The following is a 72089-nucleotide window of genomic DNA, read 5'->3' as shown; positions in this document are numbered from 1 at the left end:
TCCCTCTGGAAGTATGGACCAAAATTCTTTATGGGGTGTAGATGGTGGAAGGTCTGGCTTCTATAATTGCTTTTCTGCTGGACATGGGGATTGGCAGGTGAATCCATATCCCCAGCCTGTTTCTGCCTTTCCCTAATAGGGCAGGGCTCTGGAGGTGGGGTTCCAGGACACATTGTCAAGGTCACCTGCCCAGAGAAGTCAGGATGGTGTCATGGTAGCATCTGCACCTTGGTGGCTGAAAGGCGATACGATATTAAGCAGAAGAAATTGTTTAATAAACAGGAACCCAAAGGTGAGAATAGAGCAGATGAAGCTAAGGGTCTTTGTGTGGGAAGAAGCTAGGAAGTCCATTTTAGGTATATTCCAAGGGGCCCATGACTTGAGTAACTTTTGCCTGAGCCTGATAGCTAACATGCAGGTGGACTAAAAGTATCGTCTGGGAAGGTGGTGCCAGAGTAGAGACTAGGACTAGAAAGCTGGTTTAGGGCAGAGAGTAGCTTCCCCTTTTAGAGTTCTTGACTTTGCCACAGCAGACTCCACATAACTGGTCTAAGTTTCACCCATCTTTCCCCCTTCTTTCTTTGGAAAAGCCACTTTTTAAGGTGAAAAATGACAAGACTGAGTCCTTTTGCCATAGAAGAAAGTTCAGTATGGCCTTTTTAGAGGAATGGGTTCTTTTTCTTTTCTTCTTCTTTTTAAATTTTTTTTTTTTTACTCATTCAACAACCAGTTCTAATAAGGAATTTTCCATATTTTTATCTTTATGATAATTTCAGAAACAGTAGTGCATTTATTCCTAATAATGTTACTGAAAAATACCAGTAATTATATAATGATCGCAGAAATCACATTTTTAAGTCAATGAAGAGAAAAATGATTTTTTCTTATTATATGCCCTCAATTTATAGGTAATTACCAGCTATAAAAGGACCTTCCTGGTATGCCTAATAACTACCTTTTGTCCTTGCATGAAAAGTCGAGGGTTTTTTTTTTTTTTTTTTTTAATTCAAGGTTTTGTTCTGCTCAGCTTATTTCTGGCTGGTTGAGGGAGACAAATCTCATGGCCGTCTTCTGAACAGGAAGTGTACTGCTCTGGAGACCAGCTGGCCATGTTCTTTACCTGTCAGACTCACTGCAAGTGAACAGAATTTGGGTAAAGCAGAGGAAATGTGTCAGTACTGGGAGGAGTGGCTTTTGATGGAAATACATGATTTCTTTAACAAGTAGCAGTTATCTGCCCCTCTTCTGATTGGCGGAGAGTTAACAGTATATAAACAAAACTCAGACAGGGCTAGATAGCATAGTGGTTACGCAAAGAGACCTTCATGCCTAAGGCTCCGGGAGTCCCACGTTCAATCCCCCAGCACCACCAAAAGCCAGAGTGTCACGCCCAGATTTCAGATGTCATTCCCGCAGAGTGGAGGCCAGAATCCCACATAAAAGCAGAGAGCCTTTATTGAAGCCAGCTGAAGCCCGGGCTCCGTGCATTTCTCAGTAGTGGCGTGTGAGCCCCGAGAGACGGAGACCGTAGATTCTTTTTCTCCACAGCAGGAGGAGGTCACTTAAAGTTCAGACCTGTTTGTCAGGGAATTTTTGACCACAGTCCCTGGCAGTTTTTGTCAGTTAAGCAAATTTTGGGTTTGGGGGCTATGATGAGCTCTGTTTACAGAACTACTGCTGGTAGGTAGAAACGTTGAGACTGCTTTTTCCAGGGTAAAGTGCAGCTGCACTGCAGCAGCTGGATGATGAAGCTTTTCTTGGCTGCCTTAGACAATATGGAGTCACAGTGGCCCTCACACAGAGGTCTTATTAAAAAGCTCAAAAGATGGGGGCCGGGGAGTCGGGCTGTAGTGCAGTGGGTTAAGCGCAGGTGGCGCAAAGCACAAGGACCTGCATAAGGATCCCGGTTCGAACCCCGGCTCCCCACCTGCAGGGGAGTCGCTTCACAGGCGGTGAAGCAGGTCTGCAGGTGTCTGTCTTTCTCTCCTCCTCTCTGTCTTCCCCTCCCTCTCTCCATTTCTCTCTGTCCTATCCAACAATGACAACAACAACAATAACAACAACAATAAAACAACAAGGGCAACAAAAGGGAATAAATAAATAAAATAAATATAAAAAAATAAAAAAAAAGATGGGGGCCGGGCGGTAGCGCAGCGGGCTAAGCGCAGGTGGCGCAGAGCGCAAGGACTGGCCTAAGGATCCCGGTTCGAGCCCCCTGGCTCCCCTCCTGCAGGGGAGTCCCTTCATGGGTGGTGAAGTAGGTCTGCAGGTGTCTGTCTTTCTTTCCCTTGAAGGAAAGGCAGGAAATGGAAAAGAACCAAACAAAGCTGAGTTTCCTCCCCGTTTTCTGTATTTCCTGATGGCATCAGATACTCAGTCATGCAGTTATGTTTATGTCATATGAACAATAAGAGTTAGAATATTAAATTAAATCTATTCATTTTTAATGAGAGCACTGCTCAGTTCTGGTACTGGGGACTGAACTTGAGAGCTCAGAACCTCAGGCTTAAAAATCATTTGCATAGTCATTAGACTGTCTCACCAGCCCAACAATCTTCCTTCTAGTTAAAAACAAAAGAAGAGGGAGCTGGGTGGTGGCGCACCTGGTTGAACACCCATGTTACAATGCGCAAGGACCCAGGTTCGAGCCCCTGATTCCCACCTGCAGGGGGAGAGCTTCACAAGTGGTGAAGCAGGGCTGCAGGTGTCTCTCTGTCTCTCTCCCTCTCTGTCTCCCCTTCCCTCTCAATTTCTGGCTGTCTCTATCCAATAAACAAATAAAAACAACAAAAAAAATTAGAAAAAAAAACAAAAGAAGAAATTAAAAGTGAAATGTACATTTTTCTCTTTTCATGAATTTATTATCTATCTAGCTTGTATTTTATTTTTGTATTAAATATGTTCAGATAACACATAACACAGTATCTTTATTTTTTTATTGTCTTTATTCACTTGTTGGATAGAGACAGCCAGAAATCAAGAGAGAAGGGGGGCATAGGAAGGGAGACAGAGAGACCCCTGCAGCCCTGCTTCACCATTTGCAAAGCTTCCCCCCTGCAGGTGGGAACCGGAGGCTCGAACCTGGGTCCTTGTGCACTGTAACATGTGCACTCAACCAGGTGCGCCACCAGTATCTTTATTAACTTACTTGTAATATTTTTAATTTTTCACATAAAGAATATTAACATGTAAGATAATATATTTGCTTGTGTCTGTACAATATCACAAATGTCACAGTCTTACATATTATTCTTTTGTAAATTTTCTCCATGAAAAATCATCCATGAAACCTGTTGAGTGCCTCACTGACTCCCGGCACGGAGCATTCACAGGAGCTGCAAGGACACGGCTGGGCAGATGTTCACACTGCCTCCTGAGTAGAGAAGGCGCCATGGATGGAGGTGAGGACGGGTGCAGAAGGACTGTGCGGAAGCCATTAAAGAGCACAGAGCTTGGGAGAGGGTCCAGGCAAGTAAACAAAGATTTCAAAAATATAAAGTCCCATGCAGGTAGAGAAGAAGGCAGTGATAATGTGAATTTATTATCAGAGTAAGGTGAGGGAGGCTTTTCACTGTTTCTGCTGGGTCAGATGCAGGACAGATGGTTTCCGGAGCTTGTGTAGATGGCGCTAGGAAGCTGGTGCAGGTACACAGGCACCGGACTCAGTGGCAGGAATAGAGGAGCCAGGGAGGGGCAGAGAGGAGGGACACCTGCAGCATCATGAAACGCCCCCCTTGCTGGTGGCGACGAGGGGTTTGAACCCAGGTCCTTAAGCACTGGAATGTGTGTGCTCTACTGAGTGCACCACCCCTTGGCTCAAAAGAGAATTTCTTTAGATGAATCTTTTTTATTCTTCTTTCCCAAACGTGAGGCAGGAATCCATCGATTCCGTGGTGGGATTACAGCTGCAGAACACGTTGTTCCGCCTCCTAACCTCCCTCCAGCCTTGCAAAGCACCCATCTCCTGCCCCACTGTGTGAGGACATAGAAGGTGCTGTCTCAGACACACAGACAGACGCAATCCGTGGGTGCCATGATTCTGTATTTTCTGTCTTCTCTGCTATCTGAATCTAAATCAAATACTTTTTTTTATATAAATAAATGAAAAATTGGAGCTTTTAAAAATATATATCAATTTAGGTTAAGTGTGCAATCTTTAAAGGAAATTAAGAAAATAATTCCATTTACAACACCGTAGGTGGAATATAAACAAGAAAAGGAAGGGGAAGAATAAGGTAAAAATTGGACTGGGTGGGGTCAGACAGTGGTGTGTATCTGGCAGAACTAAGGTTTAAAGAATTTGAGTTCAATTTTATAAAGTGGAAAAATCTTGAAAAAACCCTACTGCATAACAAAATATATTGAATACTTCAACAAAAACTGATCATGTAGCAATTTTTTCTCTAATAAAAACAAAAAATTGTAAACAGGCATAACCCCTCTCCCTTTGTTTGGGTTATATGTTCTTGATACTGGTCCCACCTTGTGCTAAGAATACCACCTTGGATATAACTTTATCCAACATCTGGCTTCATTTCTTTGTTCTTTTAAATGAGAAAAGGAGACTAGTTTTTATCCAGAAAAATTAAAATGTTAAAACATACAAAAGGAAGATAATTAAAAAAATAACTGCAGTATTGCCTGTCTGGTAATAAGCAATGTTACTATCTTGATCTGTTATACCCTAGGCTCTCTTGTCATATACAAAGATGTGACTTTTACATAGCTAAAATCACCTTATAGAACTTCATAATCTACATTGAAGAATTTTACTTATTTATTTATTGGACACAGAGAGAGAAATCCAGAGGGGAGGAGGAGACTGAGAGGGAGAGAGACAGAGAGACACCTGCAGCCCTGCTTCACCACTTGGGCTGCTTTCTCCCTGCAGGTGGGGACTGGGGACTTGAACCTGGGCTCTTGCATTTGCTAACATGTATGCTCAGTCAGGTGTATCATCACCCAACCCCTAATAATCTATGTTTTAAAAGCCTAGCCATTTATCATTCATAATTTTAAGACTAGCACTTTGTTTAGTGCAAGGGAAGAGTTGACGGGCACTATGATGGGAATAGTCAGACACCTTAACACGACTTGTAATGCAGATTGATTCACATAAGACATCTTTGGTGGCACTTAATTGTTGTTTTCGACGGGTTATGTTGTTTTCGCCGGGCTGGCTTCACGGGCAGGTAACAGACGACCAGGGACTCATGGTTGAGCTGTAGGCAGTATCTCTTTATTCATGCAGAACACAGCACAATCTAAGACGAGCTAAGCTAAACTCAAGTTACTGTAAAACTCACCATGCTGTCTTTATATATACTTGCCAAGTAGGGTGGAAACAGGATGTGACATAGAGAGGGTGGAGAGAAAAGTGACTGGTGAAAATCAGAGTGTGACAAGGAGAGGATCAGGGTGTGACAAGGAGGGGTGGAGCAGGCGAGAATCCTATCACTGAACCACCAATGCCCTGGAGGGAGGGTGGTGCTTGTTAACAGTGGTTATGTAAATAGAATGCAGTGGTTATGTAAATAGAATAGTGTTAAGCAGGGGGGATTTAAACCAAATGAAACAGAAGGGGTCTCATGCATACCAACACTTAATCTCACTTATTTCAAATGCTTTGGCAAAGATGAATATGCTCTTAGTGGTACTATAGGATACTATGTGTCTTACTTCTTTTCTTTTTTTTTTTTTCTGTTAGACATTATATTTATTTTACTTTAGAGGGAAAGAGAGAGAGAGGGAGAGAGAAAGACAGAGAGAGAGACAGAGAGAGACAGAGGGAGAGAGAGAGAGAGAGAGAGAGAGAGAGAGAGAGACTGACCAGAGTACTACTCAGCTTTCCAGCTCTGGCCTATGGTGGGGCTGGGGATTGACCTGGGACCTCAGAGCCTCGGGCAGGAGAGTCCTGCAGAATCCATCTGCTGTGCCTCCAGTCGCCTCTCCTTTCTTTTCTAAAGTAGTTTGCTAATTTAGATTCTGCTCTTCAAAATTCTGAGAAGTTGGGGAAAATTTTATGGCTTCACTTACTCCCCGCATCTCATCAGATCACAGTACACGAGCTTGTTGGGAGAAAGGATGATGGGGAAAGACCCAAAAGGCCAGGCTGAAAGGTAAAACCACCAAATAACTTTCCAGAGATGTCAGCCAAGCAAACACAGGAGCAGCAGCATGCGAAGTCACATTCCAAATAGACGCCTTTTTCCTCCACCACACACTGAATACACTTGTATTAATTGACTGCAGATAAAAGGTAACAGGATACAATGCACAGGAACGCATGTCAAAGCTTGCAGGTAAAAGATGGAATTCTTCTGTGAAATAAATGACTTTCCACTTAATAAACTGGAGTTGTTCCAAGGACATCCATTCACTGATGGAGCAGGTGCAGATGAAGTTTTGAGAAACTTGTGCAGATTAAAAAAAAAATGAAGCATTTAATTAACAAGCTTGAAAACAGTGGAGCACTTGAAGTGGAAATAAAACAATTGTTTTATATCAAGCAGTGAACATCCAATTTGTGAATACAACTGCATTGAAAAGCTTTAAAATATTAATAAATTGCTATGGGTTTAAAAAAGAAGTTTTAATTTTCTTTCAAGGTTCTCTCTTGAGACAAGTTCTAAACCAGAAAGGATGTTCATATGAATGCAAAAAAGTAGATTCTCTTCGAAGGTCCCAATGCTTATTTAAAAAGAAACAAGATGAAAAGAAGTTAGAATACTTATAAGCACTGAAAAAAATAAATTCAATGCAAACATCTTTATATGTGGATTTTTTTTTTTTGTTTTTGTTAAGTGTGTTTGGAATTGCAGTTGCTATCACTAGTCTTTGATAATTTGTTTTTAGAATTTCAACACAACAGGTAAAAAAATGTATTATTAAAGATACATATTATTTCCCAAGGGGCTAAATTGTAAAGTATGTGAATGTTATGTAACAAAACAGTTAGAAAACATTATTTCAAGGTAAGAAAACTTCTGTTTAAGACTTTGCAAGCCACTACATTAAATATCCATAGAATAAGCTGTTCTGACTCCAGTCTTTCTCTACCCCAGGCTCTGGTAATAGCATGTGCTGTTGGTTTTATCAGAGCTTGCTTCATGCTACAATATATACTGAGCTCTCAGGTACTGAGTTCTTACTCCTCCCTCCCTCCCTCCCTCCCTCCCTCCCTTCCTTCCTTCCTTCCTTCCTTCTGTCACCAAGGTTATTACTGGAGCTCTGTATCTACATGACTGTACGCTCCCAGTGTTTTCTGTTAGTTTATTTTCAGATAGAGGGAGAGAGAGGGAGATAGAGAACACTGATAGGAAGACTGAGAAAGGAGAGCCCTGCAGCACTCCTCTGCCCCCGTGTGGCTTCCCACTGGCCCGCTCCTACTGGGGACTGGGGGTGAGGACCCAGGTCCCCTCACACAGCAGTGTGTACTCTACTGGGGGGCTCTCCCGTCCCGGGGAATTGGTTCTCTAGTGACTCAGGTCAGGTGGCCAGTGATGATAGCATCTTGGCGACGTATCCTGAATCCACAGGTTTCCAGCACTCATTCACTTTACATCTTCTGTTAGGAAAACAAGTGCAGCAAATAAAAAATCATTAAAGATCACTTCAGAGGGGCTGTCAAGTTGCCTGCTTTTTCTTGCTGAAGACCCAGGTTTAAGTCCCCACTATACCACACGGAAGAATGTTGCACAGGGTTTGTGTGGTGCTGTGGTCTCTCTCTCTCTACTTTTCTCTGTTTGTCTGTCTCTGTCTCTCTCTGAAAATTTGGCCTGGAGCTGTGAGGTTGACAGGAAGAAATAACAGGGGTGAGAGGAGTAGGCCTGGTGGAGTGCCTGTGCAGCTATGTACAAGGATGTGGGGTCCGAGCCCCAGTTCCAACCTGGAGGGAATGGGGCCGGGTGGTGGCGCACTTGGTTGAGAGCACATGTTACAATGCACAAGTACCCAGGTTCAAGCCCCTGGTCCCCATCTGCAGGGGGAAAGCTTTGCAAGTGGTGAAGCAGGGCTGCAGGTGTCTCTCTGTCTCTCTCTCTCTGTGTCTCTCCCTCCCCCCTCAATTTCTGGCAGTCTCTATCTGATAAATAAAATAAAGAAAATAAAATTTAAAAAAGCCAACCTGCAGGGAAGAAGCTTCATGAGTAAAGAAGCAGCACTGCTCTCTCTCTCTCCCTCTCCCACTCCTCTCCTCCCCTCTCAATTTCTCTCTGCCTCTGTCAAAAGATAAAAAGGAAAGAGAAAAAAGGTTCCCAAGAATGGTGGCTTCACGGAGTAGGCACCTAGTCCCAGTGATAACCCTGGTAATTAAAAGCAAAGCAAAGCAAAACAAAACAAACCATCATCAACACCAACCAACCAACCAACCAACCAAGCAAACAAAGAAACAAAAAGAATTTCTAGGTTCATTGACCTGCACTGTGCACTGTGGGGGCCATAATGAGATTAGGTAAAAATCAAATTTCTGGGGAGTTGGGCTGTAGTGCAGCGGGTTAAGCGCAGGTGGCGCAAAGCACAAGGACTGGCATAAGGATCCCGGTTCGAACCCCAGCTCCCCACCTGCAGGGGAGTCACTTCACAGGCGGTGAAGCAGGTCTGCAGGTGTCTGTCTTTCTCTCCTCCTCTCTGTCTTGCCCTCCTCTCTCCATTTCTCTCTGTCCTACCCAACAACGACAACAACAATAATAACTACAACAATAAAAAAACAACAAAGGCAACAAAAGGGAATAAATAAATAAAAATAAATAAAAAAAATCAAATTTCTGGGAGCGGGTGGTCATGCGCCTGGTAGAGAGCTCATGTTACAATGTGCAAGGAACCAGGTTCAAGCCCCCAGTCCCCACCTGTTGGAGGGAAGTGTTACAAGCTATGAAGCAGGGCTGCAGGTCTCTCTCTCTCTCTCTCTCTCTCTCTCTCTCCCTTTTTATCTCCCCTCTTATACCTCAATTTCTCTCTGTCCTTATCCAAAATAAATAAATAAAATTTGCTAAACATCAGATTTCTTTCTCTTTCCTAACAAGAGAGAAGTGATCCTGAAGCTGCCAGAAGGAAATTAAAGGTACGTAGAGTAATGTTGCCCAAAGCATCAGAAAAAGGCAGCATAGTGGTTACCCCTCACAGAAAGAAGCCTGAGTATTCTGTGCCCCACCGATGGGGTTGAGAGCTAGTCTCACTCTTCATACTACCAACTAGCTAAAGGCAGAAAGTGGTGATGTTCTGATTTCCCCCTTATGAAAATCAAGGGTCTTGACTATGAATGCTGAATTTTCCAGACCTTGAAACTTAAATAGCTGGACTTGGAATATACTAGTATGTTTTTATTCAGAACAGAAAAAAAAAAAGGGAAAAGGAAAACAAAAGATAATGCATGGAAAATAGAGAAATCAAGCAGCTCAACACAGCACATTAAGCATTCTGTGCTGTTAAATTCTGCTATTTAGGGAGTCGGGTGGTAGCGCAGCGGGTTAAGTGCACATGGCACAAAGCGCAAGGGCCGGTGTAAGGATCCCGGTTTAAGGCCCCGGCTCCCCACCTGCAGGAGGTCGTTTTGCAAATGGTGAAGCAGGTCTGCAGGTGTCTATCTTCTCCTCTCTGTCTTCCCCTCCTCTCTCCATTTCTGTTGGTCCTATCCAACAACAGCTATGACAACAATAACAACTACAACAAGGGCAACAAAATGGGAAAAATAGCCTCCAGGAGCAGTGGCTTCCGTAGTGCGCTGAGCCCCAGCAATAACCCTGGAGGCAAAAAAAAATTCTATTTAATGCTCACAGCTGACATGTATTTCCCAAAAGCATGCTGTCAAACAGCTCTGGATGAATTCCTTATTAAGCTGCTGACTTCACTTCTCTTGTGCTTCATTTGGGCTCCAAATCTTTTGATCTTTCTATAGCCTTTAGCTTCTAACCCTTTGATACCCCCCCTCAACCTGACAGCTTAATTATTTAACCTTCTTAACCCTCACCCTCAACTTGTAGTATCCATCAACCTTTCATCTTCTTAGCTGTCCTCACATATCAAACCTTTCATTGCATGAAATCTGGAGTATAGTGAATGAAGCCATAGAAATTATGGATAATTTTTATTACCTAAACAAAAAAAATCATCATATTTATTTTGCCCTTTTTAGCATATCATGCTGAATAATACAAGTCTTTTCTTCTTTTTAATACCATTATTATTATTTAAAATTAAAAAAATATTTATTTTCCCTTTTGTTGCCTTTCTTATTGTTGTACTTGTTATTGATGTCGTCATTGTTGGATAAGACAGAGAGAAATGCAGAGAGGAGGGGAAGATAGAGAAAGGGCGAGAAAGACAGACACCTGCAGACCTGCCTCACCACCTGTGAAGTGACTCCCCTGCAGGTGGGGAGCCGGGGGCTCGAACTGGGATCCTTCCGCCAGTCCTTGTGCTTTGCGCCACCTGCGCTTAACCCGCTGCGCTACTGCCCGACTCCCCCATACTCCAATACTCCTCAACAACTCCCCAATTATTTTTATGGTCACATTTTCATGTGTCATTTGCTGAGTCTTTTGCTAGTATAGTATGTGGAAGGATCATAGAGAATTTTGGAAGTTCTAGCAACTCTTAGTAAAATCTTCAGAGAGAGACTTCACGAGCTAGTCTCTTTCATAGACTTTACGTTTGTTTGAGTACCTGATGGAGGCACAAAGTGACGTCTGGCAGAACTTCCACCTTCAGGGCTGATTTGGATAAATGTCTACAGGCTAAGGATTCCTTTAAAGAGAACAACATTCATAGAGAATATCAACATGCTAGTCAAGTACATAGATGTAAATATTGGAAAAGAATTTTTGACAGCGAAAATAGAATGTTGTAGTAAACATGTAGCCTGGAGAAATTACTTAACCTTTTTTTTTTTCCCTCCAGGGTTATTGCTGGGCTCGGTGCCTGCACCATGAATCCACCGCTCCTGGAGGCCATTTTCCCCCCTTTTTGTTGCCCTTGTTGTTGTAGCCTCGTTGTGGTTATTATTGCCATTGTTGACGTTGCTTTGTTGTTGGATAGGACAGAGAGAAATGGAGAGAGGAGGGGAAGACAGAGAGAGAGGGGGAGAGAAAGACAGACACCTGCAGACCTGCTTCACCGCCTGTGAAGCGACTCCCCTGCAGGTGGGGAGCCAGGGGCTCGAACCAGGATCCTCACGCCGGTCCCTGCGCTTTGCGCCACCTGCGCTTAACCCGCTGCGCCACCGCCCGACTCCCTTACTTAACCTTTTTAAGCCCTTGGCAAAATGGGACGACGGTGGAAATAGCTGTCTCTCAGATTGTTGCAGGAATTAAGTGAATTGTGAAATATTAGTGAAATGTTTAGATAAGCGGGGCTTAATGTTAAATATTGAAAACAGTGATAATGTTTGCTCAAAAAGGTAAGGAATTAATAATAATAATAATAATAATTTCACCTATTTCTTTTAACCTTTTAAGCATTATGTATACATTTACCACCTTTTTTCTTGACCAAATTTACCTTTTTTTTTTTTTTTTTTTTACCAATTTTACCAAAAACTCTTTTAAAAGTTGTTTTATTAGGGAAATAATATTCGCAAGGCCATTGTTGTCACATAGCTATCTGCATATCTTTCCCAGCACCAATATTGTTCCTCCTCAAGCATTGTATATTGGGTCCCCCATGCCCACTCAACTCCATAATATCTTTATTAAAAATATTCTTGCTTATTTATTATTGGATAGAGACAGAGAGAAATTGAGAGGGGAGAGGGAGGTAGAAAGGGAGAGAGACAGAGAGACACCTGCAGCCCTGCTCCACCACTCATGAAGCATTCCCCCTGTATGTAGGTGGGGACCAGAGGCTTGAACCTGGGTCCTTGCACACTGTCATGTGTGCCCTTAATCAGGTGCGCCACCACCTGGCATCTCCATAATGTCTTTTTAAAAAAATATTTTATTTATTTATTTTCCCTTCTGTTGCCCTTGTTTTTTTAAAATTGTTGTTGTAGTTATTGTTGTTGTTATTGATGTCGTCATTGTTGGATAGGACAGAGAGAAATGGAGAGAGGAGGGGAAGACAGAGAGGGGGAGAGAAAGATAGACACCTGCAGACCTGCTTCACCACCTGTGAAGAGACTCCCCTCCAGGTGGGGAGCCGGGGCCTCGAACTGGGATCCTTAAGCTGGTCCTTGTGCTTAGCGCCACGTGCGCTTAACCTGCGGCACTACTGCCTGACTCCCAGCAGATGTTTTTATCTGTCTCTTGATACAGATGTTCCTTCTTTGCTTGGTAATGAGTATTCTCTTACTGTTGGTGTGCTGCTGCTTTTTGCATATCATTCACTCACTCTATAGACTGGTTGTGCTTAGTAACCAAATATATATTACAATTACATATAATGGAGTGAGGGTAATAGTTGGTTATGGAAACAGACTCTCATACCTGAGACTCCCAGGCTCCAGGTTCAATCACCCATACTACCATAAGCCAGAGCTGAACAGTGCATTGGTTAAACAAATAAAAAAAAAAAGAAAGAAAATGGCAAAATTATACATAATGTTTTATTAGTATAGCTTTGCGGGCGGGAGACAGACGACCAGGGACTCATGGCTGAGCTGTACACAGTATCTCTTTATTCATGCAGAACACAGCACAATCTAAGCCATCTAAACTAAACTCTAATCACAGTCCTGTCCTTATATATATACTTGCCAAGTAGGGTGGAAACAGGATGTGATGTAGAGAGGGTGCAGCGAAAAGTGACTGGTGCAAATCAGGGTGTGACTAGGAGAGGGGGTGGAGCAAAAACACATCATGAACCAGGGGGGATTAAACCAATGCCCTGCAGGCAGGGTGATGCTTAGTTAACAGTGGTTATGTAAACAGGATACAAGGTTAAACAGGGGGGATTAAACCAATGAAACAGAAGGGGTTTTTAGAAGCAGAATTAGAAGCATACCAACAATGTTTAAAAGGTAAAAAGAAATAGGTTAAATTTAAAATGTTTTTTGACCAAAGCACTACTAGGTCTGGCTGTTGGTGGCACTGGGATTGAACCCAGGTCCTCTCACATGCAGACTGCGTACTTCCATGGCTATTTCCCTGGCATGTCACTTGATCTTTAACGATCTATTTTTTTTAATTTCTTTATTGGAGGATTAATGTTTTACATTCAACAGTAAATACAATATTTTATACATGCATAACATTTCTCAGTTTTCCACATAATACAACCCCCACTAGGTCCTCTGTCATCCTTTCTGGACCTGTACTCCCCTCACCCCCACTCCAGAGTCTTTTACTTTGGTGCAATACACCAATTTAATGATCTATTTTGCTTAAATATTTGCTTATCATATATTGTTTCAACCTATATTCAACATACAAGTAATATGGTGGACTGTACATTCATTTTTCTCAGTGTAAATCTTTGAATTTGGCATGTATATTACTCTTGCGAGCCATCTCAGTCCCAAATGTTAAATTCTTATTTTGTTAGTGATTTAATATTGATTTATAGAATTATAAGATAACAGGGGTGTAATACCACACCATTCCCACCACCAGAGTTCTGTGCCTTACTCCCTCCACTGGAAACTACAGGGTTCTCCTAAGGTCACAGATATAGGTTGACCATTATTTCTATAACTATTTACATTTATACATATATTTGTCTATTTTTTATGGTTCTCTTTTCTCTTCCTTTCTAAGTCCCACCTACGCCTATTGCTATTCCTGAATGTCTTTCCTTTTTTCCTCTGGTCTCTCTGGGTCCTGATGGAATTGGAGTTCAGAACCCTCTGGCCATCTTCCCATAAAATTTCTCCCCCTTTGGTAGTATGGGCCAAAATTCTTTCTGAGGTGCAGAAGGTGGGAGTTCTGACTTCAGTGGTTGCTTCCCTGCTGGACATGGGCATTGGCAGGTGGATCTACACCCTTAGCCTGTTTCTGTCTTTGCCTAGTGGGGCAGGTCTCTGGGGAGGGGAGGTTCTAGGACACACTGGTGAGGGTGTCTGCCATGGAGTTTGGGATGGCATCGTAGTAGGATCTGAATCTTTGTGACAGAAAGGCCATAAAATATAATAAAAAGGAACAAAAAAGTAGGAATAAAGCAGATGAGAATAGGGATCTTAGGGTGGAAAGAAGCTAGACCTCTAACAGATCCCTCTCTCTGCCATCACTGGTCATTTTAGGTGCAAGTCTATTTTAGGTATGTTTGACTAAGCCACCTCCCAGACCACTATTTTAGGTCTGTTTCAAGGGGCCCATGATTTTAGTAATTTTTGCCTGAACCTGATAGCTAGCATGCAGGTGGACTAAAACTAATGTCTGGGAAGGTGGTGTCAGAGTTGTAAATAGGGCTAGAAAGCTGAATTAGGGCAGAGAGAAGCTTCCAAGTATATAAATACAATGAACTGTTTACCCCATTCATCTGACCCAGGGCCCGTGTCTATTCACCTCCAGCACAGGAGCCTGTGTGGCCTCTGAGTCCCTGTCAGTCTGAGCTCACAGCCCATGGTCACAGCTGGGAACATTCTCGGATGCTCTCAAGTCAGGACCCGTCTTCCTCGAGGGGCAGAGCAGGCTGACCAGCCTCCCTGCAGAGAGTGGGGAGTCCCCGCCATGGCTGCTCGGCAGTGAGGGCAGGTCCTGGCAAGGCCCACGAGAGGGCTGATGATGATGTTCCTGATGGCAGTGACCAGTGATGGCAGAGAGAGGGATCTGTTAGAGGTCTAGGCCCATCATATCTGTGTGGGAATCCCAGGATTCCCTGACGAGGGTTGTGGGTGATGGCGCAGCCTGGGAGTGACCCAAGAGCCCCCATTAGGTGAGCCAGTGTCTCTCCCTTATCCAGTACTGTAGCCTCTTCTTTATTTGACAAGTTCATACTTTCTCCCAATTGTTAAATTCTTTTTATATAAAACTGTTCAATATTTTGACATACAAAGTTTACAGTTGAAAAAATAGATCTGCACAATCATGTTATTTCAAACATGTCTAAATATTTCTAAATGTGCAAGTCATAATTCTTAGATTAAAGTGAACTGAAATCAGATGGAAACCTTAATTTCTGAAGTCTCAGTCACTCCTTATAGCTACATTTGGCTGGGACCGCCATCCTGGTTAACGTTGCTGAAGTTGCTTTGTAAGCACCTATATGGATCAAAATGACCTTCAGCTGTCGATAGCCTTTCTATTTAAAAAAAAATTTCCTTATTGGGGTTTACAGTCGACAGTAAAATACAATAGTTTGTACATGTGCAACATTTTAATTTATTATTATTATTATTTTAACCAGAGCACTGTTTAGCTCTGGCTTATGGTGGTGCTGGGGATTGAATCTGGGACTCTGGAGCCTCAGGCATGAGAGTCTCTTTGCATAACCATTATGCTATCTACCCTCTGCCCCAACATTTTAATTTTTAAAAAATATTTATTTATTCCCTTTTGCTGCCCTTGTTTTATTGTTGTAGTTATTATTGTTGTTGTTATTGATGTTGTTGTTGTTGGATAGGACAGAGAGAAATGGAGAGAGGAGGGGAAGACAGAGATGGGGAGGGAAAGACAGACACCTGCAGACCTGCTTTACTGCCTGTGAAGCCACTCCCTTGCAGGTGGGGAGCCAGGGGCTTGAACTGGGATCTTTATGCCGGTCCTTGCACTTTGTGCCACCTGTGCTTAACCTGCTGCACTACCGCCCGACTCCCAACATTTAAATTTTTTAAAGAGAGAGTATATTTCCTTTTTTTTTCTTTAAAAAAATTATTTCCTTTTTATTTGTGATTTAATAGGGCTTTACAATTATAAGATTTCAGGGGCATAATTTCACAACCATACATGTTACGTTTAATGGTTATGCAAAAGACTTTCATGCTTGAGACTTTGAAGTCTCAGGTTCAATCCTCAGCACCACCATAAGTTAGAGCTGAGTGGTGCTCTAGAAAGAAAAAAAAATTAAGTTAGACCTTGAGGCAGGATGCCTTTCCCTTTCCCAAGATTAGGGTAATTGAATAGAAAACAAAATATAGCAACAGAGTGAGAGTAACAGTTCACTGACTCTTTTCACTGGTTGTGTTACTTAATGGCGGGACCAGTTTCGTTTGGTTTTCCATTTCTGGGGCTTCACTGTTCCAGACTGACATTTTCAGACACACACACACACACACACACACACACACACACACACACACACACACGGAGATAGAGATAGAGATAGAGATAGAGATAGAGATAGAGATAGAGATAGATAGAGAGAGAGAGAGAGAGAGGCCATAGCACTGCAGCATCCCCCAGGTCTGCTATATGATGGGGATTTGAACCTGGTTCACCTGTGTGGCAAAGCAGATGGGTTTCAGGTATGTTATCTCACCTGTCAGAAAAGACTTTCGATGTGTTGTTTATTTGAGACCATGACTGAGGTTCCTGTTACTTTGACTTCTTAATTATGGTATTTCTTCTACTTGGATGTGTCATGTAGACAGGGCTGTGTGTGCTTGATTTTCATAGTTTTATATGCTTTTTTCATGATCAAAGAAAGCGCTTTTCAGTCACATGGTGACTTTAACCAAATAGCCCCATATTTCCAAAAAAGCAATCAGATTGTTTAGTGTTGAAATCTATACCTTGGTCAATTATTCAAGTTCCTTATTCATGTTCTTGTTTCTACAGATTTCTATCTCATTTCCTCCCTTCAAATAACTAGCTCTTTCTCTTTATTTTTTTTGCTATTGAACCTAGTATTGCACAGAAAAGTTGATTTGTTAATTAGTTTAATCGCCTCTTCTCATAATGAGGGAGTAAGATTGGCGGAGGAAGCTTGTTATCAATCCATACGCTACTGGTAAGCTGTAATTACAGATAATGACGCCTTTGTCTTGCTCCATTCTGAAGATTGTCTTGAACTCCTCGCTGAATTAGCAAACGGCTGCCATGCTGAATTCTCTCCGGTTCCTTTTCCTTAACTCACCGTCGACTTTGTGCCCAGCCCTCCCCCCCAATGAATCAGAATTGCAGCTTGTTAGGTGGCAGCTCATTTGAAGTCTCAATTTTCTTGAGTATCCAGCTCTCGCAGGGAAGTGCCAGGTGCTCAGGGGTGCCCACAGCACTGGCCTTTGGCTTGAGGTTCTGACTCACCTGGCATCCTACACGTCTTTGATTCTCCCTGTGCTTGAAGAGGTAGCGGTTGTCTTGACAGCAGAGCTCCAGCTCTGTGCTTGTACTTACTCTGATGATGCATTGTGGCACAATCTAATAATCAAAGTCGTTTGTCAAGAAACACGGCATTCATACTTTTCTCGGAAAAGGTCGGAATCAACAGTCGATGTAAGCGAGAAAGAAGATGCCCCTGCCCCTCTGAAGATGGGTTGGAGTGAGGAGCCAGAGTAGGTCTGACTCGAGACCATATATTGACTTACATTATTGGCGGTCTCCCAGGCATGAAATTGACGACTAGAGTGATTTGTCAATTTTTTAAATGACATTTGAGATTTCCATGACTGGACAGAGAGATATTAGTATCTAAAGGTAGAAGCCGGGTGTGTGTGTGTGTGCTGCAAACATTTTCCAGTGCACTGGACAGTCTTCTGCAACAAGGAATCCTCTGTCCCCAATATGTGACTAGTGCTGAGTCTGAGAAATTCTGCTTCATGTCCTTTTAAGGGGACCGGTGTGTCTTATTTGACTCTGTTTCTCCTTAACAGTCAGTTACTTATATGCGTATTAGTTTACTCAGTAGAAAAATTGGAATTGTGAAAATGGATTTTCCATGTCTTACTATGGGGACTCATAGACAAAAAGCAAGGAATAAAAATGGGGGGAAATCTCTTTTAAAATAGAATTTTGCTTGTTTTCTGCTGTTATAGAAGTATAATGTCGGTAGAAGCAACATAATAAACTCTGATATGTTTTATAGCCATCAGCAGACTCCTTAATAAAACCAAGTTCTTTCACTATGAGGGAGAAATTGCATGGCCCTTGAATATAGTGATTAGTAATATTTGGCCAAAGTTCTTTGTTTTTCATTTTCCTTCTTTCCTTCTTCCCTTCCCCCCTCTCTATTTATTTATTTATTTTTGGATAGAGACAGAAATTGAGAGGGGAAGGGGAGGGAGAGAGACAGAGAGACACCTGCCGCCCAGCTTCACCACTTGTGAATATTTCCCCCTGCAGGTGGGGACCAGGGCCTTGAACCTGGGTCCTTGTGCCCTGTAGTGTGTGCACTTAATTAGATGCACCACCACCTGCCCCTCTCCCCATTTCCCTTTCTTCCTTCCTTTCTTTAAAAAAATTACTTACTTGATTACTTATTACTGGGCAGAGACAGAGAGAAATTAAGTGGGGAACAGGAGATAGAGAGGGAGAGAGACAGAGAGACACCTGCAGCCCTGCTTCACCACTCTTGAAGCTTTTCCCCTGCAGATGGGGACCAGGGACTTGAACCTGGGTCCTTGTGCACTGTGATGTGTGCGCTTAACCAGATGCATCACTGCCGGGCCTCCCTTTCCTGCCTTCCTTTATCATTTTATCAGAGCTAATGGCTTACAGCACCGTCATTGCCACACAGGTACAGTGTTTCATCTCCCTGTGATGAGTGGCTACCAAGTGCTCTCACCCTCAGTTTAGGTTCCTGTCCGTCACCAGGCACCAGGACTCCAATATCTTCTCCTCCGCCCTCTCCTTTCCTTTCCCAGAGTCCTTTGCTTTGGTGCAATAAACCACATCCAGTCCAAGCTTCACTTTGTGTTTTCTCCTTCTGTCCTTTCTTTCTTTTTTTTTAAATTTTTTCTTTAAGAAAGGATTAGTGAACAAAACCATAGGGTAGCAGGGGTACAACTCCACACAATTCCCACCACCCAATCTCCATATCCCATCCCCTCCCCCAACAGCTTTCCCATTCTCTAGCCCTCTGGGAGCATGGACCCAGGGTCATTGTGGGATGCAGAAGGTAGAAGGTCTGGCTTCTGGAATTGCTTCCCCGCTGAACATGGGTGTTGACTGGTCGGTCCATACCCCCAGTCTGCCTCTCTCTTTCCCTAGTAGGGTGGGTCTCTGGGGAAGCGGAGCTCCAGGACACATTGGTGGGGTCTTCAATCCAGGGAAGTCTGGCCGGCATCCTGGTGGCATCTGGAACCTGGTGACTGAAAAGAGAGTTAACATACAAAGCCAAACAAATTGTTGAGCAATCATGGACCCAAAGCTTGGAATAGTGGAGAGGAAGTGTTAGGGGGATACTCACTGCAAACTCTAGTGTACTTCTGCTTTCAGGTATATATTTTGCACTAGTTTACGGATACGTGTGAACATATGCTCTCTCTCACAGAAACTGGTGTATATCTAGGTTTTGGGACTTTGTTAGAAAGTGAACCACCTGAGATGAAATTAGAGTGTACTATGAAAGGAAAGGTCTCACCCGAGTTACGAAGCTGAAGGGTTGTCATTCCACACGTGAAGTCTCTGGACACAGTCTGAGGTGAAGCATGTTGAGGTGGCAATCGTTGCGTTGGTTAGGTTGTGGTCGGTGGATGCAATATTATTTGGTATGGATTGGGAGAGGCATACGGGAAAGTGGGCCCTATCCAAGGGTTCCAGGACTGGGGGAAGTAGGGTCTCTATAGTGGAGATGTGAGGTTCCTGCTGTCTTAGGGTTCAAAAAGACAATCGATAGTTAATGTTATTATCACATTATTTGGTAATTGGGTTAACTTTGAAAAGTCCTTTTGTTAGGGTTTGCTGTACAGTATCCAGTATCTTGTATATAGCTGTGCTATTGGATGCTTCTGATCTACTTGGTCGAGGCTTTTGAGAGAGTCCGCATATCAAATACACAGCCTATATATTAAAAGGATTCGGTTTGTGTTTTGAGAAACTTTGAGACATACAATTGATTTTCCCCCTCTCGTATTAATTAACTACTGATTTATATGTCTACATTTTGCTAGGAGTGTACATACACACCATTCCCGCCACCAAAAGACTGTTACCCATCCCTCCCACCCACTCCCACCCCCCACTGGCCCAGGAAGCTGCATGTCTACCCCTCACCACAGGGTTTTTACTTTGGTGCCCTACTGTCCTTGTTTCTTAAGTTTCACCTATTGGTGATATAATCTCTCTCTCTCGGCTTATCTCACTTAACATGATTTCTTCAAGTTTCAGCCAAGATGAGTCAAAGAAAATGACTTCATCATTTTTAGCAGTATTTCATTGTGTATATGTACCATAACTATCTTTTTTAAATTAGTGATTGAATAGTGATCTACAGTTTTCTAAGAAAACAGGAGTATAATTCCATGGCATTCCCACCACCAGAGTTCTGTGTCTCATTCTCCTCCAGTGAAAACTGCAATTGTTCTCCCGAGGTCACAGATATAGGTTGACTTTATATCTACATCTACTCGCCTACCTATGTATTTTGCCATTTTTATTGATGTAATTATGAATGACAAGTCTGTTGGACAAGAGGGGTACAATTCCACACAGTTCCCACCACCAGAGTTCTCCATCCCAGCCCCTCCACTGGAAGCTTTCCTATTCTTTATTCCTCTGGGAGTATGGACCCAAGGTCATTATGGAGAGCAGCAGGTGGGAGTTCTGGCTTCTGTCATTGCTTCTCCGCTGGACATGGGTGTTGGCAGGTGGACCCACACCCCCAGCCTGTCTCTGTCTTTCCCTAGTGGGGCAGGGCTCTGGGGAGGGGAGGCTCCAGGACACATGGGTGCGGGCGTCTGCCCAGGGAAGTCATGTTGGCGTCATGGTGGCATCTGCAACTTGGTGGCTGAAAAGCATTAAGATACAAAGCAGAACAAGTTGCTTCATAATCAGGAAATTAAAGGTGAGAATATAGCAGGTGAGATTTGGGATCTCTATTTCGGGAAAAATTAGCAAGTCTTTTTTAGCCTTCACTTCCTTTCTGAGTCAAACCTCCATCTAGCACTACTTCTGAGTGTTCTTCGTATTTCTTCTTGTCTCTCAGATAAGCAAAATAGTGCCTGACTTCCTCTGGTGTCATTCAGATTTGCTTCATTTTCAGTGATGGTGTAAAAACAAAGTTTCCTGGTAACAAACATTTTGGGGCTCAGTGGAATTGGGATCTAGAGCCCTCTGGTTATCTTCCCCTATTTTTTGCCCCCTCTATGGGTATAGACCAAAATTATTTTTAGGGTGCAGAAGGAAAGAGGTCTGGCTTCTGTAATTGCTTTTCTGCTGAACACGGATACTGGTAGGTGGATCCATACTCCCAGTCTGTCTCTATCTTTCCCTAGTGGGGTAGGGCTCTGGGCCACTGAGGTTCCAGGTCACTAGTCAGGGTGGAATCATAGTAGCCTCTGTAACTTGACTGAAAGATAAGCTATTGAGCCGGGCAAAATGTTTAATAAACAGGAACCAAAGAGAAGGAATAGAGTAGATGAGAATAGAGACCTTGGGGTGGGAAAAAAGCTAGGAAGTCTATTTTAGTTATGCTCCAAAGGGGTCCATGATTTTAGTACTCTGACATATTTTTTCCCCATAGAATGTCCCATGGATAAATAAGAGAAAATGGCAAACTCATAAAGAATGCGTTTGTAGGAATTTGAGCTGTCTTTCCTTTGAGAGATGACACATTTCTGTCACTGGGAATTTTCGGGTTGTGGCTTTATGAGCACATATGTATACTCCTATTGCACTAAGTTGGAAATTGCAGAAACAGTGACATGTAAGACAGTTGCTTTCAAATAAGGGAGTTTCTCGTCTCACCATGTGGCTGTACATCACACCAAACACCCAGTGAGGTCTTCCTTCCCGTCATGCACTGGGTCCCCAGTGACTGCTCAGCCCCTTCCTCTCTCTCTCTCTTTTAGATTCCTGGGCTCCTCTGGAATAGATCACAGCTACTCTAAACCTCACCTTCAAGCTTCCTTTTCTTTTTTTTTCTTCTGTTTCTTAAGTTCTACCTCTGCGTGGGATGACTTACTCAGATAGCCTTTTTCCCCTAGCTTAGCTCATGTAACACAATTAGAGAAGGCTTTGTCTTAGAGTTCTTTTTCACTGTGTTTTTAAAGAGCAGAATGGAAACAATAGAAGTGAAAGAGTAGAAATGACTTCGAAAGGGAGAACAGGGCTGTCAGTCTGCTCTGAATCACAGCAACCTTTCCTCTAAGAAATGGTGGTAATCTCAAAATGTTAGGCTCTGCCCCATTTTTTTCCAGTCTGCATTTTGATGTTCTTGGAACTAAAGACACTGATGCCTTATGTTTGTGTTCTCAGTTTTAGTCACATAGGCCTATTGCTCCTGCTATTGTGAACAGCTTAGAATTAAGTCACTTTCTTTTTGCTACTCAGTTTTGGATTTCGGATTCAGTGACTGCTTTAATGAGATCACCTCTTTATGTTTTTTTTTAAAAAATATTTATTTATTTTCCTATTTGTTGCCCTTGTTGTTTTTTATTTTTGTAGTTAGTATTGTTGTTATTGATGTTGTTGTTGTTGGATAGGACAGAGAGAAATGGAGAGAGGAGGGGAAGACGGAGAGGGGGAGAGAAAGATAGACACCTGCAGATCTGCTTCACCGCCTGTGAAGCGACTCCCCTGCAGCTGGGGAGCCGGGGACTCGAACCGGGATCCTTATACCTGTCCTTGCACTTTGTGCCACGTGCGCTTAACCTGCTGCGCCCCCGCCCGACTTCTCAGTGTTTTTTTTTTTTTACTCACTTTTTATAAAGTGTATTTTTAGTTATTTATTATTGGATATATACAGAGAGAAATTAAGAGGATAATGGGGAGATAATAAGGGAGAGAGACAGAGAGACCCCTGCAGCCTTGCGTCACCACTTGTGAAGCTTTCCCCCTGCTGGTGGGGGCCAGGGGCTTGAACCCGGGTCCTTAAGCCCTGTAATGTGTCCATTTGGCCAGGTATGCCACCACCTGGTCCCATTTTACTCACCTCTTTACTCAGTGGTTCTGAGCGTACCCGGCACGACACTTGGGTCCTGTTTTTGCCTTTTTTTTTTTTATTTCTTTATTGGGGAATTAATGTTTTACACTCAACAGTAAATACAATAGTTTGTACATGCATAACATTCCCCAGTTTCCCATTTAACAATACAACCCCCACTATGTCATTCATCATCCTTCATGGACCTGTATTCTCCCCACCCACCCACCCACCCCAGAGTCTTTTACTTGGGTGCAATATGCCAATTCCATTTCAGGTTCTACTTGTGTTTTCTTTTCTGATCTTGTTTTTCAACTTCGGCCTGAGAGTGAGATCATCCCATATTCATCCTTGTGTTTCTGACTTATTTCACTCAACATGATTTTTTCAAGGTCCATCCAAGATCGGCTGAAAACGGTGAAGTCACCATTTTTTATAGCTGAGTAGTATTCCATTGTGTATATAGACCACAACTTGCTCAGCCACTCATCTGTTGTTGGACACCTGGGTTGCTTCCAGGTTTTGGCTATTACAAATTGTGCTGCCAAGAACATATGTGTACACAGATCTTTTTGGATGGATGTGTTGGGTTCTTTAGGATCTATCCCCAGGAGGGGAATTGCAGGGTCATAGGGTAGGTCCATTTCTAGCCTTCTGAGAGTTCTCCAGACTGTTCTCCACAAAGGTTGGACCCATTGACATTCCCACCAGCAGTGCAGGAGGGTTCCTTTGACCCCACACCCTCTCCAGCATTTGCTGCTGTTACTTTTTCTGATGTATGACATTCTCACAGGAGTGAAGTGATATCTCATTGTTGTCTTGATTTGCATTTCTCTGACAATCAGAGACTTGGAGCATTTTTTCATGTGTTTCTCGGCCTTTTGGATCTCTTCTGTGGTGAATATTCTGTCCAAGTCCTCCCCCCATTTTTGGATGGGGTTATTTGATATCTTGTTGTTGAGTCTGGCAAGCTCTTTGTATATGTTGGTTATTAAACTCTTATCTGATGTATGGCATGTAAAGATCTTCTCCCATTCTGTGAGGGGTCTCTTGGTTTGGGTAGTGGTTTCTTTTGCTGTGAAGAAGCTTTTTAATTTGATGTAGTCCCATAGGTTTATACTTGCCTTAGTCTTCCTTGTAATTGGATTTGTTTCATTGAAAATGTCTTTAAAATTTATGCGGAAAAAAGTTCTGCCAATATTTTCCTCTAAGTATCTGATAGTTTCTGGTCTAACATCCAAGTCCTTGATCCACTTGGAATTTACTTTTGTATTTGGTGAAATACAGTGGTTCAGTTTCATTCTTCTGCATGTTTCAACCCATTGTTTCCAACACCATTTGTTGAAGAGACTCTGCTTTCCCCATGTAATAGTCTGGGCCCCTTTGTCAAAGATTAGATGTCCATACGGGTGGGGCCTCATTTCTGGGCTCTCAATTCTATTCCACTGGTCAGTGTGTCTGTTCATGTTCCAGTACCAAGCAGTTTTGATGACAATGGCTCTATAATACAGTTTGAGATCTGGGAGTGTGATGCCTCCGGTTCTGTTCTTTTTTCTCAAGATTGTTTTGGCAATTCTAGGTCTTTTCTGGTTCCAGATAAACATTTGTAGCATTTTTTCTATTCTCCTAAAAAATGTGCTTGGGATCTTGATGGGGATAGCATTAAATTTGTAGATGGCTCTGGGTAGTATATTCATTTTGATGATGTTAATTCTTCCAACCCATGAACATGGAATATCTTTCCAGTTCTTTGTGTCTTTTTCAATTTCTTTGAGTAGTGACTCATAATTTTCAGTATACAAGTCTTGCACTTCTTTGTTTAGGTTTACTCCTAGATATTTTATTGTTTTTGTTGCTATAGAAAAAGGAACTGATTTCTAGATTTCAATTTCTTCTAACTTAGTGTTTGCATAGATGAATGCCATTGACTTTTGAATGTTAATTTTATAACCTGACACATTACTGTATTGCCTGATGATTTCCAAAAGCTTCTTGCTGGATTCCTTAGGTTTTTCCATGTATACTATCATGTCATCTGCAAATAAGGAGAGTTTGACTTCTTCTCTTCCAATCTGTATGCCTTTAATTCCTTGCTCCTGCCTGATGGCTATGGCAAGAACTTCCAACACTATGTTGAATAGTAATGGTGATAGTGGGCAGCCCTGTCTAGTACCTGATCTGAGGGGAAATGCTTCCAGTTTTTCACCATTGAGTATGATGTTGGCTGTAGGTTTGCTATATATAGACTCCACTATCTTCAGGAATTTTCCATCTATTCCCATTTTTTGTAGTGTTTTGATCATAAACGGATGTTGTATTTTGTCAAAGGCTTTCTCTGCATCTATTGATATGACCATGTGGTTTTTGGTCTTGCTTTTGTTGATTTGGTGGATCACATTGATTGATTTATGTATATTAAACCAACCTTGCATGCCTGGGATAAACCCCACTTGGTCATGATGAACAATCTTTTTGATATACTGCTGTATCCGGTTGGCTAGAATTTTGTTCAATATTTTAGCATCTATGTTCATCAGAGATATTGGTCTGTAGTTTTCTTTTTTGGTTGTGTCTCTGTCTGCTTTTGGTATCAGGGTGATGTTGGCTTCATAGAAGCTGGCAGGGAGTATTCCAGTGTCTTCAATCTTCTGGAAGACTTTTAAAAGTAGAGGTATTAGTTCTTCTTTGAAAGTTTTGTAGAATTCATTTGTAAAACCATCTGGTCCAGGACTTTTATTTTGGGGAAGATTTTTGATAACTGTTTCAATTTCATTAGCTGTGATGGGCCTGTTCATGTTATCCACTTACTCTTGACTTAGTTTTGGAAGTTGGTAGGTATCTAGGAAATCATTCATTTCTCTAGCTTGGTGGCATATAGTTGTTCTGTTTTTCCCTTTTAATGAAGCCTGGTTGTGTGTGCTCTGCACTGGGTGAGCTAGCTCCCTGGCTCAAGCTTGGTAAGCTTTTTCTGTGAAGTTAGGGGTCTGAGGAAATTACAAGTGAGCCTGACAGTAAGCTGCCAAGTAAGTCCTGTGTCTTTCCCCTGTAGATAGAACATGGAAATGGACAGTCTGGAGCAGTATCTGAGGCTGCTTTCTCACGGTTTCAGTCAGTGCAGCAGCTGGTCAGAACAGGCATTTCAGCAGGTTTTCATATCCTGCTCTGTGAGGAAGTAAAGGGCCCTCAGACAACATGGATTTCAACTACTGGAGACCAGCTCTATACAGATCTTCCTGTTGTAACAAGCACTCCTACAGGCTTGGTAAATGTAAATACTGGGCATACGCCTTGTCTAATAATGGTTTTAATAACATTTTCTTTTTTAAAAATTTACCATTATTATTTAAAAATTTTTAATAGTGGGGAATCAGGTGGTAGTGCAGTGGGTTAAGCGCAGGTGGCGAGCAAAGCTCGGTGTAAGGATCCTAGTTCAAGCCCTCGGCTCCCCACCTGCAGGGGAGTCACTTCACAGGGGGTGAAGCAGGTCTGCAGGTGTCTGTCTTTCTCTCCCCCCTCTGTCTTCCCCTCCTCTCTCCATTTCTCTCTGTCCTATCCAACAACGACGACATCAATAACAACAACAACAACAAAGGACAACAAAAGGGAATACATAAATAAATATTTTTAAAAATTTTATTAGTGAATTAATAATGATTAAAAAGATTGTAAGATAACAGAGGTACAATTTCATACAGTTCCCACCATCTGAGTTCTGTGTCCCATTCCCTCCATCGGAACCTTCCCTATTTTTTTTTATCCCTCTGGAAGTATAGACCAAAATTCTTTATGGAATGCAGAAGGTGGGAGTTCTGTCTTCTGTCATTGCTTTTCCACTGGACCTGGACGTTGGCAGGTGGATCCATACCCCCAGCCTGTTTCTATCTTTCCCTAGTGAGGCAGGGATATGGGGAGGGGAGGCTTTGGGCACATTGGTGAGGTCATCTGCTTAGAGAAGTCAGGATGGTATAGTAGTGTCTGCAACTTGGTGGCTGAAAGCTGCTAAGATGTAAAGCAGGACAGAATTTTAATCAACAGGAACTCAAAGGCAGAAATAGAGCAGAGGAAACTAGAGGTCTTTGTGTGGGAAGAAGCTAGGAAGTCTATTTTAGGAATGTTCCAAGGGGCCCATGACTTCAGTAATTTTTGCTTGAGCTTGACAGCTAACACGCAGGTGGATTAAAAGTATCGTCTGGGAAGATGGTGTCAGATTTGAGACTAGGCCTAGAAAGCTGGATTAGGGCAGAGAGCAGCTACCAGACATGAGGAAAGCAGATAAATATCACTAACTGTAAGGCATTTTCTTTTTTCTAGTTTCCTTTGTTGTAGAAAGAAAGTGCATGGACAGGAGTCATTCAAAACATGTCTTAATTAGCTACTGATGTCACTGGTAAGGCTTGTGGTCAACAGCTGGCTCCTAGAAGTTAAGTTCCAGGCGTGCTGGAAGTTCTGTGTGGAGTTCCAGCTGTATGGGGAGAGTGTTCAAGGGCCGGACGGACGCATTTTCTCTTTATTTCAATCCAGTTTTCCATACATTTTTCATGAGTAAGTCTACTGCCAAGTGCTTTTTTAGGTTACCTTTGTTTAGATAGCTTTTCATTAAAACATTTGAATTTTGTTTGTAAGGGGCACATGTCTGAAACACTTATCTATCTCTCTGAGTCAAAGTCTCCGTATCCATAGAGCTAAAAGAATACTTTTCCCTACTTATTTGACAGAACTATTTTATATATATGTGCTTTGTGTACGTGTTTGAAGCACAACTGTTGTATTAGTGCTAGAAAAACACAGAATTAATTTCTTCCATCCTTCCTTCCTTCCTTCCTTCCTTTTTTATTGACACCATGGTTATTTATGGGGCTTGGTGCCAGCACTATGAATCTGTTGCTCCTGGTGACCATTTTTTCCTTTCTGTTTTTATTAGATAGGACACATAGCAATTGAGACGGGCAGAGGGGTTAGAGAGGGAGAGGAAAAGAGATACCTGCAGATGTGCGTCCCCCCCTATAGATGAGGAGTGGGGCCTGGAACCTGGGTCCTTTGCATGTTCTTTAACTTCTATCTTTTAAATGTCTCTTTTTCTCCATCTGGGCACAGCTAGTTAGTTCCTCATCATCTCTCTCTTTCTTTTCTTCATTTTTTATTTGGGACTAATAGTAGGTTACAAGATTATAAGATTACACAACACTCATCACCAAAGTTCTGTGTCCCTGACATTCCACCTCTCAAAAAGTAACCCCCTAATAGTTCTCACAAAGCCTGAGAAATAGTCTGTTTCTTTGCAAGTTCATGTATCAGTACTTTAAATTCTACACGAGTGAAACCATCCTGTAGTTGTCTTTCCTCTATTTATTTTGCTAAGCATAATCATCTCCACTTCCACCCACTGGCCCTCATAATTGCTAGCCTGGACTGACTGACTATTAAACTAAACACTCTGCTTATCTTGTTTTTAGTCTGGTTCCCTTAAAATCAAGCCGTTAAACTACTATCAGGGTGATTTTTTAAAAATACAGTTTTGTTCTTGAGCAACTTATCTATACTGTCTCTCAGTGTTTACAAGTACCGGAAGCACCTAGTCAAATACTTTTTAGCTTAGTAGAACAAATTCTTCATGATTTTTGTTACATTTTTGCTACTTTAATTTTTAGATCGAGATTAAGAGCGTGTAAAAGCCCATGGCATCCAAGCCTCCTTCGTTGTGGTGAAGGTGGAGCTTAAACCTGGGTCACTCCCATGGCAAGTCAGCACATGACCCCAGAGGCTATCCCACTAGCCCTCACGATTTTTGCTTCTCAACTTTGCTTCTACTCACTGCTCTCAGAGCTCTTCTCTGGTGCAGCCCTGTGTAACCTCTGTGTCCTTATCTGCTGTCCTCCTGACTGGGTGTCCATCACCTCTCCGTTATCTAACTGATGGATTCTGACTGACCCTGCAGGTCTCAGTTCAATGCCTGTTTCCCGTGAATTCTCCTTTCAGAGTAGGAACAGGAATGGTATCTAACTCAGAAGGCCTTGGCTGTATGTCTATTTCTTGTAAACCTGTCAATAAATCTTAGCCCTCATTGCTAAGAACCAGGCTTTTGTTTGGGGGAGGAGGAGGAAAAATGATATAGATATACCAAAATCCTATTCAGAAAGCTCTCAGATTGGCAACGATTGCAACAGCATTCTGAAATTTGGTTTATATCGTGTGTTGCCCATGGGTAACATACTTAAGCAGAGACTATGTGCTCAATTCACATAGTAGGATTTACTTATATATCTTTTATATATATATACTCTGAAATAGTAAAAGAAATATTTCTTCTCAAGTTACTTTTTCTTTTTGCTTAATTCTTTCCCCTCCTTTATTGGGGGGGGGATTAATGGTTTATAGTCAATAGTAAAGTATGTCTTAAAAATTTCATAACAGGGTGGGGGTAGATAGCATAATGGTTATGTAAACAGACTCTGAAGCCTGAGGCTCCATCAAGTCCCAGGTTCAATCCCCCCACACCACCATAAGCCAGAGCTGAGCTGAGCAGTGCTCTGGTAAAAAAAAAAAAAAAAAGAAAAAATCACAATATAGCTCAGAAGTAACCAAAGAACGAGACCTGAGGCCACACGGAAGGTAGGGAGTTAGGTTTATCTTACATTAACGGGCTACAGGCTGATTCCCACTGGCCCTCACACCCCTCCCTGTGCCCACCACCCGGCCTTTATCAGTTCCATCCTGAGCCTGGGCCAAGCTGACTGGTCACAAACGCAGCCCACCACGGTGCTGACTGTCACGGCAAGAGCAGGCTGGCTGCCCTCAGAGCCCCCCGCTCTGACACTGGGATGCACAAGTGGGGTCCAGCAGCAGCCTGTGGGCTTTTATTGCAAGCATGCCTCACATTCCTCAGCCTTCCACAGCACACTCGAACCCCCCACTCGGTCCTCCTCTGCCGTCCTGTTCCAGGACCTGAGCCGTCCCCCACCCTAGAGTCCTCTCCTTTGGTGCTATACGTTATCTTTTAATTCTTTCACCATGTCAGTATATTAGTCTGTCTCCGTTCTCCTGGGTCTCATGTGAGGCTTGTTTGTTTCACAGTCCACACGCTGGAATATCGGGAGAGACGCACAGAGAGGAGGCAGAAAGCAGCAGGTTCTGTAGGTAATTACCACCTTTGTGGTGCCTCCGGGCTGAGTGGCCATCTATAGCCGCTTCCTCTAGACTCCCTCCTGGGTCAATGACATGTTGTTTGTCAGGAACTACTAGGCTGAGCACTTCTAAGTCCTTTTTCTCTTTGAAAAATATAAGCAGGCCGAGAATGATACTTCACTATAACAAGAATAAGGGAGGTTGATTATACGGAGAACTCATGTGGATACTTTTCAGTTGTAAGAGAAAATATAGGTAACACATTGCTATTCAATGTTTTGAATTGGTACTGATAGAGTTTGAAGGTGACTTATTATAATTCTAAGAATTTAGATAGTAATCCTAGAATCCATGGCATGTGAAACTTTACTACATACACTGCTTCATGTCAATGAAGAGGGAGCTGTCAGGGAAACTACATTCCAATATTTTCCCAACTTAAAAATTTTCCTTTCTTTCTTCCTTAATGAAACAGGCTACCAATGCCTGTTTTATTATTTCTTAATATCAAATGCATTTCATTTCTTTTAAAAGTATTTTTATTAATTTTTAATTATTGGAGAGAGAAGTTGAGAGGGAGGAGGAGCTAGAAGAGACAGACACTGCAGCCCTGCAGGTGGGGTCAAGGAGTGGGAGTTAGCTCCTTCATTGTGTAAAAGGTTTTTACTCAGAGTGGGGGTAGATAGCATAATGGTTGTGCAAAGAGACTCTCTAGCCTGAGGCTCTGGAAAGCCCAGGTTCAATCTCCAAACTCTCCCACCTCCTCCTTGAATCTCTAGAAAGCAGAGCCCAGTAATGCTCTGGTACAGAACAAACACAAAACAGCTTACTGTGAGATTCCAAGCTTTCAGGTTCAATTCCCTCACCACCACAAGTCTGAGCTGAAAAGTGCTCCACTCTCATGAAAAGGAAAAGACGCAGGTAAGGAAGGAAGGAAGGAGGGAAGGAGGGAAGGAGAGAGGAGGAGGAGGTGGGGGGGTAGGGTGCTGGGGGAAGAGAGAGAAAATAGAACCTGGGATGAACTCAGTATCTCATAGATACAAAATACTACTAAGCTGTCTCATTAAACCAACCCTCCTTCTTCCTTCCTTTTCTTTCACAGAGGGGAGAAGAGAGAGAGAGGACAAGGACATACCACAACACCATCACCGTCCGTGGAGCCCCCTGGTGCTTCCCTTGCTGTTTCTTTGTGGTGGGGCACCCAGCCTCAGGCATTGCATTCACGGTGGGAAGCAGACACTCTACTCCCAGATGTCCCCATGCCCACCCGCTCCCGCTCACGGCATTCTTGAAATAGTTTGTTCCAGAAAAACTCTCTTGTTCGAGTGTAAGTAACACAAAAGTTGAATACATGATATTTAGTCCAGGACCCCAGGCACCCACTGGAAAATTATTATTTATCTTTTAAATTTGATAGGACAGAGAGAAATTGAGAGAGACCTGGGGATAGACAGGGAGAGAGAGAGGGAGAAAAGAGAGGGAGGGGGAGAGAGAGACAACGGCAGCATCACTTCACTGCATGTGAAGCTTGAACCCAGGTCCTCACTCAGGTAATGTGTGTGCTCCAGTGAGTTTTGCCACTGCCTTGCTCCTGCACCCACTTTTTTTTTTTTTTTAATGAAAATGATTTGTAGAGAAGATACTTCCTCCCGAAATACCTTCTTTTTGTCTTTACTTGTGGGCATATAATAGAGAGAGTAGTTCCGGAGAGCCTCTGTCCAAGTCTACTATGCTGTTGTTTCTCCATCTGTCTATTGCAAACCAGAAAAACAAACAAAAAAGCCCAAACAAGAACACAAGCCTGTGAGGCTCGCCCCCTGGCCACGCCTGGCCTGGTCCCAGTTTTCCCAGTTGCCGTTCCCTCAGTTACTTAAGCTGCTGTGCACGTGTCCTGGCTGCACGGAGACCTGCCGGCTGCCTTGTGAATGCCACATACTTGGACCCACCCTTACCCTCTGGCCTGGCCTCTGGTGCGTGCAGACAAATACACTGAAGGGTGGTTGGGGAAGGCGGCTTAGAACGGCAAGTCTGTGGTGCCACGCCGCTGAAGACCTGCGATGTTTTGCAATTTTGGAGTAATATATCTATTTATTTGTGTGAGATTGTATTTTATTTTACTGCCACATGGTTACTGCCTGCACCACACATTCACTGCTCATTGAGGCCATTTCTCCCATTCCTTCCTCCCTTCCTTCCTTCCATAAAGACAGAGAAAAACTGAGAGAGAGAAGGAGAGAAAGAGTCCCCTGCAGTCCTGTTTCTCTGTTGGTGAAGCTTCCTCCTGCAGGTGGGGACTGGGGGCTTGAGCCTGGGTCTCTGTGCCTGGTAATAATACGTTTGCTCCACCTGGTGCATCATGGCCTGGCTGTTGGCTCTCTTGGAAGATGAATGGACAGTAGAGAGCCTCAGTAGGGAAAAGCTGCTTAAAAATGTAAGTCATCCGAGGGTTGATGAGTAGTTCTGAAAACTTAATGGCGGTAATTAATCTATGATTATTAGGCTGAATGTTATGATGGGGCTTAGAGAATGTAGAAAAGTATAGATGTCTATCTTGGGAACAATGTTATTTATTTATTGATTGGATAGAGACAGAGAAATCCAGTGAGAAGGGGGAGACAGAGAGAGAGAGAGAGAGAGAGAGAGAGAGTCTGTAGTCCTGCTTCACCATCTGTGAAGCCTCCCCCGTGCCAGTGGGGTGGAGAAGGCTTGAGACTGGGTCCTGTGGATGGTCACTGGGTGTTACCACTGTTGAAGCCCCAATAATTAATATTTTCAATTAAACTAATAACTGTGACGTCCACCTTGAAATGTGACCATCTCACCTCCTGCGTCAATGATCAGGTTGGGCCTGGGGAATAACTTTAAAGATCAATTATTGAAGTTTTTGAAGAAAAGGAAAAAAGGAGCCTTCAAATGATTTTGAGTTGCCTGAGTTTTCTCTCTCTCTCTCTCTCTCTCTCTCCCCCTCCCCTCCCTCTCCCCTCCCCTCCCTCTCCCCTCCCCCTCCCCTCCCTCTCCCTCTCCCTCTCCCCACCCTCCCTCCCCTCTCCCTCTCCCTCCCCCCTCTCTCCCTCTCCCTCTCCCTCTCCCCCTCACCCTCTCCCTCTCCCTCTCCCTCTCCCTCTCCCTCCTCCCCCCTCCCCCTCCCCCTCCCCTCCCCCTCCCCCTCTCCCTCTCCCCCTCCCCCTCCCCTCCCCCTCCCCCTCCCCCCTCTCTCCCTCTCCCTCTCCCCCTCTCCCTCTCCCTCTCCCTCTCCCCCTCCCCCTCCCCCTCCCCCCCCCTCTCTCCCTCTCCCTCTCCCTCTCTCCCTCTCCCTCTCCCTCTCCCTCTCCCTCTCTTCCTCTCCCTCCCCCTCCCCCTCCCCTCTCCCCCTCCCCCTCCCCCTCTCCTCTCCTCTCCCTCTCCCTCTCCCCTCCCTCCCCCTCTCCCCTCTCCCTCTCCCTCTCCCTCTCCCTCTCCCTCTCCCTCTCCCTCTCCCTCTTCCCCCTCTCCCCCTCCCCCTCTCCCTCTCCCTCTCCCTCTCCTCTCCCTCTCCCTCTCCCTCTCCCTCTCCCTCTCCCTCTCCCTCTCCCTCTCCCTCTCCCTCTCCCCTCTCCCCTCTCCCTCTCCCTCTCCCTCTCCCTCTCCCTCTCCCTCTCCCTCTCCCTCTCCCTCTCCCTCTCCCTCTCCCTCTCCCTCTCCCTCTCCCTCTCTCCCCTTTCCCTCTCCCTCTCCCTGTCCCTCTCCCTCTCCCTCTCCCTCTCCCTCTCCCTCTCCCTCTCCCCTCTCCCTCTCCCTCTCCCTCTCCCTCTCCCTCTCTCCCTTTCCCTCTCCCTCTCCCTCTCCCTCTCCCTCTCCCTCTCCCTCTCCCTCTCCCTCTCCCTCTCCCTCTCCCTCTCTCCCTCTCCCTCTCCCTCTCCCTCTCCCTCTCCCTCTCCCTCTCCCTCTCCCTCTCCCTCTCCCTCTCCCTCTCCCTCTCCCTCTCCCTCTCCCTCTCCCTCTCCCTCTCCGTCTCTCTTTCTCCGTGGTGATAGGGCCTCACACATGCACAATCCCACTGCTCCTGGCAGAAGTGGCATTTTCATTCAGTTTAGACTTTGCTGTGGAGAGGAGCAGAGAGAGGAGAGACGTGGAGGGAGGGAGAGACACCTCAGCACAGCTTCCGCCTTTCTCAGTCTCCCTGGTTCTTCCTTAGGGCTCAGCTCTCACCTAAACAAACCTGCTCAGTGGCAGCTATTTCTAGGCCCAAGTCTTCTGTGTCTTGGTTTCCCCTTGAGGGCCAGTATAGGAGGGGCAGAACTGCTTTCTGTGCCAAAGCTTAAAAAAGAACAGGCGACTAAAATTAGTGTTTGGATCTGGGACTTGAATAGTGAATTTGAAAGAATTATTTGTGTTTAGAAGAAGAAGACAGTTGCTGTAAAGCTCCCTCCTCCCTTACAGATTTATGGCTGTCACGTAGCTCTACAAAGTCCCCGTTCGGTTTTTCTTTTTTCTTTTTCTTTCTTTCTTTCTTTTTTTGCCTCCAGGGTTATTGCTGGGGCTTGGTGCCTACACCAGGAATCCACTGCTCCTGGAGGCTATTTTTTCCCCTTTTGTTGCCCTTTTGTTTATCGTTATTGTGATTGTTGTCATTGCTGTCATTGTTGCTGGACAGGACAGAGAGAAATGGAGAGAGCAGGGGAAGACAGAGAGGGGGAGAGAAAGACAGACACCTGCAGACCTGCTTCACCGCCTGGGAAGCGACTCCCCTGCAGGTGGGGAGCCGGGGGCTCAAACACCATGTGCGCTTAACCCCCTGCGCTACCGCCCGACCCCCAAAGTCCCCGTTCTTAAGGTGACCATCTTCTGCTAGGAAGACTGAGGAAACTGGTCCACCGGCCACTCTCTCTTTGCAGGGTACCCACCCCCCTCACCTTAACATCTGCAGCCTTGGTTCACAGTCTTCTGTACACTTTGCTTGTTTTCCTTGTTCTGTTGCTGTGGTGGGGCAAAAGAAAATAGAGCTTGTGGGTCTGGGCGGTGGGTAGCCCCATCCGGCACACGCGTGACTGTGTGTCAGCACTCAGGCTAAGGTCCCTGGTCCTCTCTTGGAGGGGAAGCTCTGTGGACTATGGAGCAGTGCTGCAGCTATCTCTGTCTCTTTCTCTCCTTCTTTCTCTCTTACCCTCTATAGAAAAATGATTGCCCAAACAGTGGAGGAATGGTGCAGGCACATTTCCAGCTATAACCTTGGTGGCAGACAAAACAACCAGATGGACAAAAGGAGAAAACCACACCTGCTAGCCTGTGGCCATGTGGGCCAGGGGTAATTAGGTAAAACTTTGTTTTCCAAAACAGGAGAAAGCGAACCTCTTCAATCTGGCCTCTACAGACTGCTCCTGGCTAGATAAGACATCTTTGCATTCTGCCTCATCCTGGGTCCATGTAGCTGCAGGCCATGTGAAGGGATGACTTGGTCTGCAGTGAGAAGCGACAATAAAAACATACATAAGTATATCTAACAGGAATCTGACTCTAGCGATTTCATTTTACGACGTTTAAAAATGTCTAGATGGGGAGCCGGGCGGTGGCGCAGCGAGTTAAGCGCACGTGGAAGGACCGGCATAAGGATCCCGGTTTGAGCCCCCGGCTCCCCACCTGCAGGGGAGTCGCTTCACAGGCGGTGAAGCAGGTCTGCAGGTGTCTGTCTTTCTCTCCCCCTCTCTGTCTTCCCCTCCTCTCTCCATTTCTCTCTGTCCTATCCAACAATGACAACAATAACAACAACAACAATAATAACTAAAACAATAAAACAACAAGGGCAACAAAAGAGAATAAATGAATGAATAAATATTAAAAAAATAAACACGTCTAGCAGGGAGCTGTGGTGCAGCTCAGCAAATGGCAAAGGAGTGCTCTGGGCTCCCCAACACAGAAACAATGAAAATTTGTAAACGTATAAGAATATGTTTAATAAGGTTGTTTCCCAACATGAGTGGTGGTCTGAGTGAGCACACTTGCACACTGGTGAAGGTCTTCAAAGAATGCTTCCCCTACATCTTGAGTCAAAACTCTTCAGTCTGTGGTCACACACATTTGTATGTGTTTGGGATTACCTAGTAAAATTATGGATCAACCCGCCAACGCCCATGTTCAGCGGGGAAGCAATGACAGAAGCCAGACCTCCCACCTTCTGCATCCCACAATGACCCTGGGTCCATGCTCCCAGAGGGATAAAGAATAGGAAAGCTATCAGGGGAGGGGACGGGATACGGAGTTCTGGTGGTGGGAATTGTGTGGAATTGTACCTCTCTTATCCTATGGTCTTGTCACTGTTTCCATTTTATAAATAAACATTTAGAAAAATTGACATACAAAGGAAGATTGTGACTGAACAAAACCAGTTAGAAATGATTACTTTGGGGCGAAAGCAGATTGTTAATACAAAATTGCAAACATACTCTTTTTTACTAAAAGTCTGAGGGGTGGGAAGATAGCAGAATGGTTCTGCAAAAAGTCTCTAGTGCCTGAGGCTTTGATGTCTCCGGCTCCATTGCAGCATCACCGTCAAACAGGTCTGAGCAGTGCTCTGCTAAAAAAAAAAAAAAAAAGTTAAAAAAAGCCTGAGACTGTTTTCACTGGGAGCTCCCCCTGTAGCGATGTCGCCAGAAGCCCAGTGACTGCAGTTAGTGACAAATGACTGACCCTTAGGGCCACCAACCCTGGCTGCCTGGTGTTTTGCTTGGCCCCTGCCGAGTGGCTCCTATTCTCTGACTTCCAACTTCCAATGCGGATATTTTCATTACGGTCTATAGTGACTCTGAATGGACTTTGTAATGGAAAGGACGTCACAACACTAGAGACTTTGGGTGGGCTCTGCTCATGAGGATTTGAAGAGGGCTGCAGGAGAGTGTCTGATGTGAGCAGGTGAGTCTGAGATGGTTGGCAGGAGACACACTTGCTCGCTTCTGTTCTCTATTTCCATCAACATTTGTGAAAGCCGATCAATCACAAAGGGTCCTTTCAACTTTCTGTGACATGAAACATGAACAAAAATTTGTGTCCTTGGTAGCCACGATGAATGAAAACAGGAAGATTTGCTAGTTAGAAAAATCTGCCTGCTGAGTGGACTATTCATAGAAAGAAGCTGCCCCGACCTCAGGATTGCTCTGTGGGGTGTGTGTGCCAGCGACACAGCGACATGACAGAGGGCTCGGCCTGCATGGTGCTTACTTGGGCTGGGCAGGAAGCGGGTGAACCCACCTACCTTTCCTCTTACTGCTCACAGTCCCTGGGTTGATGAAATACTTACCCTGCTCACCAAAGAATGTCCGACAAGCTCTCCAGGGAGTCTGTTGCTTACAATATTGTAAAGACATCTGGTTCAAAGACGCGCAAGGTTGAGGGGGAAGGGGGCACGGGAGAGAGTGTATTTGGTGAGATGAGAGAACTTGCCACTGTTTGGTCAAGCTCATTATTTTCTTTAATAGACCGGCATGAGTTGTTCCAAATGGAGGAAGAAACGTACTCCCCAACCCCCATATATATATGAATATTCCATTTTAGATGTGTAGATTTGGATGATTAAAAAACTAATGATTTGACATTTGATGGTAGTTCCCAATACATATTTGTTAAATCTCCTGAATGTCAGCAGAAAATCAATTTCCTGCCCCCCCCCCCATCCATGTTGATTACTAGGATACCCACACAACAGTCAGGAAACAAATGCCTGGGAGGCGGAGTGAGTCAGAGTATGAAGAGAAAATGAAGTCAGGATGAGGCGCTCCCAGGAGGATGCAGTAACTAGAGACGGTGCTTGCCAGGAAGTGGCAAGTGAAAACTGGAGGTCGGTTGGCAGAAGGTTTGAACATTAAGGTACATCCTTTAGGAAAAAGGAACTATACTGTTGGCTCTTGATCAAGGAGTGACACAGGAGAGAGGGAGAGAGAGAATGTGGGAGGGAGGGGGAGAGAGGGAAAGAGAGAGACAGAAAGAGAGAGAGAGAGAGAGATGGAATGCTGAACAGTGAGGACAAGATAGGGACTCCAAGCAGGAGTGTCCTGTCATCTCAACACTGGCATGAACTACAGTGGGAGAAGCTGAACTGGAGTATGATTATGAAAGTGAGAAATTGTTTATATGTAGGATTGGAAAAATGTAGTAAAAATTGAAAGTGGGGAGTGGGAAAAATTTGAACAACAACAACAACAACAAAACCTATATAAATAAGTCATAGAGTTATAATATAGTGGTCTACAAATGCCAAAATAATAATAAAATCCTGCAGCTAGGAACCATGCTAAGGGAGTTTTTCTGAAATTCATGAGTGGCTTAGATTATAAAACGGTGGGGATGGGGTAGCAGGACATGAGACTTGAGTGTTAAGCCCAAGTTCTTTATCTTGGATTTCTTTTATATATATCTCTATCTATCTCTATCTATCTATCTATATATATATCTTGGATTTCTAATGAATACAAGAATTACTTCCTTTTACTTGAATGAATGTGCACAGAGATTGGTTGCTATTCATACTTGTGCTTCTATTTATAATGTTTAAAATGCTTTCTTAAGAGACACAGAATTAAAGGGACAAAATTTTTTGATTTCTCAGTGTGGTATAAAAAAAGGCAAGTGAAAAAAGACCAACATTTAAGCAAAGAGTGTATTTAGAAGACTGGGAGGCGAGGCTCATGGGTGAATACACACACGGCCAAGCTAAAGATCTGAGTTTGAACCCCTGCTCCCCACCTGTTGGGCGGATGCTTCAGGTCCAAGTGGTGAAGCAGGTCTGAAGGTGTCTCTCTCCCTCTCTCCTTCCTGCTCCCCTCTCAATTTCTCTCTGTCCTGCCAAAGAAAATAGAAGTGGTGGGGGAAGGAGGAGAATGGCTGCCCCAGCGATAACTCTGGTGACAAAAAGAAGTGTCTTTACTCTTTCCATGGCTGCTTTAGCACCAGGAATTTCTCCTTGTAACTTCTTGCCAGCGAAACTACTGAACTCAGAGCTTGCTCTTTAAAACCACTGTCAAAGCACTCAGATGATTCCTTCAGGATCAGCTGCTAAAATCAAGGTCTGTCCAGATCTCTGGCTCTTATCACAAGAGAGAGATGAGCTTTCACTTATGTTTTATAAGATTTGGCATATTACTAGCTTACTATCAGCTAACTAGAAAGCAACTTCATTGTGCAAAAATTGTGCCAGTCTGACAACACTCAGTGAAGCGTATTATACTTTCCCTATTTTTTTTTTTTCTGGGGTGGTAGACAGAGTGTATGTACAACATGGTCACCAAATAGCACACACAAATAACATTGTATACATGATAGCCTGGGTATTCCGGAACAGACAGAAGAGCAGCTGGTGATTTTCTTATACAAAATCTAATAGCCAATTTTTGTACCTATTCTTATCAAAATGTCCTCAATCATGGAACTCTTCTGCTTCTCATTGCGATGTAAATTCATATATTGTAATATTTGTTTTTGAAAACTTATATACTGGCTCACCATATGAACATGTTCTCATTGCCTACTCAGGCCTTTGAGCAATTTGCAGTCTTTTGTGAGCAAATAAAGGCCCTCAGAGCCTCCTATTTTGAGCCCCAAGTTTACCAGCTGCTCTCCACTACTGGACCTCATTAGAGGCCTGCTGCTCCGCTGAGAACCACACCACATGCTACACCCTCTCTTGTCCACATGTCAGCCTGTTGCTGCTCCTTAAATTACCTGGTACAAAAGCCCGCTCTGTTTCTCCACGCACTGCGACCACTCCTAGCCAGGCTGAAGAGGCTCTGTGACATGATCTCTCAAACTAATTAAGGTTCGTGGGCAGGCCACAGGTTGTGACAGAAGAACTTTCCCGAAGCCTGAGGTGTTTCTTTTCTCTTTGCAAAAAAGATTACTTTGGCTGTAGCTTGTGTTCAAAAATGTAGTTTTAGAAACCGACCCTTATTTTCATACACTTGATAGAATTAGTTTTACATTTCAAAAAGTCATGCTAAAGAGAAGGAGAATATAACATGACGTAAATACACAGTTTGACGTAAAAGGCAGAAGCTATTTTCAGGGCAGGAGACTAGTGAAAGTGTCCTGGGAAGGTATTTCTGTGCAGATTTGCTGGTGGTCACAGGTCATATCCAGTCTATAAGATTTGAGAAGTATTTGAACTTTTAAATAAAATATATCTCTTTAGATTCAAAGAGAATTTGTATATAATAAAATGTCTTACAAAGTGAATTAAATAGTGTCAGTTTTCTTACACTAAACAAACACATGGCCTTACCCCATGGTCAAGTGTGTGTTTTTCTGGACAAACTATTTTCCAGCCACCTCCCCCTCCCCAGAGCCCTGCCCGACCAGGGAAAGATGGAAACAGACTGGGGGTGTGGATCCAACTGCCAACGCCCATGTCCAGCAGAGACACAATTTCAGAAGCCAGAGCTCCCACCTTCTGCTCCCCCAAAGTAATTTTGATCCAGATTCCCAGTGGGGGAGAAGTGACAGAGGAAGATGACCAGCGGGCTGTGAACTCCAGCTCCATCAGGACGCAGAGACAGAAGAGGAAAAAGGGAGGGACAGGTGGATGTAGCAGTAGGGTTATGTGTGACTTGGAAAGGAAGAGAAGAAGGGACCTTAAAAAAAAAAAAGGCGGGTGGGGGTATAGCATGATGGTTATGCAAAGAGACTCTCATGCCTGAGGCTCTCAAGTCCCAGGTTCAATCCCCCACGCCTCCATAAGCCAGAGCTGAGCAGTTCTCTGGTAAAAAAAAAAAAAGGCAAATCTATGCAAATCCAGACAGACAGTTGTAGAAATAATAGTCAACCCATATCTGCTACCTGAGGAGAACTGTTGTCGCTTCCAGTGGAGGGAGTGGGGACACAGAGCTCTGGTGTTGGGGACAGTGTGGACTCATACCCCTGTTATCTTGTAATTTTGTCAATCAATATTAAATCACTAGTAAAAAAGAAAGAATGATGTTGGCTGTGAAAAAGCAAACAAAAAAACTATCTTTGGGAAGTCGGGCGGTAGTGCAGTGGGCTAAGCGCACGTGGCACAAGGCGCAGGGACCGGCGTAAGGATCCCAGTTCGAGCCCCCGGCTCCCCACCTGCAGGGGAGTCGCTTCACAGGCGGTGAAGCAGGTCTGCAGGTGTCTGTCTTTCTCTCCCCCTCTCTGTCTTCCCCTCCTCTCTCCATTTCTCTCTGTCCTATCCAACAACATCATCAATGGCAATAATAATAACAACAACAAGGGCAACAAAAATGGGAAGAAGTGGCCTTCAGGAGTGGTGGATTCGTGGTGCGGGCACCAAGCCTCAGTGATAACCCTGGAGGCAAAAACATAAAATAAAATAAATTAAAAAGAACTATTGACTAGCCGCAGTGATTTATGGGAGCTTCAGCTGTGACTCCACCGCACACAGCACTGCGTTTGGCCATCAGAAATTACCACAAGGGGCACACTGGTGGGCCTGGTTGTGGAGCAGGCAGGTAGGCGAGGGGACATGGGAACTCCTCCTCTTGGAAGACATAATCTACAGGTAAGCTATAGTGATCACAAAAGTCAGTATTAAGTCCTTACTACGTGCCAGACATCGTCCCTGGGCTCAGGAAGCTCACAGACGGATGGAGGACAGAGACTAATAAGCAGATAATTGCTCTGCATGTTAATTGGAGCTGTGATGGCAGTGAGCGGAGTGTGCTGGGAGGACAGATTGGTCCTGCAGGTAGCAGGACTCACCCATGCAGGACTTCACTGCACCAACAGGCCTGGAGGTCTTGGCTCTCACTCTCTTACTGGGGACTTTGGGTCTGGAAACGGCACCCTTTACTTGCAGTTCTCTTAGGAATGAGCGTTGTGGTAATTCTCTCAAGCTACCACTTCGGGGCTCTTCCAATTTCCCCCTTGTTTAAAAGCCCCCGGGAAGCTACTATCTGGTTCGTGCATCTGTAAACACAAAACACATAGTCAGCTATACTATTTGAATGTATATTACAGACGTCGTTAAGCTGTGAGCATGCATTTCCTAAGAATGAGACATTGTATATACATCATAGCATCACTTCTAGAATTAATTTGCAGTGGCTGGATAAAACCACCGCGTCTCCAGTCTATAATAAATTGTTTCCTAGTTGCTCCAAGCGTGTCTCTTATAGCCTGTTCTCCCCTGAATAAGGAGTCAGTATACGCATTCGTTGATGGCTAAAGCTTTCCAAAAGCAACCATTACTGCATCCCATTTTTCTTTAACTACTTAGCTCTATCTTCTGGTGGTCTGAGGGATCGAACCTGGGACTCTGGACCTTCAGGCATGAGAGTCTCTTGGTGTAATTACTGTGCTGTATCTTCATCACCCTCTACCTTTCAAAAAAAAATCTGGGTAGGTCAATATTTATATTAATTTTCTATATATTTTATATATCTAAAAATAATTAGTTAGGAGGCACAACGGAGGTGGGCTTAGCAGGTTTCAAGTGGTGGATTTAGAACTATTTGATGATGCCAGCTTAGCTCATCTATTTGATCAGATAAAACCTTACAGCACTGTAAGCTCCCACAAAGGGTGAAAGTATATAGGGTATGTGTGTGTCTGGAAATGTGGCCTCACTTAAGGTGACAAAACAATGCCCAATTAAGTGACCCCAGTTTTGGATCTCACTGGCAGACTGAGGGGAGAAAGGGAATGAAAGAGTGCTGTGATTTATTCAGGTGCCGAGAAAATCTGGAAAAGGAAAAACCAAACCACCTGTGACCAGAATGCCCTATGGGTTCTGGCTGAACCCTTGAACAAGATGTTGGCAGGAAATCCAGGTAGAAAAACGTGGATGGGGGACATATGGGTGGTGGTGCCGGGGAGGGGGGGGGGTTGTGGGATGCCAGAAGGTGAAGTCTGCTGTTATTTGTGGCAGGAAGTGGCCTCTGTCCCTCCTTGTTAATGCAGATGGTACACAGAGGGGTTCATGTTGACTATTTGCTGCCTTCTATGCCGGTAAAGATGTGTTTTCTCTGTGCATATCCCTGCTCTGCATGGGCCAGGGGCCTCGAGCAAAGTCAGAGAGACATTAGTTAGCTGGGCTGTGGCAGTTCCATTGGGTTTGGATGGAGAATTGCACACCCCGGTTTGTGAGACCTTTTAAATATTTTGCAATAAGCACCTTTTGAGTTTTCTTGTAGGCAGCAGAGCATTGAGTTCTGGTTGGCTTTCTTAGTGGCATAGAATCAGTTGGGGGATAATTGAAAGGAAGCCCCCCAGCTCCAATGATCTGATTCCTGATGTGTTTTCCGGCCAGTGGAGGTAGGTTGGCCTGTCAGATTCCCAGAACGTTAGCTCATGAGGTAGGATGACTGGCATCGGTTACAGACTGAAGGGTAGCTCCCTTCAAATCCATATGCTGAAGTTCTAACCGACGGTATCTTAGTGAGGCAGTAGTTATTTAGTGGTAGGGCCTGCAAAGACATGATTAAGTTAGAATGAGGTGTAAGTGCGGACCCTCCACCCGGTTCGACTGGTCTTATAAGAAGAGGGAATTTGGGCACATGGAGAAGCACCAGTGATGCTTAAGCAGAAGAAGGGGCATCCGGAAGAGGGCCGTCTACAAGCCAAGGAGTGAGACTTTAGGAGACACCAAACCAGCTGACATTGTGTTCCTGAACTTCTAACTCCCACAACTGCAGTGAAATAAAATTCTGTTTTTTGAGCCATGTAGCTTGTGTGACTTCTAATAAAGGATCTTATTTATTTATTTATTTAGAGGTGGGAGTAGGGAGAAGAGACGATGAGTGCCTGGCCAATAGAAAATGTATTTCAACTGCCTCAAAAATTAATGATGAAGAAAAGCTGATTTCTTTGAATTAGGATCCAAGTTAGAGCAAACATTATAATTAAAGGATAAATCTCTTAAGTGGTTTGTGATCTGTTGGGAAATTGTGAGGAGCCTCACAAAGCATTAAGCCAGCTCCTCCTGCTCCACCCTGCATTCCTGATGCTATGGCCTATCTGCAGAATCATTGTTTTGCCTGAAAAGATCCCCACCCATTCCATTCCTTTGATCTATCTTCTTCTTCTTTTTTTTTTTTAATCGTTTTGGTTATTATTATTGTTGTTATTAATGTCATCGTTGTTGGATAGGACACCCTCCAGACCCTCCCTGCCTGCAGGGTAATATTAATCCAGCAGTTAAAACCCTCGCAACAGTTGCTAAGGAAGTTTCTACCTTTCCAGCCTTTCTCTGCACCTTTCCTAGCCATTTCCGTTTCCGACTTGCCACTTCCGGATGGGCCCTTTAAAAAGCCTTGGCTCTCTGATCAATAAAGAAATTGCATTGCCTCGCACCAAGGGTTTGGTTCCTGAGTGATCTCCCTCGCGTCACTGAGTGAGTAGCAGCCCAGGCTGGCTCCGGTGGGTCCTGTTCTCTCCAACCCAGACAGTAGGCTCCTGGGAAGAGGCACCCCCACGCTAGCCCGGCAGTAATCTAACCTTTAGATTAGGAAACCTCCTCCTCCATCTCTTTTTCTTTCAATTGTCTATGGGAGGAAGGACTTGCATTGCTTGTCTTGAAGATTTTTCCACTGTCTGTGTGTTTCTGATTATGTTTTTGAAGTGTTAGATAGTATGTAGTTGTCCCTTGTAGTCCTTGTAAATTCTGTAGTTAAATTTAGTCTTATTTATTTATTTATTCCTTTTTGTTGCCCTTGTTTTACTGTTATAGTTATTATTGATGTCATTGTTGTTGGATAGGACAGAGAGAAATGGAGAGAAGAGGGAAAGACAGAGAGGGGGAGAGAAAGACAGACACCTGCAGACCTGCTTCACCGCCTGTGAAGCGACTCCCCTGCAGGTGGGGAGCTGGGGGCTCGAACCGGGATCCTTAAGCCAGTCCTTGTGCTTTGTGCGACCTGCGCTTAACCCGCTGCGCTACCGCTCGACTCCTTAAATTTAGTCTTGATGAGATCTCACTCTGATTACTTTTCTTTTCTGACAAGTGCACTTCTTAGAGGTGTTTCATTAGGAGAAACCTCCCCATCTCTACTCACCTGGTACTCAGTGGTCAAGAAACTGAGATAAGGCAGCTGGGTGGTGGTGTAACTGGTTGAGCACAGGTGTCATAAGGAGCAAGGTCTCGGGTTCAAGCCCCTGGTCCCCACCTGCAGGGGGGACACTTCATGAGTGGTGAAGCTGGGCTGCATGTGTCTCTCTGTCTCTCTCCCTGTCTGTCTCTCCCTTCCCTCTCGATTTTTCACTGTCTCTATCCAATAAAGAAATAGTGGGGATAGATAGCATAATGGTTATGTGAAGTGACTCATTGCTGAGGCTCCAAAGTTCCAAGTTCAGTCCGCAGAGCACCACCACAAACCAGAGAGAGGCAAGCAGTGCCCTGATAAGAAAATAATTACCAATAAATAAACAAAGATAATAAAAAATTTAAAAAAGGGGGGGCAGATGAGGCCCTGTCTGCACGTAGGTTCCAGCCTGAAGGAGCGACTGCGGGGCCAGTTCTGTGGCCAGTCCCGAGCTCCCCAGGACAGGAGGATGCGGCTACACGCCCCGCCTAGTGGGGACACCCAGAGGTCAGCCCCCTTCTCCGGGCTGCTCCCTCCGGGTGTCCGCGCTCTGCATGGGCGCTGGACTCCGGGCTGCCCAGGGCCGCAGGCCGCCTTGGGGTGACCTCGACCTGGTGCCCCGGGCCGCAGGAAGGTGGACCCCAGGCCAGAGGTGAGTGGCCGCCCGGCTCCGGTGGGCCCCGGGCCGTGTCCCCTGCACCAGAGACTGGAGGTTGAAGTACAGAACCCAGCTGGAGGGGGTAGCTCAGTGGCTAGGGCGCAGGACTGGCAGGCCTGAGGGCCCAGGTTCGACCCCAGGCACTGCCGGGGCCGGGGCTGAGTGGGCTTCCAGACGGTCTCCGTCTCTCTCTCAGAAATAAAAAGACATGGTAGGGGGGTAGGGTGGGGCAGGCGGTAGCGCAGCGGGTTAAGCGCTCGCTCGTGGCGCAAAGCACAAGGACTGGCCCAAGGATCCCGGTACGAGCCCCCGGCTCCCCATCTTCAGGGGAGTCACTTCACAGGAGGTGAAGCGGGTCTGCAGGTGTCTGTCTTTCCTCCTCTCTCCATTCCTCTCTGTCCTATCCATCAACAATGACAACAATAATAACAACAACGATAAACAACAAGGGCAACAAAAGGGGGAAAACAGCCTCCAGGAGCAGTGGATTCGCAGTGCAGATGCGAAGCCCCAGCGATAACCCTGGAGCTAAAAAAAAAAAAAGAAAAGTTACTGAAGAAGAACAGAAAGGGAAAGACAAAGCAGAATTTGACTGAGTTTGGAGTATTGCACCAAAATAAAAAACTCTGGGTGGAGGGTGAGGGCTGATTTTCAGCTTCACTTGAGAGGTGGGGGTAGGGACACAGAGCTTTGGTGGCGGGAATGGTGTTAATATACACTACTATAATCTATGGTCTTATAAATCACTACTTAATCAGTATGAGAGGGGAAAAACAGACTGACTGTCTCAAACGTTTTTAGGCATAGATCCCAGTTCTGAATATATATTCCTTCAACCTAAGCATTTAAGGTCTCAGATTGGTCACCTGATTGAATTGTAACAGTGGTCCTAAATCATTAATACATTTCTAATAATAATTTTTTTAAAAAAAATACTAAATCACCTACAATCTTAGACCAGGGAGACCAGAAGCAACTAGTCTTGTCAGTATATAAGATACAGTTATTTGTAAATAGCATTACATGACATAAATCATGATAAGGTCTTGGAGGGTTGAGTAAATCTTAACCATGGGATTTTCAAAGTAAACCAAATTCCCAAACAACTTGGTTATAACAATGATTATCAAATAACTTAGTTATAACAATAACTGCCTGTTGCCTTCTTAAACTCTAAGACGGCAGGAAGCTTCCCCACTCTGTACACAGCCCCCATCTCTCCCAGTCCTGGGACCTCTGGGGCTTTGCTCATTTTCCTGCAGACTTCTCTTGACCCAGACCATTTGGTCCTGCACCTGCTGAGCTCAACCAAGGCAATGCAGCCAGTATTCCAGTATCGCCTTGACACGCTTCACTTCGGACGGTGTCCAGAGACACCAGGTGTGGGATGTCAAACTTTCAGCTCTATTACTCTGCCACCAAGCTGCAGATGCTGCCATGACGCCATCCTGACTTCCCTGGGCAGACGACCTCACCAATGTGTCCTGGAACCCCACCTCTTCAGAGCCCTGCCCCACTAGGGAAAGACAGAGACAGGCCGGGGGTATGGACCCACCTGCCAATGTCCATGTCCAGCAGAGAAGCAATGACAGAAGCCAGAACTCCCACCTTCTGCTCCCCATAATGATCCTGGGTCCCTGCTCCCAGAGGGATAAAGAACAGGGAAGCTTCCAGTGGAGGGGATGGGACACAGAACTCTGGCGGTGGGAACTGTGTGGAATTGTACCCCTCTTATCCTACAGTCTTGTTGATAGTAAATCAATAAAAAGTCTAAAAAATGAAGTTAAAACAAAAAGGTAGGGTACTAGATTCTTTTCCAATCAGTTTTCACAGTAGTAAAGTGATATTTGTTTTAATTTAAAGCATCGTTAAATTTGTATTTAAATTTAAAGTTTCATATTTTCACGTTTTTCCTCTCACTTTCTGGTTCTCCCTATCCAATAGATAAATGAAGATAATAAAAAATTCTATAAAAAAAAGAAAAAGAAGAGAGACAGACCCCTGTAGCCCTGCTTCACCACGTGCAAAGCTTTCTCCCTGCAGGTGGGGACTGGGGACTTGAACCCAGGTCCTTGTGCACTGTAACATGTGCGCTTGACCAGGTGCACCACCACCCGGACCTTACAACTATTATGCTTGTTGAAATTCATATTGTCTCATCTTTGGCCAGTGAGTTGCTTCAAGTTGAACCTTATGCTTTTTGGACATCACTCGAATAGTCTATGAGCCTTCTATTCTGTTCTGTTTTGTGGGACAAGTGATGCCAGTGTTCACGTGCAGATTTCCTACCCTCGGACAGGAAGGAGTACAGGATTCTTTGTGCTACTAGGTTGGTTTTTTAAAAAATATTTATTTATTTATTCCCTTGTTGCCCTTGTTGTTTTATTGTTGTAGTTATTATTGTTATTGATGTCATCGTTGTTGGATAGGACAGAGAGAAATGGAGAGAGGAGGGGAGGACAGAGAGGGGGAGAGAAAGACAGACACTTGCAGACCTGTTTCACCACTTCGATGCAACCTCCTGCAGGTGGGGAGCCGGGGGCTCCAACCGGGATCCTTGGGTTGGTCCTTGTGCGCCACGAGCGCTTAACCTGCTGCGCTACTGCCCGACTCCTGGTCTTTTTTAAAAAAAATTTATTTATTAATTCCCTTTGGTTGTTCTTGTTGTTTTATTGTTGTAGTTATTATTGTTATTGATGTCATCGTTGTTGGATAGGACAGAGAGAATTGGAGAGAGGAGGGGAAGACAGAGAGGGGGAGAGAAAGACAGACATCTGCAGACCTGCTTCACTGCCTGTGAAGTGACTTCCCTGTGGGTGGGGAGCCGGGGGCTCGAACTGGGTCCTTGAGCCAATCCCTGCGCTTTGGCCATCTGTGCTTAACCCGCTGCGCTACTGCCCGATTCATTTTTTTTTTTTAATGTTTAGTGTTTAATATTCCTTCCTTAAGATATCAGGAGTACAGCTTCTGTTATAGATTAGCCACTTGGAGCATCATCTTGGCTATATTCAGAAATGCTGAAAGTGCTTTTCCTAGGGTATAGCTAGAATTGACGGTAGGTCTATTCTTTCTGTCGCTCCAGACAAAATTCTATATTTTGAAATAGGATTACCACAAAAAATAGTTACCTGGGTGATAATCAATGTCAAAAAGTTGATCTTTTTTTCATCCTCTGTTGCCATTAGCACTTCTTTTTTAAATTTTTTTAAAAATTGATTTAATAATGATCTACAACACCATCGGATAAGACGGACACAATTCCACACAATTCCCATCACCAGAGTTCCACATCCCATCCCCTCCATTGGAAGCTTCCCTATTCTTTATCCCTCTGGGAGCATGGACCCAGAATCATTATGGGGAGCAGAAGGTGGAAGGTCTGGCTTCTGTAATTGCTTGTCCTCTGGACATGGGTGTTGGCAGGTTGATCCATACTCCCAACTTGTTTCTATCTTTCCCTGGTAGGGCAGGGCTCTGCAGAGGTGGGGTTCCAGGGTACATTGGAAAAAATTTGCTCTTTACATTTAATTCCTTTCATTTCTTACAGAGAAGGTGATTTTATCTGCTTACCTAATCTAGTTAAAAAAATACACACACACACACACACACACACACACACGCACACACGCACACACGCATGCACGGTCACTTGAAGATAGTGTTGCCACTATAGGTCAAATGATTGTCTCTGATTTGGTAATTTTGTTATCTAATCTAGTCATATATATATATATATGGTCACTGGAAGATAGTTTCACCACTAAAATTTACGTAGTTGACTCTAATGGGGGCTAAGATATGTTTCCCACTCTAGAGATTCAAGCAGCCCCGGGAAAGCAAAAGTTAATGGCCATCGCAGTGCAAAGTGGGGTATATTCGTGCACACCTGTGTGCTGAACTGTCGGTTTGCTGCATAATCAGCACCTGGCCTGCCGAGAGCTGAGCCGAGGGATGTTTGGTAAGGGGGCAGTAAAGGTGCTGTGTTTTCAGCCATGCTGCTTTCCAGACAGAAACGAGGGAAAAGGGCGTTGGACGTATGTGTGAGGGGGTGAAATCTGCTGCTGCCCGCTCACTAATCAGTCCCCATCCTTGTGTCTCTCCTCCTAGGAAGAAAGACTGCGAATTCCAGATTCGTTCTTTCCTGCATCTGAGTCCCTCTCTGTCTCATAGCCGAGGAGATGGACAGCCGGCTCTGCGGGACTGGGGGCGCGGGCTGCTTCTGAATGAGGTAGAGTCTCCCTAGGGGAGATTCCCTTGCTTTTCTTCCTACTTGGGAATGTTCTATGTGGCTTCATTATCCGGAGCTGAGTCACTGTGGCTGTGAGGCAACGAGTCTGAGCATAGAAATGCCTGTCGAGGATGTGGCGAGGAGGTGAAGGACGGAGGAAGCTACACATATATAGTTACTTGTGTGTGTGAGCGCTGAAATGTATTTTCTGTACCCATTCATAGTTACTTTTGTACCAGTCATTTGAGCCATGAAATGTATTTTCTGTTCATTTACTATTGGCCAAGGATTTATTGATTAACACACAGAAGTAGCTTAACTAATTCATCAAAGGAAACTATATCGGTAGTTACAGGGTTTGCCAAATTAGCTGTATGAGCTGTATATATAATTCTAGGTTAAAATATGTGAGGACATTTCATCTCAGACTTTTCCTCTTGAACAATATTTTCTCCCATACTAAGGTAACTTCATGTCAGATCTGTAGATATCTCAAGCCTCCACTGTAAAACATTTCATTTCCTGAAGCTGAAAGCTCCCAGCATGTCAACATATTTCTGGGACAAACAGTTTTTGGAGTTTCTCATGTAGAAAGGATGGAAATGTTGTCATCCTGCATTGTGTCACTTTGAAGGGTGAAAAACTCTCAGGTTTAGAACTGAGTGGGATTTTTGCTTTTGGAACAGGGAGGGGGAGAGAGAGAGATAGAGATAGAGAGATAGAGAGATAGAGAGAGATAGATAGATAGAGAGAGAGATATGGACCCCACAGCACCAAAGCGCCCCTCTGTGCATCTGTGCTTAGACCTGGGTTGTGCAATTGACTTGGCATTTTTCACTTTGCAACTATTTCACAGAAAAAAAAAAACACATTTTATTTTGTTCTAGCCATAGTGATGTTGAAGTAGACAAAAGTGTTGGAATATATTTGAATCCCAGTGCTCTGCTTGGCCGGTCATTAGGAATGTGGGTTGATTTCAAATGTGAGCCTAAACTTTGAAAGAGCAATGCAAAACAGATGAACAAGCTACGAAAGAAAAGGTATGCAGCAGTGGATACAAGAATGCTTATTTTTTATCTGGTGTAGGTCAACACACACTAGACGCATGTGTATGGTATTTTCTATATATGTAAGTACATATCAGCATATGTGTCCCTCTATCTGAAATGACAATTAGCCCACGTTTTATAGGTAAGGATATGAGGCCTAGACAGGGTGCGTAATAAGCCCCAGTCACACAGCTCCCCACGGAAAAGCTGGAGCTCCAGTCTCTGCGGTCTAGCTTAAGAGGCCATGTTCACGAACTACATTCCGCAGCTCTTGCTGTGGGCCCGCATGTAAGAGAAAAGGATGGGGAAACTCGAGGCGAGCGATACAGTCTGTGATGCGGTTTTCCACGAGGACGTTGTTTTTCCTGAATTCCTCAGGCTCTTCCAGTTTGTTTTGGCATTATTTTTATTAATAACTGTCTTAACACTAGAAGCTGCTTTCTTGAGCTGCACAGAGGCACAGCTGTGTAAGAAGAGCAATTAGAGTCTGACAAAGACACACTAATTATTTATAGGTGCATCAGGAAGAAAAGATTTTAGAAGTTATTGTTATGGTTGCTGGAGGCAGGATAAGAGTGGTGGCGTATACTGATGGGGGCTTTATCTGGCTTCTCTCAGACCACCGTCCTGTCATTTACAACTAACTGGAGATTCTGTGTATACTGACTTGTTTTGCTACCGTTTTCAGACACTGCTGTATTACCTGTGGTGATCAGCTTTTTGCAACTGGGTGAGAGCAATGAGAATCTGACAGTAGTGGGTCAATATTTTTCTCTTTAAATCAGGCTTCCCTTGAGGAGTGAATTCTGAACATATACGGAAGGGTTTTTCTGTGTTAGGTAATGATTTGAGATGCTATCGATGAAGTGGCAATTTAAAGGATAAGTCTATGGCTTGTATGCGAGGTCAATATTTTCTTTCTACTCGTGTTTATCGGAGGAATTCTGTGTTCAGCATATTGAAGGAAAGGGGGGAATATGGAATATTTAATCCCTCATGGAGGTGGTGGTTCTGAAATTGCTTATTTTGAGAAAGAGAATAGTCAAAGGGTCACATAATAGTTTTGCGTATGTTAATAAGGGCACACTCCTTGATCTCACAAATTAAAGAAAGATCCCCATTCAAAAAAGAAGTGACACTTCCCATCACTGATGCCGCAAAGCTTGTAACAGAGGAAGGGCTGAATGTCCAACCCTATCGCACCCTCTGGCCATCTGCGTTTTTGAAGATGCAGTCAACACAGCCTTATGTGATGGCCTTGATAATCCTAAAGACAGTTCAGTAAGACTATGAAAGTGTGTGGCTTTATTTACATTGACATAGTTACTTGAGGTCAGACTAAGATAAAATCACAAGCCGTAATATGTCGTTAGGACAGTGAAACTTTTAGCACAGCAGATGCTCACAGGCCTCGTGAGCCTCTTTCTTCAAAGCACGTCAAGAACCGTCTAATGTCTCAGATTTGCCTTCCGTCTTTCACTTTCAGATGAAATTCATGTTTTCATAAGAGCAAATAAATATCAAGTAGTTGTTGGAAATAAGATGTAGAATGTGTGGAAAATTGGAGGCAGATTAGAATTAATGAACTTTGTATCATTTCCCTTAATTGCGTCCCATTACACAAGACACCTTGGCATTCAAATGGCTTTTATAAAATCCTTTGACTTTTATCTTTTTAACTTTCTCATTTTTAATTTTCAAAACTTTATTTTATTTGATAGAACAGAGAGAAATTGTGGAGGGGGAGGCACAGAGGGGGGGAAAGAGAGAGAGAAAGAGAGAGTGAGAGACCTGCGGCCCTACTTTACCACACGGAAAGCTCCCCTCCTGCAGGTGGGGACTGAGGGTTTGAATTTGGGTCCTTGTGAACTGTAATACATGCACTTAACTAGGTGCACCACGACCGGCCCGTTTTTAACTTTTACATAAGATCTGAGATAAGTCTGCAGTTAGCTGGGATATCATATATTATTGTTAATAGAAAGAAGATAGTTTTTTTTTTTTTTTTATCAGTGTGGCAAAGCTTGCTGCTAGACTCCAAATCTGTACAGAACTCTCTGTAGATATACATACACAGGTGTGATGTGTTATAACTGAACTTCCTTATGCATTTTGCTATGAGCGTTTTATCCCGCTGTGTCTTAGGAACTTTTCCTTGCAGTCTGGGCCTTGTTCTGCAGTTCATTCTCCTAGCTGAGGTCTAGAGAAACGATCTGTTGTGACTGACAGCTGAAGAGCATTTGCCTGATGTTGCCGTTCATTTTACGTTGTTTTATGACAGAAACGGAAATACAGACTTTTGGCCAAGATAGGTGCAGACTAACAGGCTTTGTTTTCTCTCACCACCACCTCAAAACTACAACATTCATGGAAAAGCCAGCGTAGAAATGAGTTTGGAACTCAGACTAACTAACCACAAAAGAATAAATCCTGCATCCAGACCGTCAGGACAGACAGGCATTCATATAAAAGGCACAAAGACCTGCTTCTTGGGGGTCGGGTGGTAGCGCAGTGGGTTAAGCGCATGTGACACAAAGCGCAAGGACCAGGATAAGGATCCTGGTTCGAGCCCCCGGCTCCCCACCTGCAGGGGAGTCGCTTCACAGGCGGTGAAGCAGGTCTGCAGGTGTCTGTCTTTCTCTCCCCCTCTCTTTCTTCCCCTCCTCTCTCCATTTCTCTCTGTCCTATCCAACAACAACAACATCAACAACAACAATAATAACCACAACAAGGCTACAACAACAAGGGCAACAAAAGGGGAAAAAAATGGCCTCTCGGAGCAGTGGATTCATGGTGCAGGCACTGAGCCCCAGCAATAACCCTGGAGGCAAAAAAAACAAAAAACAAAAAAAACCCTGCTTCTTCCTCAGTTCCAAATCTCCCGGTTAGGCTTCTGTGGTCAGCTGTCCTGCTGGACTGTCAGCACTGTCACCTATTTGAGTTACCGTGTGTTTTGGTGGGCTCGGTTTTGCATTCATTTTTCTTGGAGATTTTTTTCCCCAGAGCACTGCTAATTCCGGCTTCTGGTGGTGCTGGATTAAACCTGGCACCTTTATTCTTTCTCTCCAGTCTTCTCTGGGAGAAATTTGAGCTTCCTGGATCTGAGCTCTAGTTCTCCCTTATATTTGAGGAAATTCTCAGCTAATATTTTTTTCAGATATGAATTGTCTGTTTCTTCTCCTTGTATCCAGATAATACCAATGTCTTTCTTTTTTTAATTTGATAGGACAGAAAGAGGTTTATTGGGGGAAATTAATGGTTTGTAGTAAATACAATTATTTTTAAAATTTCTTAGTGTTCTTTGGTGCATTGCACCAAAGTAAAAGACTCTGGGGTGGAGGGAGGGTTCAGGTCCTGGAACAGGATGGCAGAGGAGGACCTAGAGGGGGTTGGATTGTTATGCGGAAAACTGAGAAATGTCACACATGTACCAACTACTGTATTTTACTGTTGACTATAAACCATTAATGCCCTCAATACAGGAAAAAAAAAAATCTCAGTTTTATGCAAAACACCATCACCTTCTACCAGAACCTGAAATTCTTTTTCTTTTCTTTTTTTTTCATATTTATTTATTTCCCCTTTGTTGTCCTTGTTGTTTTATTGTTGTAATTATTATTATTGTTGTTATTGATGTTGTCATTGTTGGATAGGACAGAGAGAAATGGAGAGAGGAGGGGAAGACAGAGGGGGAGAGAAACACAGACACCTGCAGACCTGCTTCACCGCCTGTGAAGAGACTCCCCTGCAGGTGGGGAGCCGGGGGCTCGAACCGGGATCCTTAACACCAGTCCTTGTGCTTTGCGCCACCTACGCTTAACCCACTGCGCTACCGCCCACCTCCCTATTTTTCCTTTTATAGAGAGTGAGACAGAAAGAAAGGGAGAGAGAGAAGCAGAGAGGAGAGATGCTTGCAGCGTTGCCCTTCCTGTAGGTTTGTGGCGGTACTTGAACCCGGGTCCTCACACACGGCGACTTGTGACCTCTAGTGATAGAACATATCAGTTTGGGAGAGTTTTATCAGACACTTTGGTTTTTGCACGACTTCAGTCTTATAAATAAAGCTGGAGCTACCACAGATTTTTGAGTTGATGTTCTCTCTTCCTTCAGATCCAGAAACAGAATTTCCAGATCATCTGGTAGTTTGTTCTATTTTAAGTATTTTAACGGAAATCTGATAGTTTTCTGTAATGACAGAACTGATATATATTCCCACTGACATTATATAAATGTTCTCTTTTCATAACATCTTTGCCAATACCTACTTTACTTTAAAAACAAAATTTATTTATTCCCTTTTGTTGACCTTGTTTTTCGTTGTTGTTTTTATTGATGTTGTCATTGTTGGATAGGACAGAGAAATGGAGAGAGGAGGGGAAGACAGAGAGGGAGAGAGAAAGATAGACACCTGCAGACCTGCTTCACCGCCTGTGAAGTGACTCCCCTGCAGGTGGGGAGCCGGGGGCTCGAACCGGGATCCTTACGCTGGTCCTTGCGCTTTGCGCCACCTGCGCTTAACCCGCTGTGCTAGTGGCCGACTCCCCCACTGTTTTTTTTGTAGCCCCATGTTAAGTGGCCATGAATTTTGTAGATTTCACTTGCTTGAAAAATTAATTTCATCTTCATTGTTGAAAGGTATTTTGGCTGTGTCTGAAAATTCTCATTGACACCCCCCCACACACACAGTTTGTGCTTTAATGAGTTTTCTTCAATGCCAGCAATTTCTGAGGAGAAATCTGCTATAATTCTTTTTTGTTCCTTTCCTATGTGATGATTCTGTCTGTTTCTAGCTTTGATATTTAACTGTTTGATTATGATGAGTCTGGGGCCCTGTGTTTGCATGTGTGTATGTTTTCTGTATATTGTAGTCTTTGTTGTTGTTGTTGTAGTTATTGTTATTGCTGTCATTGTTGTTTGATAGGACAGAGAGAAATGGAGAGAGGAGGGGAAGACAGAGAGGGGGAGAGAAAGACAGACACCTGCAGACCTGCTTCACCGCCTGGGAAGCGACGCCCCTGCAGGTGGGGAGCTGGGGGCTCGAACCGGTATCCTTGCTTTGCACCACCTGCACTTAACCTGCTGCACTACCGCCTGAACCCCCTGTATATTGTAGTCTTAAGTATTCTCTGTAGCTATGCCACAGATCTTGTTTGCATTCTTCCAAATTTCATACATTTGAAGTGTTTATTTCTATAAAATTCCATTCCACTTTTTTTTTTACCAGAGCACTGCTCAGCTCTGGCTTGTGGTGCTGCAGAGGCTTGAACCTGGGACCTGGGAGCGAGCCTCAGGCATGAGAGTCTCCTTTTGCATAACCATTATGCTCTCTACCCCTCCACCCAAACATTACATTCTGTACATAGATTTGTGTAACTAATACAATAGTTTGGATACAGAATGGTCCAATGGCGAAAAAGAACCTCTTTCATAAGGTACTTCAGCCATGGCCTTTTCACACCTATTTTTCTATTTTTCTTCTCTGAATCTCTCCTTGTCCTCTGGGACTTTCAATAAGTACATGTTTGAATATTTAGCAGTTTCACACAACGCTCTTTATTATTCTCCTCAGTGTGAATAATTTATCTTCATTCACATTGTAGATCACCAGTCTCCCTCTTTAACCTGCTGGCTATTGAATTTCTTCATTCTGGGTGGGGTATTGTTATTTCTGTTTTCTCATTTGACTCTTTCTGTGGTTTTTGCCTCTACGTTAGACTATATTTATATGAAATCGAAAAGCAGAAAACCCCTGGAAATTATTAGACAATGTAGTAAGGTGGCAGGCCATAAAATTTGGATATAAGGTCAGCGGTATTCCCTTATATAGACAGTCAACTTTTTCTAGAAGAAAAAAAAAATTAGAAACTAATTCCATTCACAACAGCTGCAAAAACAGTTAAGCACCTAGGAATAAATTTTAACAAAGTGAAAGACTTTTGCACTGAAAATTATGAGATACTACTAATGGAAATAGAAGAAGACAATAAAAGGGAATATATTCCATGTTCATGGATTGGAAGCATTAACATAATTAAAATGACTATCCCACCCAGAGTCACTTACAGCTTTAATGCAGTTCCTATCATGTTCTACCAAGTTTCTTTAAGGGGATATTACAAAAACGGCAAACATTCATCTGGAACCAGAAAGCACCCAGACTTGCTGAAGCAATCCTGAGGAGAAAGACCAAGGAAGGGTCATGTTTCCTGGCCTGGGTTTATAACACTGGGTTTATAACACTGGGTTTATAATCAGAACTGCCTGGTATTAGGACAAAAATAGACACACAGATCAAAGGAATAGCACTTCGAGCCCAGAAATAAGTTCCCATACTTCCAATTTTTGACAAGAGATCTCAAAACACTCAATGAAGAAAAGGCAAGTCTCTTCAATAAGTGATGCTGGGAAAACTGGGTTTAAACCTGGAGAAAAAAGAAGCAGGACCACCATATATTATCATGCACAAAAATTAACTCCAAATGCATCATTGACAGGGGTATTAGACCGGAAACCATCACATACCCAGAAGAAAACATTGATAGAACACCTAAGGGTGTTTGCCTTAGAGTTGCTGTTGAGCCCAAGAGCAAGGGAAACAAAAGTAACAATAAGCCAACAGGACCAAACTGAACAGCTTCAAAGAAATAACAAGGGGAGGGAGTCGGGTGGGAGCGCAGCGGGTTAAGCGCAGGTGGCGCAAAGTGCAAGGACCGGTCTAAGGATCCGGGTTCGAGCCCCCGGCTCCCCACCTGCAGGGGAGTCGCTTCACAGACGGTGAAGCAGGTCTGCAGGTGTCTGTCTTTCTCTCCCCCTCTCTGTCTTCCCCTCCTCTCTCCATTTCTCTCTGTCCTAACCAACAAAAACAACAACAATAATAACTACAACAATAAAACAACAAGGGCAGCAAAAGGGAATAAATAAATATTAAAAAAAAAGAAATAAGGGGATATAATTTGGAGGTGGCATTGATGTTAGATTGAATGCAAAGAATAAGGGAGAGGAGGGGCCAATAATAACACAAAGAAAGAGGAAGGAAGGAAGCCAGTGGACAACATGAAAGCCGGGTGCCCACGGAGGGCTCTGCGTGTGGTGCAGAGTTCTAGAGAAGGGGCCATGCTGGAGCCAATGCCGAAGACTTCTGGCAACCCAAGGGACTGACATTTGAACGGGAACATCTGGAGGTGCTACAGTTCCTGGTCATGACTAGGTCTTAGGGTAGCAGGCACTGTGGGTAACTGGTATCGATGCGAAAAAGCTTGTTTGGGGAAGGAACATAAGATGCTGAGTAATGCCCGAGAGTGTTTTTGGATTGCCCAAGGGGTCATTGAAACCATCACTGATGCCGTTGGAAGGAAGCTCTGAAGAGAGCACGGAAAGCCAAGAGTCAGCATTATTACTCAACAGGAGGATTGAATGGAAGGTCAAAAGGTGGAAGGGAACTGGGGGCTCTGGGGATGGAGAAGGAGTTTGCAGTGACGGCGGCGGAATAAGCAGGACTACCACTGGACAGGGAGAATCCCTTCCTATTATCCGGTACTGAGGCATTCATAGCCTTAAGGAGCCAAAACCCGGACACGGGGCAGAGCTATCCGAGAGGCTGTGTCTTCAGAAGCGGGCAGGCTTCCCTTAGGGCGAGGAGGCGGAGCCCAGATGCTGAGAGATGCTTAGGAGTCCAGGGAGACGAAAGCCTTGGGTGGTAGAGGACCCTGTCCGCCTGATGAAAAGTTGGGACCGTGCCCCAGACATGTTCATTTCGTGCATTAGAAACAGTGCCCAGAGTTCCATCGCGGCCCCTGACTCCTCTGATTTGGGGGGAGTCTGGGCTGGAAGCAGTCAGTCCTCAACCTAGCCTGCTTACTCCCAAAGCTACTGCGCTTGGAGCCGGAGCCTGGGAGCTTCTGTTCCCGCACAGACCCTCCGCATGTGCCTCCCAGTCCCGCTGACACGGGCTCCAGGGCGTCCTGTGGCGACAGCGACCAGGTCGCTCATTAGGCCCGATTGTCAGGGTAGTTTTTGTGTGTCGGACACCTGTCCGCTAGGAACTGGACTGAGACCACCAACTCGTTTCCCACAGGTCACAGAACAGCTGTCAGATGGTATAATTTGGTCGGGTTCTTTCGGAGCTGCCTGCAGAAGCTCTCTGAAGCATTATGCTCCACATAATATGCATGATTAATGCTTGTTTATTTGGACAAGCCTGTGTTGAAACTAAAGTGGTGGCCTATTTTATGCCAGTTATAATATACCATCCCATTCACAGGACTGAGTTCCATTGAAGCTATGAAGTAGAGCAATAATAAACGTTCAGTCTGTTTACGAGGGAACCAGCGCATCGCAGCCATTCTGCAAGCTGCTTGTGCCATTATTTGAGTGATAATCTCTGCTTAACTCTTCCGAGGAAGCAGTCTGAGCTTTTTTTTTTTTTTTTTTCCCTCCTCTCCTGAAGGATAGGTGAAAAGAAAAATCTGAAAACAGTGGTCATTTTGACCGTGGCGGTGTCTTCCTCTGATTGCCTTCTAGGGCACAAAGAATTGGATGTTTTCGGCTGTTACGGGAAGTCTAGCTGCCTGGCAGACACGTAGTCTGTGGTCTTAGAGACCTTTGCCTTGTAGACTCCAGAGGCTGTTCCCCACCTTCTATTTCCCTTCCCTGACTCATACACAAAGACTGTGTGTGTGTGTGTGTGTGTGTGTGTGTGTGTGTAAAGAAAAAGAATTGCACCCGAAACCCTGATGCAAGTCTGACACCTGTCTTTGCTCGATCTTGCCTCTGGAGAGATGGCTGAGGCTCTCAGCCTTTGGCAAGATGGTTGAGCTGCTGAGGCATCTCCCGGGTGCCTCGCAGCTGCACCTTCCTGTGGCTCTACAGTTGTGTTCAGTAGGCTGTGCTTTGTGATTGTATTAGTTACAGGAAAGTAAGCTTTATGGCAGTGGCTGCCTTTCCCTCCCTCCATCCCTCCCTCCCTTCCTTTATTTCTTTCCTTCTCTCTTTTTCTTTTTCTTCTTCTTCCTCTTTTTTTTTTTTTTTTTGTGTGTGTACAGGGTTGTTGCTGGGGCTTGGTGCCTGTACTACTGCTCCTGTGACCATTTTTTTCTATTTCTTTTTTGGCTAGGACAAAGAGAAATTGAGAGAGGAGGGGAAGATAGAGAGAGAAAGAGAAAGACACCTGCAGACCTGCTTCATTGTTTGTGAAGTGACCCCCTTGCAAGTGGGGAGCTGGGGGCTGGAACTGGGATCCTTATGCCAGTCCTTGAGCTTCGTACTATGTCACTTAACCCGTGCACCACTGCCTGCCCCCCCCCCATAAAAACTTTGTATTAGTGATTTAGTAATAATTAACAAGATTGTCAGATGACAGGGGTCCAGTTCCACACAATTCCCACCAAAAGACTTCCATATTGCATCCCCTCCATTGGAAGCTTCCCTGTTCTTTATCCTCTGGGAGCATGGACCCAGATCATTTTGGGGGGCAAAAGGGAGGAGGTCTGGCTTCTGTAACTGCTTCTCCACTAGACATGGGCACTGGCTGGTGGCTCCACACCCCCAGCCTGTTTCCATCTTGTGGCTTTCATTAGAGTACTCCCTGGCTATATGCTGGTTCAGAGGAAAATAACTGCATTCATGTTATTTGCAGATGTTTTGTTTATCTTTAGCATGAAGCCCATTTGGGGTGTTTTCTTCCAACTGTGTCCCTAACGTCCTTGCCTTCGCTGCAGTCAGGCAGCCCCAGGAGCCCACTGGCTGGCTTCCTTTCTTCTGCACGTCTTCTCCCAAAGGCCTCTTTCTGCTTTCCTTGATGATAGCCAAGCAACCAGGAAAATTGATCCTAAAGAGTGCCTTCACTTGAGATGTCAACAGAGGTCAAAGATACTTGACGTATGCTTTCTGAGAATGATATTTTAATCCAGAGAACTGCTTCTAAAGGTAAACAGACCTCCAGGCAGTTCTGTCTCTAGACCACAACGAGAGGACTCTACTTGGGTCCTGGGCTCTACTTCTCTGGCCTGTTTCTCCCCACAGGATGGAGAGTCTTTGGCAGCAAAGGTAAGACACCTCAACAGACCCTGCTCTTCTGGGAATTCTCTGTCTTTATAGCTTTGTGTTGTTCATTACGCCAGGTCTGCTGCATTGCTTGATGTTGTGGTCTATTTACATAATCACTGTCTTGCCTGAGACCTGTCCTGCCTCCAGGGCATTGGTTTAATCCCCACTGGTTAGCTCCCCACTGGTTTAATCCCCTCTGGTTCCCACTCTTTTTTTCACTCCGCCCCCTCTCCTAGTCACTTCCTTTTTTCCACCTTACCACTTCTGTCTTAGAAGATATTTAAAGGCAGATTCTTTTCTGATTCAAAAACACATTGGATCGTGTTCCCGCTCAGCCATGAGTTCCTGGTCATCTCTCTCCCGCCCGCAAAGCTAGCCTGGCAGCCTTGACCTGCTTCTAGGGTACATTCAGGTCTTTAGTCTGCCCAGCATGTCAGATGCTGTTTCTTGGCTTAGCGGGAGGCCGGGTCTAGACATGCCAGTTGAATCTATACGTGTGAGACATGCCTGAGAAGAAGGGAACCATCTGTTACAGAATCTGGTGGTCCTGAATATTCCACACTTGAGCCTGGTCTCCAGTCTTGTACTGATGTCATGTTTTACAGAGTGAAGGGTCTGGGCTGAGGGCACAGGTTACAATGTCTAAGGTCCCCGGTTCAAGCCCCTGGTCCCCACCTGCAGGGGGAAAGCTTTGTGAGTGGTGAAGGAGGGCTGCAGGCGTCTCTCTGTTTATTTCCCTCGCTACTTCCCCCTTCCTCTCAATTTCTGGCTGCCTCTATTCAATAAAGAAAGAAAGAAAGATTAAAAAAAGGAGAAATGACAGCACACACTTTATGTAACAGCAGGCTAACAGAAGCTGAGCATTTGGAAGTGGTACCTTTGCCTCTATTTGTACTCTTGTCCTGGAAGCCCATTAATGTAAGCTCATGTGTGGAGACAGGGAAATGTCGCTTTCTGTGCTGTCAGTCTGCCGCCACCTTCTCTGACTCTGCTCAGTAGCGCACAGACTCTCTGCCGCGTGGAAAGCAGCTTATACATTGACCAGAGTCAGGGCAAAGGAAACAGGCAATGTTTAGTAAGGAACTGGAGAACTATAGGAGTGTGGTAATAGCTTTTTGAGGAAAGAAAGTGGGTTTCAATTAACATTAAAGAAACCTATTTTGATGACTTTGTTTTTGCCAGCAGGGTCACTGCTGGGGCTTGGTGCCACCACTGGTACAACATCACCCACCATTCCAGGTAACCTTTTTTTTTTGTTTGTTTTGTTTTTGTTTTGATAGGGCGTAAGAGATGGAGAAGGAGGGAGAGAGGCAGAAAGGAGAGATGCTTGCAGCAGCACTATAGTGCTCAGGAAGCTCCGCCCAAGGAGACTGAAGTCAGGTCCCTACACATGCTGCTATGATTGTGTACTGAGCAAGCCATCACCTGGCCACCACAACGTTTAAAATGTCTTCTTCCTTTTTAAATTTTTATTTATTTATTATTATTATTTTTGCTTCCAGGGTTATTGTTGGGACTCAGTGCCTGCACCATGAATCCACTGCTCCTAGAGGCCATTCCCCCCCCTTTTGTTGTCCTTGTTGTTGTAGCCTTGTTGTGGTTATGATTGTTGTTGTTGATGTCGTTCATTGTTGGATAGGACAGAGAGAAATGGAGAGAGGAAGGGAAGATAGAGAGGGGGAGAGAAAGACAGACACCTGCAGACCTGCTTCACCGCCTGTGAAGCGACTCCCCTGCAGGTGGGGAGCTGGGGGCTCAAACCAGGATCCCTACGCCGGTCTTTGTGCTTTGCGCCATGTGCACTTAACCCGCTGCGTTACCACCCGACCCCCTAAAATGTCTTATTCTTTTACAAACACTCACATCTGTTTTGTAATAGCTAAATTTGAAACAAGACATTATGTAACAGCCGTAAAAGTATTAAATCCCTTTTCCTTAGGAAGTCTTACACCTGAAAATCTGTTTGTCTTAGTTGGCTTGGACTGCTGCAACATGATACCAGAGACTATTTGATTTATACGCAGTAAACACTGATTCCTCATGTTTCCAGAAGCAGAGAAGCCTCAGATCAGGTGCTGGAAGAGCTGGTGTCTACTCGTGGTTTGCTGCATCAGAAACAACCAGCAACTCACTGTAACTCCATATGCGGGCTCAAAATTCAAGATACAGCACTGTAGATAGTGAGAAATTTTCCATAGTTCTTGTCTATGGAAAAACAGTTTTTACGTGTAGAAGCATAAAAAGTTTACATATATGTATTTTCCTCCCTCCGGAATTATTGCTGGAGCTCGGTGCCTGCATTACAAATCCACTACTCCTGGCAGCCATTTTTCTATGTTGTTGTTGTTGTCATTATTGTGTTGTTGTTGTTATTGAATAGGACAGAGAGAAGTGGAGAGAGGAGGGCAGACAGAGAGGGGAGAGAAAGACAGACACCTGCAGACCTGCTTCACCACCTGTGAAATGACTCCCCTGCAGGAGGGGAGCTGGGGGCTCATGCTGGGATAGCTGAGAGAGAGAGAGATCGAGATCGAGAGAGAGAGAGAGAGAGGAGGAACTCGTGGCGGCATGGTAATACAATTCTTTATTGATGCGGATGCCCCGGAGTCGGGAGTGAGCCCAGCGGCTTTAGGCCTCCTGCTATGCACGCCAGCCCTTCTCCAAGTCGGGTGGAAGAGAAAGAGAACAAAGCTGGAATAGCAGCGGGCTTTGTGGGGTAAAAATCGGAAGTGGCAAGTTGGAAATGGAAAGGGGGTGGAGAGAGGCAAAAGGCATGCTGGGAAGGTGGAAGCATCCTTAGCAACTGTTGCGATGGTTTTAACTGAATTAGCAACACCCTGAGGGGATAACGTGGTGGGGATCTTTCAGGCAACACAATGATTCTGTCAATAGATCACAGTGTCAGCAATGGAGCAGAGCAGAGCAGGGGGGGGGCTGGCTTTAAGGCCCGACAGGCTCGAACCGGGATCCTTACACCGGTCCTTGGGATTTGCGGCACCTGCGCTTAACCCACTGCACTACCGCCCGACTCCCTTATTAATGATTTCTAACAGTGTTTTTTACAAAATTATGAGAGCCCAGAGGTGTATTTTCACACCCGCACAGAATGTGTGTAGGTCACGACGACTGTGCTGGGAAAATGTCTGGCTTTCTGCCTGGGGTTTCTTGAACACCTGGAGTCTTACAAAGTCTCCAGGCAGCCATGGTCTTCCTCCTGCGAGTACGGGGGTGAGACCAAAGTGGGGGAACCAGCGGTGATGGGAGCTGAGGGCAAACCACTGCCGCTTCCTCCTGGCCACCTTCCCTCACGCAGCTCATGAGGCTCCACGGATATTCTTGAAAGATGGAAGAAGACCGGCTCGGAGAGGTGGCCAGCCAGGCGTTATCCTGGAGCGGCTGTCCTTCCTGCTTCCAGCTGCCCTTGACTGCCTTCTCCGTGCTGGTGTCTGCTGCTCACATGTGGGTCTTTGTTTTAGTTCATCTTTCAGAGAATCCAGGCTGAGACAAAGGGACAGCTCTTTATGATGCACTTTATTGAAACGAGGGCAGTCTTGGCGGGAAAACGAACCACCCGTGGTTCTTCCTCCTCCTATCAGTGATTCCAGAGCGTGTGTAGTTACAAATGTTTTCTTCTGCATCAGTCCCAAAGTAACTTTAAGAAACCTTTTGAATAGGCAATCTATGTACCTGGTACAACATCTAAAAATACAAAGATAAACTTTGTGGACACAGTCTCCCTCCTGTTCTTTCTCTCCTAGCTTTTTTTTTTTGCTTCCAGGGTTATCACTGGGGCTCGGTACCTGCACTACGAATCCACTGCTCCTGGAGGCCATTTCCCCCATTTTGTTGCCCTTGTTGTTGCTCTTGTTGTAGTTGTTATTGTTGTCATAGCTGTTGTTGTTGTTGGATAGGACAGAGAGAAATGGAGAGAGGAGGGGAAGACAGAGAGGGGGAGAGAAAGACAGACACCTGCAGACCTGCTTCACCGCCTGTGAAGCGACTCCCCTGCAGGTGGGGAACTGGGGGTTCGAACTGGGATCCTTCTGCCTGTCCTTGCGCTTTGTGCCATGTGCGCTTAACCTGCTGCATTACTGTCCAGCTCCCTCTCCTAATTCTTCAATCCTTTTGCCAGAAGCAAAAATTACCTTCATTTTATTTATTTATTTATTTATTTATTTATTTTCCTCCTCCAGGGTTATAGCTGAGCTCGGTGCCTGCACCATGAATCCACCGCTCCTGGAGGCCATTTTTTTCCCCTTTTGTTGCCCTTGTTGTAGCTTCGTTGTGGTTATTATTATTGCCCTTGTTGACGCAATTTGTTGTTGGATAGGACAGAGAGAAATGGAGAGAGGAGGGGAAGACGGGGAGAGAAAAACAGACACCTTCAGACCTGCTTCACCGCCTGTGAAGCGACTCCCCTACAGGTGGAGAGCCGGGGGCTCGAACCGGGATCCTTACGCCGGTCCCTGCGCTTTGCGCCACATGCGCTTAACCCACTGCGCCACCGCCTGACCCCCAATTACCTTCATTTTATTGGAAATCTCAGAGAACCTATCTTTTAAAAAATTTTTTAAAAAATATTTTATTTTATGAGAGTTAGAGATAGAGAGAAAGACACAGAGAGAAATACCAGAGCCTTGCTCAGCTCTGGTTTATGGTGGTGCTAGGGATTGAACCTGAGACCTTGGAGCCTCAGGTATGACAGTCTTTTGCAGAACCATTATGCTGTCTCCCCAGCCCCAAGAAACTTTCCATGTTCTTGAAAGCACAAGCATATACTGGGCAAGTATGTATTTATTGGATGGATATATGCATATGTGAATGCTGTTTTCTTTTTACACAGTGTCAGGGGACCAAGGGTCAGGCCAAAGGGCCGAGGGGGAATGGTCTAGGAGAGGTGAGGTCCCAAGCGGATGGAGACGCTCATGGAGCCAGAGCAGGGCGAGAGGCCTTCCCGATTGCTAGCTTCCCTTGCCGGCTTCCTTCTTTCATCGCTGCCCCACAGCCTTGACACATCACATCCTTCAGCGTCAGGTGGAAAGGGTTAACTTCACATCAATCAAACAAAAACGTGCTTTGAGTTCCAGCTGTCATGTGCTTCGAGTTAGGGCATGAGCCTGTCCTGACACACAGGCAATTGCATGTTCTTTTTTTTTTTTTCCAGGAATTTTTAACTTTATTCAGGGAAACTGAAGACACGTTAGAGAGAGGGCAGGGGAGATGGCCTTCACGTACATGCTGACAGGCGCACCTAGGCAGAGAACCACACCCACAGGACGTCAACATCCAAGTCCCACCTTCACCTTTTTTTTTTTTTTTTAAGTTTTTATTTATAAAATGAGAACACTGCCAAAACCATAGGATAGGAAGGGTACAACTCCACACAATTCCCACCACCAGAACTCTGTATCCCATCCCCTCCCCTGATAGCTTTCCCATTCTCTATCCCTCTGGGAGTATGGACCCAGGGTCACTGTGGGATGCAGAAGGTGGAAGGTCTGGCTTCTGTCACTGCTTCTCCGCTGAACATGGGTGTTGACAGGTGGATCCATACTCCCAGCCTGTCTCTCTCTTTCCCTAATGGGGCTGGGTTCTGGGGAGGTGGAGCTCCAGGACATGGTGGGGTCGTCTGCCCTGGGAAGTGCAGTTGGCATAGATAACTGCATATTCTAACTCTGCTCTGCAGCTTGCTACTTTCACTTTAAAATATCACCTGTAACTTCGGTTAATGGCAACCTAAAATAATTGTTACTGTCAGGAAACTCTCCTGTTCTCTCTCTCTCTCTCTTTCTCTTTCTCTCTCTCCTCATTGCCACAGCTTCACTGCTCCAGGTTGGCCTTTTTCATGTAGAAAGAGAAAGACACTATGTCCAGCAGAGAAGCAATAACGGAAGCCAGACCTCACCTCCCACCTTCTGCACCCCATAAAGAATTTTGGTCCTTACTCCTACAGGGATAAAGAATAGTGAAGCTTTCAATGGAGGGGAAGGGACACAGGGCTCTGGTGGTGGGAACCTTATGGAATTGTACCCCTGTTACCCTACAATCTTGTTAGTCATTATTAAATCACTAGTAAAAAATAACAAACAAAAAATCTCCAACAAACAAACACAAAGGAAATAATAGTCAACCCGTAGCTGTGGCCTTGTGAGAACCACTGCAGTTTCCAATGGAAGGAATGGGAACACAGAGCTCTGGTAATGGGAACAGTTTGGAATTACACCCTTGTTATCTTGTAATCTTTTAAACCAATATTAAATCACTAATTAAAAGAAATAAATCTAAAGGGGCGGAGGGAAAGAGAGAGAGGAGAGAGGGGAGAGGGGAAGATACCCTAGGACCAAGGCTTCAGCACAGTGGGGGCTGGGCTGCTCAAATGTGCTCCACGCACACAACAAAGAAGGTAACTGTCTGGGTTAATTGCTTCACCAGCCTGGAAATGATATTTTAAGCCAGTAAATTTTGGAGGGGCTAGTACATAACCAAGGTGACAGTAACTAACTTAGAGGATTCCTGTTTCTTTTCTTATTTGTTTATTTTTTTCTATTCTTTTCTTTTTTTTTTTTGCCTCCAGGGTTATTGCTGGGCTCAGTGCCTGCACCATGAATCCACTGCTCCTGGAGGCCATTTTTCCCCCTTTTGTTGCCCTTGTTGTTGTAGCCTCATTGTGGTTATTATTGTTGTTATTGTTGTTGTGCTTGTTGGATAGGACAGAGAGAAATGGAGAGAGGAGGGAAGACAGAGAGGGGGAGAGAAAGACAGACACTGCAGACCTGCTTCACCACCTGTGAAGTGACCCCTCTGCAGGTGGGGAGCCGGGGGCTCGAACGGGATCCTTACGCTGGTCCTTGCGCTTTGTGCCATGTGCGCTTAATCCACTGCGCTACCGCCCGACCCCTTCTTTATTATTATTATTATATTTATTATTTTTTTTAGCATCGCTGTTTCTCCATTTAGCTGTTTAGAACACTGAGATTTGGGACTGGGTAGCGGTGTGCCCAGTTGAGCACAAACACGCATATCACAGGGCACAAGGACCCAGGTTCAAGCTCCTGGTCTCCACCTGCTGGAGGAGAGCTTCGCGAGTGGTGATGCAGGGCTGTGAGTGTCTCTCTGTTTCTCTCCTTCTCTATCTTCCCCCGCCTCTCTCAATTTCTCTCTGGCTCTCTATCCAAAAAAATAAAATAAATATGACAGAACATTGACATTCGAAGAGCGATGGGAGATCTCACCAAGCAGTCACCCACTCGGCGCTGAAGTCGCCTGCCACATGTCTTGTTTTCCTCTCTTCAGAGAGGGCACAGCCACACGCAATGCTACTAGGTCTGCAGATCTCCCAGAGATGCAGAGGGGCGCCTGCTTTGCAGTGTCCCAGGGTTACAGTCTGCTCCAAACTCCTACTGCCACCATGGCTGCGCTGCTCCGTGACCATTTACGCGGTAGGCTCGATTCTTACGGTGTTTTCTGTGGCTCATCCCTGTGACTGACTTTAATCAAACTGCAGAAACCACGCTGTGACACTACGTTAAACCCGTCACGGGGAAGAATCTCCCTGAAGTGAAGAGGAACTTTTTTGCTCTGTTTCGTGGGCTGCTCGTTTAAACCCATGATAGTCTGGCACCTGGGCCCTAGAGAAACAATCCAGTGGGCTTGTGAGTGGGCAGAGAGCCAGCTGAGCAGATGGTGGTGAGAGGAGGGCCGTGGACCGTGCGATCATCAAGTGTGCCTGCCAGGGACACCCACATGCCCGACCTTAGAACTGGAGTCTCATTTTTTACAAGGAGTCTTATTATTTTTTTAACTTAAAAAATATTTATTTATTCCCTTTTGTTGCCCTTGTTGTTTTATTGTTGTAGTTATTCTTATCATCGTTGTTGGATAGGACAGAGAGAAATGGAGAGAGGAGGGGAAGACAGAGAGAGGGAGAGAAAGACAGACACCTGCAGACCTGCTTCACCGCCTGCAGGTGGGGAGCTGGGGCTGGAACCGGGATCCTTACGCGGGTCCTTGCGCTTTGCACCACCTGCGCTTAACCCTCTGCACTACCACCCGACTCCCAAGGAGTCTTATTTTTATAAAGCTAGAAACAATAAAAAAAAGAAGAAGAAGAAGAAGAAGAAGAAGAAGAAGAAGAAGAAGAAGAAGAAGAAGAAGAAGAAGAAGAAGAAGAAGAAAGAAAAGAAAAAAAAGATTTTCAGGGGGTGTTAAAAGTTTGACACTGAGAAAAGCTAACAGCTCAGTAAGCTTGTTTAGACTACTTTTTGGTTAAATTCTTGACTGATTTAATTAAATCACTGTCTTCTTATGTTCTGGTAATATTTTCTTATTCACAGAGATGTTCTGTGATGCTAAGTGTTGGAACTTTGCTATCTTGCATCAGTTATCAAATTTGGAGACCTGCTAACCATTTGGCGAGGCAGCCCACACTGCCATCTAGCGACCATTCTTTGAATTACAGGTAGTGTAGTACAGCTACTTGAACATTGGGGAGTTTTGGGTGATATAATTTCTGCGGGAATTTCTGTCCACTTTCTGATGTTCTTTATTTGACCCGGTAGCACACAAGCTGTTACTTTCTCCCCCCCCCCTGTAGTATTGGCTTGGAAAGCCTTGCTCCTGCTTGTCACTTTGAACTTCTGTTGGTCTTTCCTTCGGCGTTGGGTTTCCTGGAGACTAGAATAGGTGGACCTTGTTTTTTAACCCACTCAGTCACGCTGAGGTTTACTCAGTGAATTTAAGCCATTCGCTTAAATGCAGGGTGATTATTCACAGACGTGGCTTGCTGACAGTCATTATGCTTTCTGCTTTGAGGTTGTCGTGTGTTTCTGTTGATGCTTTTCCTCCTCTGCCACCTATATGGATGGTTTTCTTTCTTTTTTTAATATTTATTTATTTATTCTCTTTTGTTGCCCTTGTTTTATTGTTGTAGTTGTTATTATTGTCGTCGTTGGATAGGACAGAGAGGAATGGAGAGAGGAGGGGAAGACAGAGAGGGGGAGAGAAAGACAGACACCTGCAGACCTGCTTCACCGCCTGTGAAGCGACTCCCCTGCAGGTGGGGAGCCGGGGGCTCGAACCGGGATCCTTCAGCCGGTCCTTGTGCTTCGATTCACGTGCGCTTAACCCACTGCGCCACCGCCCGGCTCCCTGTGGATTGTTTTCTATGTTTCTCATTCCTGTGGGTCTCTGCTGTATTTCGTTTTGCGGTTACCATGAGTGTTCTTTCTGGCTTACGGTAGCTACAACAATCCTTCTAAGTTCGTCTTGATCCGCCAACGTTAGATTGTAGCGCTCTGTCCATTTCATCCTTGCCTTTCCTATCCCTTTGTTATATCTGGTTTCTGCTGCTCGTGCGGCTGGTTCTATTCTCCCACGGATCATCTTGCTTAGAGTATGACTTACTTTGGTGCTGCTTTGCCTATGGGACTCCTTTCAGTAATTCTTGCAAAGCAGGATTGGTGGTGAAAAATCCTGTTAGCTTCTGTATGTTTGAAAAGAATTTGATGTATATATTTTCTGTCATAGTTGAAGGATAATTTAGCATTTTTTAAAACCTTAGTACTAAAACTTCTTGTTTGCTTTAAAGGTGAATCATGTGTGTGTGCTAAGGTCACAACCAAGCTTTCTTTTCTTTCCCTTTTTTCCCCTTTTGTTTATTTATTAGTGATTTAATAGTGATTTCAGTATTAAGAGATAACAGTTATACCAGAGTTTTCTGGAGCCTCCCCTCCCCAGAGCCCTGCCCCACTGGGGACAGACAGACACAGGCAGGGGGTGTGGATCCACCTGCCAACACCCATGTCCAGCTGAGAAGCAACGACAGAAGCCAGACCTCCCACCTGCTGCTCCCCATAAAGAATTTTTGTCCATCCTCCCAGAGGGATAAATCACAGGGGAAGTAAAGCAGGGGCTCTCTACCCCATTCCTTCAGGACCTGAGGTGTTTGCCACCATATATCTTGTTTTTATACCATCAATGTAAGGGAAGGAGATCTGGAAAACACGAGATGGAGCCGGGCTCTATTTCTCGTATCTGAGAGAGAAGCGGAAAAGTAGTAGTAGGTGTAGGAGTGACCTAGAAAGTGAGTGAAGGCAGGACTGTTGAAAAAAATATACAGAGGCATAGTTCTAGAATTAGCCCCAGTCGGTGACCTTGGGAGAACTACTGCAGTTTCCACTGGAGTGAGTGGGGACACAGAGCTCCGGTGGTGGGAAGCATGTAGGTTTATACCCATATCATCTTACAGTTGTGTAAATCAATATTAAATCACTAAAAGAAATAAAATAAATAAACAACTGGTATTTTCCACAAGGGAGGGGGGTAAGATAACAGTGATACAGTTTCACACTTCACCCACCACCAAAGTTCTGTGGCATTCTGTCAGAACTCTGTTTAATGATTTTACAAATTACAGTCAGTTAATTACAAATTTTACAAATTACAGTCAGCATGCCATTTTAAAAAGTCTTTACTTAATATTAAGTAGGTTGTAAGTTTTGTAGGAAAGTTTTTCATGCAAGCAGATTATGATGAAGGGAGACATCATTCCCCTTAGCGACCTATTCAGATGGAGTCACAGCAGTGACGTGTGCACCTATTATTCCTGTTATCTGTCTTTTAAAACCGTGGATGGATAATACTTGGTTGTAAAGGGAAAAGTACAGACCGAACAAGACACTCTGATGTGCTGATCTTCTTGGTCTTGCAGTTTGGTGAGAAGAGCCCAGGGAAGATTTGCATCTTGTGTTGTATAATGGGGCCAACGCAAAGTGATCACCGCTCATGGAGCAGACAGGGTGGCATGTTTTCAGTTCTAATGGGGCCGCTCAGAAAAGTTCCAATTCTTCCTGACATTTCTTATAGCCAAATCAACGTGGCCTAGGTTGGAGTGTCTATTATGAAAATCAGAGGCGAGCAAGTCAATTATATTTCAATGACTGAATAGCCAGGGGTTCTCATTAAAATGATCACAGAGATTGCCGTGTTCCCTCTGTGTAGCCCCTGATGCTGTAGGAGAGTGACACCGCCTTATGGGGGCTGAGCTAGGGAGTGTGCGCCCCTCCCAGAGTGAAGTGTGTGCT

This window comes from Erinaceus europaeus, chromosome 4 (assembly GCF_950295315.1).
Source record: "Erinaceus europaeus chromosome 4, mEriEur2.1, whole genome shotgun sequence".
Lineage (NCBI taxonomy): Eukaryota > Metazoa > Chordata > Mammalia > Eulipotyphla > Erinaceidae > Erinaceus > Erinaceus europaeus.
This window is presented reverse-complemented; position numbering follows the sequence as displayed.